This window comes from Gobio gobio, assembly GCF_949357685.1.
Source record: "Gobio gobio genome assembly, chromosome: 8".
NCBI lineage: Eukaryota > Metazoa > Chordata > Actinopteri > Cypriniformes > Gobionidae > Gobio > Gobio gobio.
The window spans coordinates 21,558,543-21,630,631 of record NC_137114.1 but is presented as its reverse complement, the minus strand read 5'-3'; the positions used below and the strand labels follow the sequence as shown (position 1 = coordinate 21,630,631).

The following is a 72,089-nucleotide window of genomic DNA, read 5'->3' as shown; positions in this document are numbered from 1 at the left end:
TACCGGTTTCCTATTTTCAGTAGGCCTGTAGTTGCACAGATACTGAAGACCTGCAAAAAAATAAAATAAATAATAATAATAATATTAATAATAAAATACAATGATTCAAATAAAAACGACAAGACTACAAGTACAATGTCACTAGAATACAATAAAGTTGTATAAAGCTACTTGTCTTGTAGCTATAGATCACTATAATTATAAAGCTATAATTCTCTCTCTGCTCCTGATCAACCACTAGAGGTCGGTAATAATCTGTTAAGAGACTGAATCTTCAGTTTGGCAGGTGTGAGGCCAGAATTTTTTTGTCATATTAAACATAATGATAAAAACATACAAAAAACATAAATACCAATACATATGAATACGGTTTACCGTAATTAAAGATTTAGATGTGATCAGTCACTTGACAATTTTCAATTGGAGACCTGAATTTTTTTTTACAGTGTACCATATTGCTTTTATTTTATTTTATGTTTTTTTTAAACTTATTTTTATTGATTTTTATTATCTGTTCTCTTATGTTTTTGGCATTTAAAACAGATATCTGGGATGTTTGGGTTAAACCTATTTAACTTTTCAGGGGTGACATAGCATACGTACACATTACCCAGTTGTATTGGATCTGTTTAAATCTAGTATTAATTGACAAATTCTGGGCTCTAACACATATCTGACTCCATTCTGGATCTGGAAGGTCATATTGCAAATCTATATCTCTCTTGGATTCAGATTATTCTTTAGAATTGTTTACAAATTTGTCAACTTTATTTTTATATAGCGCTTTTTACAAAGCAATAATAGAGAGAACCACTGAATAAATATCATTGGGAGTCTAACCACAACCGTACTGAGTTCCATCAGTCAAGTCCCTTACTGTCAATCATTCCTACTTCACATTATCAGTCTCAAAAAAATTGTTGCTACATGACAGTTCCTGTATTCGGCCTTCTTGATTGAAGGATTAACAGTCAAATCAAGTCAACTTTATTTATATAGCGTTTTTTACAATGCAGATTGTTTCAAAGCAGCTTCACAGTGTTAAACAGGAAAATAATAGGCTACAACAGAATTTTATTCGGCCGTACAGCCGTTCCGGAGAAAACGGTGATGTCATCAGCTCATTTCAAACATCATACAGTGACAATGTGGGCATTAGATCAGTAATTAGATCAGTAATTTAGTTTATATGGTTAATTTAGTTTACTAATTAGATTTATTTGGATATTTAGTGGAAAATTTAGTGTCCCCAACTGAGCAAGCCAAGCCAAAGGAAGTTAACGCTTGGAGAGTGGCCAGACTCTCTGTTCAAATTAAATGTACGAGAGTCTGGTAGGACCAGGCTAGAAATTTTTCACCTCAGCTGGACTCTCAAAAATCTCGTCCTACATGAGTGATGTGCAGCTTCGCTGGAAAAATTATTCCATATCAGATGTCCATGGTTTTAAGCTGTTGCTTCACTTAATAGAATTTCCGTCTTTTCAGATGTGTTTCTCTGGCAATATCCTGAAAAAACTTTACTTCGCGTTCGTCATATGTTATCTTGCCTTTCGTCTGCATGACTTGTAACACTTTGGGTCTCATTCATGAAACCTTCACAAATACGAGCAAATTCTGAGTAATTTGCGAGTAAAGTTGACCTTTTCGCTTCGTATACCATGGATTCAGTATTTAAACGTGTGTATATTAATGAATTCAAAAACATTCATAAATAGGACGCACGTGCACGCGCATTCATAATTACCATAATCCCCGCCCATGAGTTACAACTGCAAATTATGTGTCCAGGGACGCTGTGGAATCTTCTGGACTTCTTTCTCAGGTTTGGCTCCAGTATTTTGCATAACTGCTAAAGAGACTAATTGGCCGTATGCCTAGCAATATTAAATGATTGTGTGTCCACCAAAGCATTTTTAGCCAACTAAAAAATGCCTGGTGCTCTTCTGAAAATGGCCAAGAGATCCTTTGAAATACTTTGATTGCTATGATAATCCATGGCAGTGATGTTACTATCTCATTTTGAAGAATATTTCTGAATATAAAAATGCAGTAAAAAGCTATTTAACTTCTCCATTGGTGTTCGGTCGGTGTACAAGTGGGATGATTGGTCGGTGTAGTATTTGTCCCGCCCCTCCTCCACTGTGATTGCACGGGTGGGTAAAAAGTGACAGTGATGAGTGCTGTGTTTTACCCAAAGTTGAACAGTAAAAAAAAAAAAAAAAGACAGGGCAAATGAGCTTGTGAAGTATTATTATGGTACATAGCTCACAATGCAATGTCATCACAGTTTGTCTAAATTAGAACACAGAACGTTCAAATGTTTTACACACCATTTACACGTGGTAGGGAGCAGATTTAAATTTCTTTTGTTCCAATTAACATTTTGAAAATACGAAAATTTTCGTGTATTCGAAATTTTCTGTCAGAGCGGCTTTACGAATGATTTACACACAAAATTGCTCTGCTCGTGTTTCATGAATGAGGACCTTTGTCTTTATCCGTAGAATTCAAGAAGTGCATACTGAGTATTCTGGGAGCGTAACGATCTTAGCCGACCTGTAAGCGGTGAGCTCTTACAATGTTTATCAGGTTTGTAACAGACCCACCGTGTCTGAGCCCTCGGCGCCTTCCGGAAGGCCGTCGATGCGCACATTATTGCGACGACTTTGATTTGCATGGTCTTCCAGTTTAACTCCAAGAAGTTTCACCTGTTGCTGAAGAGTGTCTACGGTATTTTGCAGTACAGACACCTGATCTTCTATATCGCTGATATGTCCGTCTGTTAGAAAATTCCTTAACTTATTGTTTAACCTCCTGTATGGCTGAGAAGATTCCTGTAAATTGGACTGAAAAGTCTTCTCTCATGCTTGCGATTGCACTTCCAATGTATCTCTCTTGATTTTTGTCGGTATGCCTATTTGCGCTGGCTTCTTTACCCTCAGGTGCCATGCTAGCATGAGGATTAGCAGGCTCTGCATTGGATTCATCTTGATTTCCATGTCTTTTCTTTGTTGTACGCAATATCATTTTGTCGTAGTGTTGTTTACACTGACTTATATGTATATTAAAGCCAAAAATATGTATCAATGCAACTTTCATGAAGTAAAATCACGAAATGCCTTCCTTCTGCTGAAAAAAAAAATAGACCCTGACTGCGAACAGCAACAGAAGTTACATTATTACGCCATTAGATGGCGGCAAAGATTGTCATAATGAGTGAGTCACTCAGTAGCGATGAAAACTTTTAAATTGAAAGGATTGAAACTTGTGAACACAGAACAACCGCAACTGACAAATGCTTTGACTAGGTTTAGGGTTAGGGTTAGGGTTAGGGTTAGGTTAGGGTTAGGCTTGTCAGTGTCAGGACACAAGAGAGGATAATATATTGCAGTGGACATTCAAACTGATTTTTTAATATGAATATAGGATGACCTGAAGGAAAATTGCAAAATCTGAATGCAGGTAATACACCAGGTCACTCGATCTCTCTCCCACATTAATCTTCTACATAATAGACCTTTCACACAACTTCCGTATTTGTGACTGGAAATATGCAATCGTTGTGTAAGTAAGAACAAAGCTCAGTTTATGCTAAATTGGGTGGAGTCTAATGGAGTCTAATGCTGCCTTCACATGCTCTTGGAATTATCGTAAATACAAGTTTCAGGCCCCGATTGACTAATCGGCAGCACCCGGAAAATTCCCGGTGGGCCGGTCTGTTTTTTTGGTCGCCAGGGCTGTTGTTGTCATGGCACTGGGATGAAATATGGATGCAGTCCCTTGGCTGCCTGCACTCACAGCAGCCCCACCTTTTTTATTTATTATTTTACCGCAGTCCAACTCTTTTTATTCATTATTTTACCGCAGTCCCACTCTTTTGTATTTAATATTTTCTCCTGCAGCCTGCAGGTTAATGGTGACGGGATTATCTTTTGACTCCCTGGCCCCGTCCCCGACACAGCACCTTGCAAGTTGCTCAAGATAAAAAAAGTCAGATAAAAGTAGATAATAGGAAGCGCAAAGGCAGCGCTGAAAAGGACAGAAGAAAAAAGAAGAAAGCTTTGGAAACTGACGCAGCCAAATGTTCTAAGCTGAGCACATTTTTCCTCAAAAAAACAAATGAAGACGACGAGGCCGGTAAGTAAGCTAACGTTAAGATAGTTAGGAGCAGTGCAAGATGCTAGCGACCGTGCAAAACAACTACTTACTGGGCCTTGCTGCTAACAATGAAGAGCAAGGCCCAGTAACGTTACCAAGCTCCAGTCATGAGCCCAACACACCAGAATGGGCAGGTAGGATTGTCATTCAGAAGAACTAATAGTAACGAAGAGCCATGCTCAATAAAAAATCCCCTGAGATAATGAATGATACCTGATGATTCAGCAATAAGCTGACTTAAATTGATTTGAAAGCTTTGTAAAAAGGGGATATTTGTGGTGAGAAATAAATGTAACAAATTTAATTTAGTGTCAGAAAGAGAGCCAGGACCCAGTTGTGAAGAGATTTATGCTCTCACTGTGAAAGACACAGGTAAGCTGCTATTGTACCATAGTGTGTGAATAAGCAAACATTATCACTGAAAAAATGCTTTTCTTTCTTGTTTCCAGTTCAAATATCTAAATATTCTTAATTCAAGATACATTTACTAGACAAGTGAAATGGCATTTAAATGATGTCTTGTTTTCTGAAAAAAGAAACACCCTAAAAATTAAGTGATTTATTATATATATATATATATATATATATATATATATATATATATATATATATACACTCTAAAAAAAAAGGCTCGTAATCATAGGGGAACCTTTTTTAGTGCTATATAGCACCAATTTTGGTGCTTCAGTGGTTCTTCAGCGGTTCTTCAGAGGTGCTATATAGCACCTTAGTCAAAGAACCGGTGAAGAACCTCTGAAGAACCGCTGAAGAACCGCTGAAGAACCACTGAAGCACCAAAATTGGTGCTATATAGCACTAAAAAAGGTTCCCCTATGATTACGAGCCAAGAACCATTTTTGGTGCAATATAGAACCTTTTTTTTTTTAGAGTGTATATATATATATATATATATATATATATATATATATATATATATATATATATATATATATATATATATATATATATATATATATATATATATATATATATATATATATATATTTGCTTAAAACAAGCTAAATCTAAAACAATTATTTTTCTTACCCCATTGGCAGATAATACAGCTTGTTTTCAGCAAAAAATCACTTCATTTTGAGGTGTTTTTTCATACTTGTTTAGTCAATGCATTTTGATGTAAGATTTTATTATATATATTTGGACTGGAAACGAGACAAAAATACTATGTAAGAGAAGCATTTATTTACACATTAGTTACAATATAACAACTTTCTATGCCCAAGTGTTACTAGTGACCCATTATGTTTTAATCAAATGATAGAGAATATACAAAGCCCACGATTGAAAGGGAATAGGATAAAGGTAATATGAATTAAGCCTGCATATCTTGCCATTTGGAATTTTTTTATTCTTAATTTGCTTTGATTTAAAGGGATAGTTCACCCAAAAATAAAAATTCTGTCCTTTACTCACCCTCAAGTTGTTCCAAACCTGTATGAGTTTCTTAGTTCTGCTGAACACAAAAGAAGATATTTTGAAGAATATTTGTAATAAAGCAGATAGAGCAACCAAAAAAAAGGTTCTAAATGGCACCAAAAATGGTTCTTGGCTCATAATCATAGGAATTCGATCTCTGAAGAACCGCTGAAGAACCACTGAAGCACCAAAATTGGTGCTATATACCACTAAAAAAGGTTCCCCTATGATTATGAGCCTTTTTTTTTTTTGAGTGTACCATAGTATTTTTTTCCCTACTATGGTAGTCAATGGTTGCCCTATCTGCTTTGTTACACACATTCTTCAAAATATCTTCTTTTGTGTTCAGCAGAACAAAGAAACTCGGTAACACTTTATAATAACTACACGCTATGAAGCATTAGTTAAGCATTAGTAAATAGTTAATTCATCATTTATAAAGCATTAATATACATTAATAGGTAGTTTATAAATGCAGCTATAAATGCTTTATTCGTGATTTATAAGCATATCTAAAATGTGTTTAATAATTGTATTTTCATACTTTATAAATTATCAATTTATCATTTCTAAATTAAGTATTACATTATTCACAAACCAGTAATTTAGGAGTTGTCAGTGGTTCATAAGATCATTTAGAAAGTGTAAGTAAAGGATTAATAAACTATTTAAATGTACATTTATACATCTTATTATTTAGACATTTAGTAATAGTTACTCAGTGTATTAATAAATGCTTTATTAAAATGTATTCCTACTATAAATCATGATTAATTCAGGTATTTATAAAACATTTAGTAGTTGTCAGTTTACTATTTCTGTGAGCTCATCTAAAGTGAGGACTATTTATGCCTCGTAACGTTTTTACAAAGGAGATTTAAAGGCTCAGTTCTCTTCTGCACTGCTGTTCTCTAATGTTTTAAAGTTAGTACTGTTTTGACACTGCTAAATATTTTTATTATATTATTATTGTTTTATCTAAATTTTGTTTGTTGTGTTTTGGCACTCCTGTAATCCAGTGTAATCAACTGGTGTATTTTTATTCAGCAATGTTTACACTTTACAGAAATGTATTTTTATATCAGATTGTAGAGGCTTAGTTTCATTTGATTGCAGTTATGTTTTCTGGCGGTCTACGGGAATATTATTTTCTATGTCATTAAAGAGGTTTAATTTTAATTTGATATTAAGTTACTAGTTGTACAGTCTCCATTTTTGCATTTTGAAGTAAATATTTCTATGTGCTATATTCCTCTGTGTTGTGTTTATTTCCTTTTTCTGTTCAGAAGAGAACTGAGCCTTTAAATCTCCTTTGTAAAAGCTTTACGAGGCATAAAAAGTCCTCACTTTAGGTGATCTCACAGAAAAAGTAAACTGACAACTAGTAAATATTTTATAGCTGCGTGAATTAATCATGAATTACAGTATGAATACATGTTAATAAAGCATTCATTAACGCACTGAGTAACTATTACTAAATGTCTAAATAATAAGATGTATAAATGTACATTTAAATAGTTTATTAATCCTTTACTTACACTTTCTAAATGATCTGATGAACCACTGACAACTCCTAAATAACTGGTTTGTAAATAATGTAATACTTAATTTAGAAATGATAAAGTGATCATTTATAAAGTATGAAAATACAATTATTAAACCCATTATAGATATGCTTACAAATCAAGAATAAAGCATTTATAGCGTTATTTATTAACTGCTAATATCTATTAATGCTTTATAAATGATGAACTATTTACTAATGCTTAACTAATGCTTCATAGCATGTAGTTATTATAAAGTGTTACCAGAAACTCATACAGGTATGGAAAATCTTGAGGGAGAGTAAATGATGACAGAATTTTAATTTTTGGGTGAACTATCCCTTTAATTCAATTTAATTTGAACATGCTTTCCATGTCAAATATGTTAAAGATTACAATATGCTTTTATTGTGATTAAATACAGGTGCACTCGAGTCTAGGGATACAGAAGGAAGTGTGAAAGGGAGAGCAGAGTCGACTCAGGGACAGATAGCAGAGTCAACAACTCAGCAGCAGAACCCAGAACCACAAGCTAGAAACAAGGCAGATAAAGATGATTCTGTTGATAGTTTTGATTACTTTGCCCGACCTCAGTCACAAGATATACATACATTTTTTTCTTATCATCCTCAACAAATCCCAAATGTTCCTATACCAAAGGTTTTCAATAGCAAAGATGGAACAAACTGCAAGTGGCTAACTTACTGTGAAAAAAAACAATCTCTGTATTGTTCAGTTTGTTTGGCATTTGCACCTTTGGTAAGTGATGGCCCTTTCATAAAGGGAGGCATGAAAGACTAGAAACACATTTTTTCTACTAACACAATCTACTAACTGATGCCTACCATGTGATTGGACTCGCCTACAAGTTACTATTAACACTGTCCATCACACAAATAGCCTGTGAGAGAAGCTTCTCAACTGTGAAATTCATAAAAAAACAGGCTCAGGAGCACTTTAACCCAGAAGAACTTTGAGGCATTCATGCTCATGTGCTCTGAGAAAGAAACTTTCATGTCGTTGGACAATGACACTGTGATAGATGAAGTTGCAGAGACCAGTGCTCTGCTCAGGCGTTTATTAATGTTTTAGGGTTGTCCATGTTTCCTTGAAGCTAAACTTATGCAGAGGAAAAAGAGATGAAACCATCATTAGAAAGTTATACTGTGAAAAAAAAGTCAGATAACAGTGCAATACTTGTTTAATTCTTTAACTAATGTTCTCATATTTGTGAAAAATATTTGAATTTGTAAAGTTGTTTCCTTGAAAAAGAGATGCTACTGTCATTAGAAAGTGCAATACATTGTATTTTAATCTTTATTTTTATATGCATATATATATATATATATATATATATATATATATATATATATTCTTTTTTTTTTTTTTTTTTATGAATACTAATTCTTAAAGAAAATAGATTCTGATACTGTCCTGTTATTTACTGTTCTAATAAATCTTCATTGTGAAGCAAAACTTAGGCTACTGTTTTTTCACTGAATTGGAAATTATGATATTTTTCAAAAATACAAAAGAATTACAAGGCTGTAGAGAACAGTGCGTCTATTGCAGACTTTTATTCTGAGGTTTTAATTACATTATTTTAATATAGTCAGTCGTGAACTAAAGTGGGCTGGTCTAAGGCATGAAACTCCAGGGCTGAAAATGAGTCCGGCCCTGTTTCCTAGGTAAAAATTGCTCATGGACGCCCTCCAATTTCGAACTTGAATGTGAATGGCTCGTAATCACGACTTCAGAAGTGGGAATTATCACATGTCCAATAGCACGTGAAGGTAGCATAAAAACAATCCTGGATATTTTACCAACATAGCAAGTTACTCAAACATGGTTTAACAAAACTACAACATTTTACTTGTCTGACTATCACCAGACCAAGCTAAATTTATGATTGAACATTGGTCTGGGGAGTCTACTATGTATTTTCTACTGCACAAGAGGCGTGATAAATGAGCATAATTCAAATGACTCTGTACGCAATTGGATAGTCCTTCAACCAATCAGACCACAAGAGGCATGATAAACGAGCATAATTCAAATGACTCTGTATGCAATTGGATAGTGCTTCAGCCAATCAGACCACAAGAGGCTTGATCAACGGGCATCGACCCATCCCTTCTCTATCCGTCATCGTGTTAAACCCGCCAATAGCGCGCCAGGTGGATAAGCCAGTCTGTGATTGGTTCCTGCAAAAGTGTAACAGAAGCAGTAGAAATTAATGTAAAGGTTCCCAGACTGAGTTGCAGGGCGAAATCAAATCGCCCGGCAGATCAGTCTGGGTTTACCCAGTCTAACATTTTAAAACATGTCTTACAAAATGTATTACAACACGGTTTATTTAATGAAGCAAGTGGTCACATAGTAGGCCTACATTTTTCCAATAGTGTTCATGCTTTAGGATAACAATAATTTCATTATGAATTCACTTGATATCACGCACTGTACCACAGCACCAAAATAATTATAATACATGCTTACACAGATAAAAATTACACATTTTTATACAAAACATAAATTAACTAACAGTATGACAAAGCATGAGAAAAAAACCTATTGCTCAGTTTTGGGATTTTCTACTTTGAATTGATAGGGCCACTGTGCTTACTGTATCTATTTCCCTTTAATGCATTTCATTGAATATTTGGCTAATCTATCCTATTTGGCTTCCAAATGTATTCATTATAATGATGAAAAATTCATATAATACATGAAGCCATCATACATTTTGGCCGTTTTTTTTTTTTTTTTTGCATTTTTTCATTTTCATTTTTTCCCCTCCCCCTCCACCCAACATAACCCAGCGGTCTCTGTACAATGGGGTACATAATGCATGGAAATTTTAACAAAAAAACAAAGCCACAGGAATCATAAAACTGAAATTAAATGAAAAAAGAAAAGGAGAGAGAAAAAAAAGAAAAAAAACAGGGAAAAAGAAGGGAAAAAATTAAATTTTAAGGTATTCATTCTGAGTCCTGATCATTACTTTGTGCGATATACTTGGATATCTTTTCAGCAGCTATAGTCCAAATCTTTAATGTATGGATTTGTGCTGAGTTTACCCGAGCCGTGGATAATTCCAACATTATAATGTCCCGAAGTTGGAACAACCACTTGTATACATCCAGGGAATGAGGTGGAAGCCAATGTTGTGCTAGCAGCTTCTTCGCAGATGTTAAACCGGCCAGCCAGACAATTTTTTGCAGTTTAGAGAGATTCAACTGAAAGTCATCATTCAATAATAATACAGAGGGGTTCATCGGTATAGGACATTGAAGCATTCTTGATAAAATAGCACATACTTCCTTCCAAAATGTTTGAACTTTTTCACATTCCCGCATCATGTGGAAAAAGGATCCAAGTTGTTGGTCAGGACATTTATCACAGAAGGGATTAAAGGTGGAGTCAGTACGATATCTTTTGAGTGGGGTCCAATAAGTTCTGTGACAGAAGTTATAATGGATCATTTGGTGATTGGGATTTCTAGATGAGGTAAAAATGTTCCGCCACACTCTTTCCCAGTCCATAATACCTTCCTCTTGTTCACAGTCTCTTTCCCATGTATGCTGTATAGATAAACGACTTGCTGTAGCCTCTAATGCCTTCCTGTACATCCATGAGGTGAAGTGACTAGAAGAGGACAAAACAAACCAAGCGATGATCGGATGTTTGGGAAGCGTTTCCCCCCATGGCACCCCATAGGCCTTCATGGCCGACCTTAAGCGCAAATATAAAAACAGAGAAGAGGGCTCTGTTCCATACCGCTCACACAGTTCTTGAAAACTTAGCATGCATTTAGGACCTGAAATATCTTTCAATGTATGAATGCCCTTCTGCATCCATTCTCTGGAAAAAAATGGTGCACCTCCTGAACAAATTTTATTATTATGCCAAATGGGAGTGTAGTTGTGCCATTTATGTGAATATTTAATAGATTTTTCCATCAGTTTGAAATTGACTATCGTATTGGCGATGATTGGACCGAAAGCTTGCATACATTGATTGTTATTTAGCCCAGAGAACAGTATGTCCTGTAACCTATATTTGCCTGCTCGACTCACTTCTATCTCTCGCCAATAGACCCTAGAGAGTGGGTTAAGCCAGACCTTAATGCATTTTATTTGAAAGGCTCTATGGTACAGTTCAAAATTCGGAAGGGCTAATCCCCCATTATGTTTTTCACGCTGCAGTGTTTCAAATTTCAATCTGGGCTGTTTACCGTTCCAAATAAATTTACGAATTGTAGAATTGAGTTTGTGCCAAAAAATTTTAGGAGCAGGCAGAGGAATCATGGAGCTAAGAAAATTGATTCGCGGCAACACATTCATTTTAACACACGCTATTCTAGCATGTAATGATAGTGGCATCAAATTCCATTTTCCGAGATCTTGTTCAACTCTGGCTTGAATTTGTAAATAGTTGGCATCCGGTATACCATGGAGGGATGAATGAACAACAATGCCTAAGTAAGTGATTGAAGTTTGCACGGGAATGTTACAAGGCAGTTTAACTTTCTTAGCCATACTGTTAAGTGGAAGCAAGGAGGATTTACCCCAATTGATTTTGTACCCAGAGAACGTACTGAACTTTCCAAATACCTTCAGTATCTGGGGGAATGAAACTTGACGATCCGAAATAAACAGTAAAATATCATCCGCATAAAGCGATATGTGTTTTTTGTAAGAGTTAACTGAAATTGAGCAGACATTTTCCTGTCTTATCAGTTGGGCAAGGGGCTCGAGTGACAGCGCAAACAGCATTGGGGATAGAGGACACCCCTGTCTTGTACCTCTTTGTAAGTTAAAAGGCAGGGAGTGCACTCCATTAGTTATAACAGAAGCATTGGGGTTTTTATATAAAACCTTTATCATATTCACAAAGCCTCTGCCAAAGCCATACGCATCCAAGACAGACCAGAGGTAATCCCACTCCAGCCTATCAAACGCCTTTTCCGCGTCCAAAGAAAGAACTGCAGCTGGAGTGGAACAAGCCCGGGATTCATGTATGACATGTAGTAGTCTCCGAATATTATCAGCCGCTAATCCTAATCCTATACCCTTTTTTGGGTATCAATGATATAAGTGCTGTATTCATTTGTGAATGAAAGGCGCCCACCTCTACTGCCGCGTGGATGGCTGTCAGGAAGACAGGGCCGAGTAAATCAAAGTATTTAAGAAATAACTCCGGCGGGATCCCGTCTAATCCTGGCGCTTTGCCTTTCTTAGCACCTTGTAATGCCCTTTTTAGTTCCTCCAAGGTAACTGGTTGTCCTAAAAGCTCAGCTTCTTCATAACTAAGACGAGGTAAAATAAGAGATTGCAAAAAAGTAGTACAGCTTGGACTTGTGGGATTGAGTTCGGAAGTATAGAGTTTAGAGAAGAAGTTAATCTCTTTACTGTTCCTTACCAGTCCTTTAGATGGGTGATTAATTATGTCAATGTAGGCTTTCGCTTGACTTTGCTTCAATCTTAGGGCTAAAAGTTTGCTAGGTCTAGCACCACTAAAGTAATAGGTCTGGGGTGCGTTTCCCAAAACCATAGTTGCTAACTAAGTTAGCAACTTTGATGGTTGCAATGCAATTTCCCATTGCCAACGACCTAAGTTGCTAACAGGTTAGCAACTATGGTTTTGGGAAACGCACCCCTGTCTGGTTCTGTGAATCACAAATTTAGCTTTCCTTCTCAGAAGGTCATTCAGTTCTGTCTTAAGAGTCTGAAGCATCTTAAATTTTGAGTGAGAATAAGAAAATTTAAGCAACAATTCAGTTGAATGACATTCTTTTTCTAAGTGGTCAATTCTCTGATTTTGTATCCTTTTTACATTAGTGGAAAAGGCTATGGAGAAATCTTTGATAAACCCTTTCGTAGCTTCCCAGACAAATATTGGGTCCTCAACCGAACTAATATTAAATGAGAGGAATTCAGACAGGCCGGCTTTGAAATCTTCATTGAACTGGTTATTCTGCAAAAGAGAGATGTTAAAACGCCACCGTGGAGATCTTTCCGTAAACCAATTGCGTTCAAAATCTGCCATTATAGGATTAGGATCTGAAAGTATTGCTGGTAGTATCGTTGTCTGATCAAAAGAATTCAAAAGTTCCTTGGAGCACAATAGATAATCTATTCTTGAATATGAGAGATGTCGTGTTGAGAAAAAGGTAAAGTTTCTACTTGAGGGGTTCTCAGATCTCCAAATATCAGCCAAATTTAGCGCTTTTACAAAGTTATTAAGTGCAGCAGAAGAATTGAGCTGAACCTGATTGCAGGAGGAAGATCTATCCACCAGCGGGTCTATCACTGCATTCATATCCCCCCCAGATAATTAGAAAATAGTTTATCAATGACAGCAAATGATTAGTTACCTGTGGAAAAAAGTTAGCCTCAAAAATTGTAGGGGCATAGATTGATACAAATGCTATGTTTTTTCCCTTAATGTTTGTACAAAAATAAGCAAGCCTACCAGATTGATCTTGACTTTCTCTGTCAATCACAAGGTTACAGCTACGAGAAATCAGAACAATAGTACCTTTAGTTTTAGTATTATCAGTAGAAAAGGCTGCAATTCTATAAAATTTATTCTGTAATCTTTGAACGTCTGCCCTCTTTAGATGGGTTTCCTGGATTAGCGCAATATCAATTGCTTTCCTACGCAGATAAATCAAGAATTTGGCTCTCTTGTTTGGACTATTAATTCAATTCAATTCAATTCAATTCAAATTTATTTGTATAGCGCTTTTCACAATACACATTGTTTCAAAGCAGCTTCACAGAAAGTGCATTTCATAAATGTACATTGAAAAATGTTAGAAAAGAGAATGTTAAAGAAAAAAAAAAATGTTAGGATAAGTTAATCAATCATGTATTATTTTAGGCCATAACAACGCTGGCGTTGAGTCGTCTCTTCACAGGCGTCGAGTCGTCTCATCACAGGTGTCGGGGCATCTGAAGTCTCCATCAGAGGCTGGATACAAACTGGAGCTGACGAACTAGTTACCTCGGGACTAGTGTCCCGAGATAACAACAGAAAAGCAGATGGGAAATAATTAGCATAGCTGCTGTTCAGAATATTAATGCTGTTGGTGCGATTTAACTGTAGTATAAAACTTAATTATAATGTGAATGCTTGGCTAAAGAGATGCGTCTTTAATCTAGTTTTAAACTGGGACAGCGTGTCTGAACCTCGAACAATATCCGGAAGACTATTCCAGAGTTTAGGAGCTAAATGTGAAAAAGCCCTCCCTCCTTTAGTGGACTTAGATATCCTAGGAATGACCAGAAGCCTCGAGTTTAGTGATCTTAAAGAGCGCGATGGATTGTAGGGCGATAAAAGATCAGTTAAATACACTGGAGCTAACCCATTTAGGGCTTTATAGGTCAGTAGCAATACTTTGTAATTGATACGGAACTTAATAGGTAACCAGTGTAGAGATGATAAAATTGGTGTTATATGATCATATTTTCTTGACCTAGTAAGCACTCTAGCAGCTGCGTTTTGGACTAACTGCAGTTTGTTTATCGATGATGCAGGACAACCAGCTAATAAAGCATTACAGTAATCTAGTCTCGAGGTCATGAATGCATGAACTAACTTTTCTGCATCAGAAATAGATAGCATGTTACGTAGCTTGGCAATGTTTCTAAGGTGGAAAAATGCCGTTTTTGTAACATATGAAATATGACTTTCGAAAGATAAGTTGCGGTCTAATATAACACCCAGGTCTCTTACTGTAGTGGATAAAGCGACAGGACATCCTTCCAAGTTAAAGTTGTATTGTGAGAGGTTTTGTGGGCAATTTTTTGGACCAATAAGTAACACCTCCGTTTTATCTGAATTTAATAGCAGAAAATTACACGTCATCCAGTGTTTAATATCATCAACACACGCTGTCAGTTTAGATAATTTAGCGTTTTCATCTGGTCGTGATGAAATATATAATTGAGTGTCATCAGCATAACAGTGGAAATTAATTCCATGTTTTCTTATAATATTACCAAGTGGCAGCATATATATTGAGAATAGCAGAGGGCCTAGCACGGATCCTTGCGGCACCCCATAGTCTACTGATGTTATCTTTGATTTTTCCCCATTTAGACAGACAAAATGGTAGCGGTCTGATAAATACGATCTAAACCAGTTTAATGCCTGTCCCTGAACACCAGTGTAATTTTGAAGTCGATCTAATAGTATTTTATGATCTATAGTATCGAACGCAGCACTAAGATCAAGTAGAACTAGTATTGAGATACAGCCTTGGTCAGAAGCTAGAAGTAAATCATTTGTGATTTTAACGAGTGCAGTTTCTGTGCTATGATGCTGCCTGAATCCTGATTGAAATTTTTCATAGATATCATTTTCTTGCAAGAAAGAGCACAATTGAGCGGACACAACTTTTTCTAGTATTTTAGACATGAATGGAAGATTTGATATTGGTCTGTAATTTGCTAGGTTATTATGATCTAATTGTGGCTTCTTAATGAGAGGCTTTATGACTGCCAACTTGAATATTCTTGGAACATGACCTAAAGATAAAGACGAGTTAATAATATTGAGAAGAGGCTCTTCCACTACAGGTAACAACTCTTTCAGTAGTTTAGTGGGTATTGGATCTAATAAACATGTTGTTGGTTTAGATGCAATGATAAGTTTATTTAGCTCTTCCTGTCCTATGGTTGTAAAGCGGTGTAGTAGTTCTTGACGGGCGATAATTGCGGTTGAATCATAAGACATCATTAATGATTGTACATTTACAATTTTGTTTCTGATGCTTTCTATTTTGTCAGCGAAGAAGTTCATAAAATCATTACTACTAAACTGTAACGGAATATTTTGTTCAGGCGATGCTTGTTTATTTGTTAGTCTAGCCACAGTGTTAAATAAAAACCTTGGGTTATTTTGGTTATTTTCTATTAGTTTGCGGAGATGCTCAGCCCTGGCTGCTTTTAGGGCCTTTTTATAACGTGACATACTTTCTTTCCATGCGATTCTAAAGACCTCTAAATTAGTATGTTTCCATTTACGCTCTAAGTTACGAGTTTCTCTCTTGATAACATGTGTAGCACTGTTGTACCATGGTGCTTTAGTTTTCTCTCTAACCTTTTTTAATCTAATTGGTGCTACAATTTCTAATGTACTAGAGAAAATGGTGCTCATACTGCTAGTCATTTCCTCTAGTTCATCTGTTTTTTTGGGTTCACTTAGCAGCTGAGACAGATCAGGTAAGGTATTTGAGAATCTATCTATAGTGGTTGGAAGGATTGTTCTGCCTGGTCGATAACGTGGCGCAACATGACAGATTTCAGCAGTACGCAGTATGCAAGTTACCATGTAATGGTCAGTGACATCATCACTTTGTGGTATAATATCTATATCGGTTGGGTTGGTTCCATGTGATATAATTAAATCTAGTGTGTGATTAAGACGATGAGTGGGACCAGTGACGTTTTGCTTGACCCCAAAGGAATTTAATAGATCTGTAAACGCAGCCCCTAACGCGTCATTTGTGTTATCTACGTGTATGTTAAAATCTCCAACAATTAATGCTTTATCGACGTTGACCAATAGATCTGAGAGAAAGTCTGCAAACTCTTTTAGGAAAGCAGCATAGGGCCCTGGAGGTCTATATACAGTAGCTAAGGCTAGAGATAATACAGATTTCTTTCTTACATCTAATAGCGTGACATTTAGCACTAGTACTTCAAATGAATTAAACCTGTGACCTGTTTTCTGGGTAACATTAAGAATATCTCTATATATTGTTGCAACACCGCCGCCACGACCAATCAGACGGGGCTCATGCTTATAACAGTATCCTGGCGGAGTAGACTCATTTATACCGAAATAATCATTTGGCTTAAGCCAGGTTTCAGTAAGGCAAAGTACATCGAAACTATTATCTGTGACCATTTCATTTACAATAACCGCCTTAGGTGTGAGCGATCTAATGTTTAGAAGACCTAGTTTTAGAAATTGTTTTTGTTCACTAATATTGAGATTTTCTGGTTTAATCACAATTAGATTTTTCCTAGATCCTACAGTAGATTTAATGTTTGACCTCACTAAACGAGGAATAGACACAGTTTCTATATAATGTTCTACATTGGTACTTCTGTCAATTAAGTTAGTACAAAATTGGTTTTGTTCACTAATATTGAGATTTTCTGGTTTAATCACAATTAGATTTTTCCTAGATCTTACAGTAGATGTAATGTTTGACCTCACTAAACGAGGAATAGACACAGTTTCTATATAATGTTCTACACAGTTATGTTCAGACACAGTTTCTATATAATGTTCTACACAGTTATGTTCAGACACAGTTTCTATATAATGTTCTACATTGGTACTTATGTCAATTAAGTTAGGACAGCAAATACTGTTATTTGGACTTTGACTTACTAGTCATATGATGGTGTGCAGCGCTCTGGAGATGTTGTCCGACAGAAGAGCCGCTCCGATTCTGCTGGGGTGAAGACCATCAGGACGGAAGAGCCTAGGTCGCTCCCAAAACAGATTCCAATTATTTACAAAGAGCAGCTTCTGTTCATTACACCATGACATTAACCATTCATTTAGAGCAAATAATCTACTGAACTTTTCATGTCCTAGTCGGTACGTGGGAAGCGGTCCGGACACGATGATCGCTGCTTCAGGCGATGTTCTGCGCACCGTCTCGATCAGGCTCCTGTAGTCCCTCTTCAGAACCTCCGTCTGTCGCAGCCTGGTGTCGTTCGTCCCCGCGTGCAGCACGACAGCTCCGATGCGCTCGTCACCGTTCAGGATCTCGGGAACCTGCGCAGCGACATCGAGAACTCGAGCACCAGGAAAGCAGTGAGTGATAACCTTGCCTTTACCTGAGGTAGCGTGGACATGCCGGACGATGGAAGTACCGATGACCACAGCGTCGCGTTCCGTCTCGCGAAGAGGGGAGAAGCGGTTCCGGGTGGAGATCTCGAAGACCGGGAGGGGCGGAGAGGTCCTCGCTCTGGTCCTGGCTCGCGTCTTCCGCTGTGGAAACACCCAGGGTCCATGGCGCTGTGTCGGTGCCGGAGTGAACGAAACCAGGGATGATGATCGCGTCCTGGGTGCTTGGGTCCTGTGCAGAGAAACACGCGGAGTAGACGAGGTCGGAGTCAAAATGTTAGTATCCACTGACTTGTGCGCATCGGCGCGTGATGTTTCAAGCGCCGTTCGCCGCTCTCTCAGCACAGCTTGTCTGTCTAGAAGGCCGCGAATCTGACTCGCCAACGACTCCAACTCCAACTGCACCGAATGCAGCTCGAACGTGTCCTCACCTGCACTCAAAGGTAACATTAGACACACATCCGAGTTATTCGCCATTGTAGCAGAAGTGCTACGATGGCGAATTGTAGCTATCAGTGTTTACCGGGTGTAACGTTAAACAAGTTACCACGCGTGCAAGGCTAGCGGGCTACGGCTAGTAGCGGAAGTTCGGATATAAGTAGCGATATCAAAGCAATCCGATTGTTTTTTATAGAGAATCGTATCGGAGATATGTTCACACGCTGTAAATAATAGAAAGTATTCGTTTGTAAGCGAGTATTAAGAAGAAAATCAAGGATTATGAATCAATTTGACGGAGCTCAAACACAAACAACGCGCTCACAACCCGCGCATGCGTCAACCAATTGACATACCAACCATTGTTGGCGTCAAACTCCCAAAAGGTCATTAAGACCTCTGATATTGATTGATATAATTTTGAATTTATCCATAATCTATTGAAAAAATGGTGTGTAATATGTAATAGTAAAGTAAAGTAATATGTTTAAAAGAAACAAAGTATATCTGCTTGACCTGTGATAAAACCAGAATAGTGCAAAAATTAGATAAGAATAACATGAACAAATACCCCCTATCAGAGACCGCAAAATTCCCCCACGTTATAAGGGCCCGTGGCAACATCCACCGTTGTTCACCAGAACATCAACATCAACCGCCCTCTTTCTTTGAACAAGAAACATGAAATATAACAACATTGTGCATAGAATAAACAGTTATGACAGCCAAATAGACTATGTATACTAGATGGAAAGAGTATACTTATTTGGTCTATTTTTTATTAAAAAAAAAATAAAAAAAAATAAGAATAAAAATAAAAACAGGCATCCACTAAAACAATTTGTTACATTGCTTGCGCGTTACAGCATGAACAAAGTACTCACTCCTAACCCATCCGAAGACTTGCTTTAAGTTACTCATCCATAGAGTCTGGGGGCAGCGGCGGTCCGTAAAAGGATAGTTTACGTCTGGCACCGGATGCATGGGTATTACGAGCTTCCACTAAGAATTCCTCTGCTTTTTTAACGGAATCAAATGAGCGTTGGCTACCACCAAAACTGATGCGAAGAGTGGCGGGGTATATGAGGAAGTTTGGAATCCCCAACGCATGCAACTCCTTTTGAATACTTCCGAAGGCCTGTCGTCTACGGGAGGTGAACCCGCTGTAGTCGGCGAAAAAGCGCAGCAGGTGCTCTTGGTCGCGAATCGGTTCAGTTTTCATCACTTCCCTGGCTCCCTGAAGAATCGCCTGCCGATCTTGGTAACGTAGCACCCGAAAGATCAACATGCGGGATTTACCGGAGCCGTAAATTCTGTGCGCTCGGTCGATCTCGATCGGCCCCTTATTCTTCAACTGGGTCATCCCCTTCTCGGCCCAGCAGCAGTCCCACCAACCGCACATTATTACGGCGAGACCTGTCCTCTAACTCCGCGATTTTCAAGGTGAGGCTTTGCTGCTCTGTTGTGCACGCATTCAGATCTTTCTTCATCTGTCGCGTCTCACCCTGAATCTTATCTACTTTTGATACCAAGTCTCGTACCGTATTCGTTTGTGATTGCACTTCTTGGCGGAGCTCGATCAGAGAGGTTTTAACATCCTCCATAGCCATCCGTATTGCATTCTGGACCGTAGTTTCAAGCGAAATTTGTTGTTTGGAAAGTGCATCCGCAATGGCGTCAGTCAGATTCGCCTCAGTCGCTATCTTCATCTTTTTCTTCCCGGAGGGGGTTGTGGATGGAGAAGAGTCCTGTTTTCTGTTTCCATACATAATGCTGGCAGTATATCAAGTAGGAAAATAAAGGTTGTCAGCACTATAAGTTGTTATATTACTAAATAAAGAGGGTTTAGATGGAGCGTCAAAGTTCTTCGACCATCGCGTGCATGGGTCATGTGACCTCTCACATTTTGGCCGTTTCTCAATATGCGTTCATGTCTGTACTTATGTTCTTGTGTTCTTGTGAAACGTCATCAGTCACTGCCCAAGTACTGTTCCAATTCAAAGTTCGCATCCAGCCAAGTACAGTTCAAATCCCTGGATGTGTTCTTGATCTGCCCCTTTTATCAAGGATGCATCGAGATGTGACTTTGTGTGGACTTGAGACAGACAGGTATCCCAGAATGCACCTCGCACCAACCAGCAAGCGTCAATAGCGGATGAGAAAACCCCCATCATTTAAAAATACTACCGTTATTGTGTCACGAAATGTAGTTTTAAGAGTTTTTCAGGCGAGAATGTACTTGTTTAAAGCTCACTTCTGTGGTTTATTTATAAAGACAGCACCTATCTGAAAATTTGATCTGACGTTTTCGGAGTTGTGAGATCCAGTCGATCAGCGCTCATAAACCCCACCTAGAACAGCCTTTCCTCGGCTAGTCTTTCTGACGTTGGCCACTGGCTCTGTAATGGTTAAACATGAGATAATTAATCTTGTGTAGATATAATTGGTCTTTGGTCTGATGAATCTATAATTTATTCCCTGGCAAATCGTTCTGGCTGAGGGCAAAGTGAAGTTTCATAACTTTACATATTTAGGCTATTTAACTTTACCGTTATAGCCTACTAGCAATGACTTTGTATGTTTGACTGAATTGTTTGCTTTATTTCTTATTGTATAGCTTCTTACACTTTTTATTATACATTTATAATGGCTATAATTGATCATTAAAACTGACATCAAATTTTGCACGCTAAGAGAAAAGTTGGTCTTTACATCATATTGATCAGGACACTTTGACACTGAGCAACACACACAAAAAAAAAACGCCCACACTGCAGTGTAGTGACAATATTCATACAGTATTTTCTATACTTAGCAACACCTTTACAATAAATAAATACCAAAGTGCATGAGACACAACAGTTATAAGTAAACTATCATGATTACTGGTTAAGATAAAAAGACATACCAAATTAAGTTTATTTTTACATTAAACGTCGCAAGTTAGACAGATTAGATTAAGTGAGATTTATAATTAATAATTTTGAGGCAGTTATGCTGATCACCAATATTTTAGATGTAAGATCAGCCATACACAGAGCACTGATATTTTTACATGCCCTTGCCACGTTTAATATACTGCATCAGTGTAATAAACTATACACATTTCAGACAATTTACGTTGCCAAATAAGAACTCTAAATTATAGTTAACAATGAATACATTAATGCAGATCATGACACTAGGGAGAGAAAAATAGATTAGAAGCTCTAAAACTGCCCAAGCCCTCAACTGCTTTTAAATCTACCCCAAATTTTAGTTAAACAATCAATGCCCACAGAAGTGACATTAAGACACAGTAACTGACTAGACCAATTTTGCACCAAACCTATATAGTGCTATACTTGGATATGAGGATGGAGACCCAGAGGCAAACTGACTTGTTGTACCTTGGTTCTGGAGGGATCCACCATAAGTGTTGCTGCCTTGCAGGTTGAAGGGAGTAGAGGACCCAGGCTGGGTGTCATAGACGTAAACTGCTTCTGTGAACTCTGGACAGTAGCAGACTCACTGACAGCCCCTTGGGGTGAGGATAGTGCTACACTTGGGTATGAGGATGGAGACCCAGAGGCAAACTGACTTGTGGTACCTTGAAGTTGGAGCGATCCACCATAAATGTTGCTGCCTTGTAGGTTGAAGGGAGTAGAGGACCCAGGCTGGGTGTCATAGCGAGAGGTAAACTGCTTCTGTGAACTCTGGACAGTAGCAGACTCGCTGACAGCCCCTTGGGGTGAGGATAATGCTACACTTGGATATGAGGATGGAGACCCAGAGGCAAACTGACTTGTGGTACCTTGGTGCTGGAGTGATCCACCATAAGTGGTGCTGCCCTCAAAGAAAAACTTAACTCCAAGTCTTCCAGAGTCGCGGCCAAAGCCGATTGTGGCGAGCAGCGGGGCTGAGGGACCGTGAGAACGGGACGAGGCTGCGGTCATTAGTGATGATGATCGCCAGCTGCGTGCCGTCGGCCTCGTGTCTCACGGAGGAGTGACGGGAGTATAAAGGAGGAGCGACGACAGTGAAGGACGAGAGAGGACCAGGCCTGGATTATGATTTGTATTTTGTTTACGTTTTGTTTATGTATGTGCGCGGCAGTCGTCCGTGAGGGGCTGCCGCTTTTACTTTCACTTTGTTCATTTATTTTATTAAAGTATGTTGTATTGTTCGCCGGTTCCCGCCTCCTTCTTCCCACACGAACAAACCTTACTACACCGATTCAACAGACCGCTGTTCGTCAGCTTTGTTTAGTAGTAGCATGCAGAACCTCCGCAACTCTGCTGTGACGTGCCGTCACTATGTTAAGCCCGCCCACCTACTCTACACACGCTGTGATTTGCCTGACCAGAGTTTGTTTTTTTCAGCTCTCAGGTCTACCAAGAGTTGCTAGACTACACTCGCGGCAAAATAAAAGTGGCAAAATAAAAGTTTTGCCGCTAGGGTGCGTCTAGATTTCTAGGCTATAACTTTCTTATATTATTTATATTACCATTATTTACTGATATCTATTTAAATGTTTTACAGGCTGTAGTATGTTGTTTCACTGACGGAACTACTAAAATAAACACGCATGCTTAAAAGGATGTTTGAGCCTCGTTTATATTTTATATTTTCAAAATGTAGGCTATTTAATTTAATAATGAGTCTATTTAATAAATATACATATATATATATATATATATATATATATATATATATATATATATATATATATATATATATATATATATATATATATATATATATATATATATATATATATATATATATATATATATATATATATATATGAGTGTGTGTGTGTACACTCTTACATGATCAAATTCACTTTTGCAAAATGCCTCCATACATATTGTGAATATATTTTGTTTTAAAATATATAACCGTGATGTTAATCAACATTATTTTTTGTATTATATTTTGTTTCATGTCTATTCATATTTATCATTTATTCATATTCAGTGCTATGCATCCTCTAAAAAAAATTTAAACATTATTATAGATTGTCTTTTAAAATAAAAATATATCTATAATTTTATAACAAAAAGTATTATGTTGTATGTTAAAAAAATATATAATTGTGCACACTGTGTGATGTTTAAACTATTTTGAACTGTAGCCAAAGTCCGGACAAACAAGATATCATCTTGGTCAAGGAAGACGTGTCATGTAACGCTGATTCTTTATAGTTCGTAATCTGAGATTTATGTAAATAGGCCTATTTGTTCATTTCCATGAAATTTAATATTTGGCAAACACGTTAGCGAACCATTCTGATCCATTTTCTCTTGCCCGGGTTTGTTTTTCTGATGTTTTGACGCTTGACAGGAACTCCGCTTCCGCAACGATTACGTATTTCCGGTTATTGTGTGAAAGGTCTATAAAGTAAGCTTCAATGAACGATATCATTTCAATGAGAACAAACATATGTATACGTTTTTTAAGAGTGGTTGCTAAGAGTGAATCGAGGACTGGGAATCCGAAATCGCAGCTATACCCTTAAATAGGGCATTATTTGAAGGGACAGCCACTTGCAGTGGTGTCCGAAACCATAGTGGACGTTATTGCGTGCACTCATTCAATCCCACATTGCACCGCAATAACGAGTGTGCAGCCGATGTACACACAACGGCTGTCTGAATTTGCTCACTTGTTTTCATTCACTCCTTCAAGTGAACTCTATTTGTGGACTAAAGTAGGGAATAGTGGCAGAAAGCACCAACAATGGCACGTGAGCATCAGAACTGGACCACGGAGCAATGGAAGAAGGTGGCCTGGTCTGATGAATCATGTTTTCTTTTACATTACGTGGATGGTCGGGTGCGTTTGCATCGCTTACCTGAGGATAGTGGCACAAGGATGGACTATAGGAAGCTGGCAAGCCGGAGGAGGCAGTGTGATGATTTGCAAAATGTTCTGCTGGGAAACCTTGGGTCCTGCCAGCCATGTGGATGTTACTTTGACAAGTACCACCTACCTAAGCATTGTTGCAGACATGTACACCCTTTCATGGAAACGGTATTTCCTGGTGGCTATGGCCTCTTTCAGCAGGATAATGTGCTCAGGAATGGTTTAAGGAGCACAACAACAAGTTTGAGGTGTTGCCTTTGCCTCCGAATTCCCCAGATACCAAGCCAATCGTGAATCTGTGGGATGTGTTGAACAAACAAGTCCGATCCATGGAGGCCCCACCTCACAACTTACAGGACTTAAAGGATCTGCTGCTAACATCTTGGTGCCAGATACCACAGCACACCTTCAAGGGGTTTAGTGGAGTCCATGCCTCAATGGATCAAGTTTTGGCAGCAAATAGGGGAACCAACACAATTTTAGGTCATAATGTTTTGCTGACCAGTAAAATACTTATATATATATATTATTGGTGTGCTTTTGGTTTTGTCTTGAGTATATAATAATTTTAGGGACTCTTGCACATTGTTTTCGAGGGTGTAAACTTCCACCTAATGGTAGGTAGTATTTTTTTAAAGGAAAATGTACGGGGTTACCATCCACCTTTTATAGAAAATAAAACTGAAAGATATGCCACATTGTATGGGATTGTTTTAGCAAAGCTATGTGTGGGCTGAAAAGGGGGTTTCTCCTAGCCCTCAAACAGGGTTCAATCTTCTCTCATCTTCTCTCCAGCATTTTTCTTGACATTGTACCTGTGATTAAATAATTGTTTTATAAAAGAATGTATACTCAAAGGGTGTCACCACTTTTATAAGGGTAATATAGTCAGACTGCCCATTCATCTAAAGTAATATAAAATGTGTAGGCATATAAACTATGGCTGTCAATCTCTGTTATATACATCTCTTACATAATGAAAGGCAGAAAAGGGTAATTCTTTTTTATATTTCCACATAGATTGGTGAGAGCATGTAGACTTATTCATCTATGTTCATATGTCAAAAACAATTGTGGTAAATGTGGTGCTTGTGTGTATACATGATGTACATTTTGGGTGAACGTGCAGGGAAATACCTCCAGTCAAACCACAACTCTGGGAGACACTACTGTACATTAGGTGAGCTCTTCTGAAGCAGGTTTAGATGTGGTGAGTGCTGGCGTTTCTGAGGAACAAGAAACTTAACAATACTGCTATGGAGTGGGTGGGTCGGGGGTGTTTCATGCAAAAAAGTGAGTTATTTCAAAATGAAAACTATTTTCTCCAGAAAAATCCACACCCTCACCCTCATCCCTCAGCTTAGCATTGTAGCTTGGTTAGCTTTCTAAGCTGTATAGATAGACCATTGCTTCACACAATTTAAAGTCAGACCTCAAAGAAGGGCAGTAAATGACACAATGGAATCGTTTTTGAGACGCTCTAGCAAAAGGTTAGATGTAGATGTGACCAGTGACAAAGATGTGTCAATGGACAGCATTACTCACAGGGGCTACTCTTCCCACTTGTATACACTGGGGCAGCCCCCCACCCCCCACCCCCCAAAACCCTACTGACACTGATAGCCCACTATGGGATTGTGGTAGACTATTGTTTAAGCCTCTGGGCTAAAGGTTTAGTCATAGTGGTGAATGACCTATACATATAGAAGTTTGACAATTCTGTTTGATTTTGATAAGCTGGTAATTAACATGTTGTGGCTGATAACATATATTTTATATTAGTAAATATTGGTTAACCAGTGATTTTATTTATTTTGTCTTATTAATCTAAAAAATAAAACACTAAACTGTCATTGGTTTTAAATGGAACAAATGAATGTAAAAATTACAGCAGTATTAAATATTCAATATCGGCGACACCAAGAAAAAAAAAAAAACCTCTAATATTGGCCAATAACTGTTATGATACAGATATAAATTGCCCATTCCTAATTGAAACATTCCAATATTAAAGGGATAGTTCACATAAAAACAAAAATGATGGCCATAGTAAGACAAAACACTATGGCAGTCAATGGTTACTGTTAACCGATTGGTTACCAACATTCTTCAAAATATCTTCTGTGTCCAGCTGTCATGGTTGAGCTGCATATAAAGACACGAGGATGAAGATGAAACGTATGAACAGTAATTAATAATATCCACACTGTAAACCCACATGACGAACAGTAAGCAAACACAACATTACGTTAACGAGACCAGACAAAGGTGAACTGAAAACACAGGAATTAAACACAGATAAACAAGGTGATTAATGATACAGAGCTGACAGTGATGATGAATCAAATTAGTGACTATGATGAGAGACTACTGTGGGAAATGGTGCAAAACAGAAAACAAAGTCCAAACAGGGTGAGATTGGGGCATAACGTCCCATCCAGGAATATGCGGCCTTGTGCCGTAACAGAACAGGTGAGGAAGGGTGGGGACTTTTAAAGGAGCAGGCTGAGAAGACCAGCTAGGTATAGATGGTGATGTAATCCAGGGGATGGCCTTGAGCAGGAATGGCCTGATGGCACTCAAGGAGGAGCCATGGTGGTGAAGGTCGCCTCACCACACTGGGGATAAACGGAGGTGACGGAGCCGATGGAGATGGAGTCTGCAACGGAGCCACAGTGCAACCCTCTGAGATGGAAACGGTACCGGAGGGCTGAGGTGTAGCTAGAACAACTGAGGACTGAGGTGTAGCTTGAGTGAAGGTGGAGCCAAATTGAGCCGTAGGGGTGGAGGGTCAGAGAGCATCAAATGGGCCGCAAGTCCGTGGTGAAATGACGGTGATGTCTGAGCTAGGCAAAGCCGATGGTCCGAGGGAGTCCAGCAGAGCCGAAAGCTAGGGCGATTGGCAGAGGTGGCATGACGGGATCTAAGACTGAGGAGCCATGGGCTTTCCAAGCCCAGGAGAAGCTGGCTCACAGCAGGCCCCAGGTGTAGCCGCACCACTGAGAGGAGACTGAGGAGGAACCGAGGGGCCGATGGGAGACAGTGAGGGCTGGAGAAGGGACTGAAGATGAGGGATAGGCAAAAAACAAAACATTCTGGGCAAAAGTCTGGAGAGAAGGTGAGAGAAGGAGGCTGGGTAGGACCAGAATAGAGCAGACAGGCTCGGGAGGGATTAAAAGGGGGTAGGGGATGTTCCAATCCAGTGCCCAGCCAGAACCACCTAGACATTGAGTATCGAAGGCCTGAGCCCACCACAGGTAGTGCGATGTACGAGCCCACGACCGGGGATCACATCGCCATGGAGCCCAAGCAGCCTTAGCCTGACCAGGTGTGTGAGCCGGCCGAGCCATCCATCACAGAGGGAGTATTGGGAGTTTCTGGCAAACTCACCTTTTGATTTTGAAGAGGAGCCCCAGTACTGTTGCATGAACCAGTCTGTCTTCTGCCTGTCTCGCTGGCCCAGCCCACCTCTCCAACCACCTTTCCAGACTATTTCAAATGCTGTATTTATTTATTTTTGGGGGGGCTTTGTATGAGCCTTCAGTCTCTTACACAGTCTCCACCATTCAGGGCCACCCAGTCATCTACGTCTCTCATCAGTCCCAATGTACCGCCTCTGCTTCTTCTCAGTAGCGTGGCAACATCTCGGGCCTGCTGGGCACCGTCTCTTCCAGGGCATGAGGAGCCAGAATCTCCGCCTCCAGCATCGGTCTGCTGCGATCTGCCTCAACCCATTCGCCCTGACTCATTTGCCTGCACTCCTTCCACCCTTAACCTCAGTGTAGACCATCGGCCATTTGGCCTCGTCGGACTCCCTCGGCACGTCGGCTCCACCTGGGACAGACATCGCTTCACCTCTGCTGCGGACTTGCAGACCGCCCGCTGCTCTCTGGTCCTCCACCCCTTTGGCTGTGGCTTGCTCCGCCTTACCTTAGGCTTTGCCTCCACCCTCGGTCGCTCCAACTCGCCTTCAGACCCCCTCATCCTCTTCGTCTCCTCTTCTCCACAGTGCGAGTTACCGAGAGGAGGCGTTCTGTCACAATCACGTTAGTTTGGACTTATTATGTTTTGTCATTTTCTGCCTTCTTCACTCTTTTGTTGTCACAGACACTAATTATGTTCAGCTGTGCACTCAACAATCACCATCATTATCACCTGTATATATGTTCGTTTCCGTTTTCAGTTCATGGTCTGGTGTCGTCTAATGTTACCGGGTTTTCTTCATCTTTATCTTCGTGTGTGTTTATACAACCAGCCCCAGACAGACCCAACACTGTCTATCATATCTTTAAAATTAATTCTAACATGTCAGCTAAGATCAGAAGACAACTGTTTCACAGGTATCATACTTGTTGATAAACTGATGCCTCAAAGACAAAAAAATCCATTCAGTCAGGTTTTTACTTTATAGTGTCACACACACACACACACACACACACACACACACACACACACACACACACACACACACACACACACACTCACACATTCACACACTACATTAATAGCACAGTCCAGGTTTCAGATGTATGGCATTTCACTTGCAAACTAAACAGGAACTGCATGCACTGTTTATCACATCCTTTGACCTGAAGATGAGGCCACACCACAGAAAACCTCAAAATACAGTCTGTAAAAGAAAAAGGTTAAATTCAGCATGAAACGGAAAAAACGCATTTTAGTCGTCACAGTTCCCACACACCAGTATTGCTAACAAGTAACCAAGTTGATCTCCATTAGCCTCTACATCTCGCTGCTGCAAACCCACAAATTACAGAGAATTTCATGATTAAACCACGACTGGAGAGTTCCCCGTTCAAGATTCATTCATGACACATTCAGTCCTCACTTATTTTCTCCTTCTCTGTCTATCTCTCGTTCTCACTCTACGTTTCTCTCGACCACAACTCTTGACATTCGTTGCTCTTCTGACTAGCCTGTGTTTACGGAGATCAGTCTGGTGTCAAGTTGTGGTAACTACAAACTACTTGTCATTCATGCATTTTGTGCAAGTCCTAGTCATCTTGATACTTGTTCAAAGTAAACTACCATAGACTTTAATACAATTTTGTTCCAGTCATACTAACCTGCCTGATTAGAATTTGATTTTATATATTGTGAAAATAAAAAAAAACTTAAAGAGAACTAAACTAATCACATACAATGTGATTAGGCTTGTCATACAAATATAAATTTAGCTCAATAATTATTTTAACTGCGTCTAGAAGCTGCATTCCTTCGTATATCTGCTCAGGAAGCTGGTCGCGCTGAAAGGGGGTGTACATAAAGGTTTCTGAGAACTGATGATCCACAGCAGACTTGTTGTTGTTAGGTTTCATTAGGACCCTTGGAAGGGCAGTCTTCGCATGTTTAACACATGTGTGGTGGACATGACTCAGACTTAGTAGATGACAATTTGATTGGTTCTTTTCAGTGAATCTTATACGGTTCTTGCAAAGTTTTGATCTGTTGAGTCAAACTGGACTCTGTTCTCACCCTGCAGCTTCCGAGCATTTTAAACATTGGCCCACTTAGTTTAACTTTTGAGGTAGAGGCGACCTGCTTATGTGGTCTCCACTTAAGGTCTTACAGCTAACTGCAAATGGCAAAATTGTAAATGTACTATTTACTTGCTAACTTGCACTATGAAACTTTGTACATCAACTATCAAAAAAGTGAGACACTTTTACTCTTGAAAATATTATTCTTTATTGGCGTTGGTTCCATGAAGAACCTTTAACATTAATGGAACCTTCACATGGCACTAAAGGTTCTGTATTGTGAAAAAGGGTTATTCAGATCATTACAGTGTTTTTTACATTAAGAAAACAGTGGATCTTTTAAAAACTGGTGAAAGGTTCTTTGGAACCTTTATTTTAAAGAGTTTTGGAAAACTATTCCAAAGGTCATAGTCAGTTATATCATTAGTCAGACTGTACTATCCATAAAAAATGAATTTAAAAAAAGTAAATTACATTTTTACATTTTCTGGGGGGAAAAAAGAGTAGTTCTTGTCTGTGCAAAACTCATTGTTAATGTATAGTGGACACTGGCATAGTGTTTCTAAGCAGTTGCTAATGTGTTCTGAGTGGTGATTTTAGATCCTATATGCTTTCTAGAATGTTTGTGGTGGTTACTAAGTCGAAACAGTCCACCCTTCAAGCTTGTATTATATTATATTCCATTCTCCCTAGGTATGACTGAAGTCCTCTTAAAATGATGAAATGGAAATAGCAACAGATTTTTATGTTAATGTATGACTCATGAAGAACTAAACCATTTATTAATGATTACAGTATCAGCAACAAATGAAGATTATCCTATGTTATTAATAGATTAAGTAATCAATAAATTATGTTAAATGTGTAATAATGTTTTAATTCCCTAATAACATATAGTATTGACTAATAGTGTAAATTACTGTGTTAATTACCACAATGGGTCAAAGCCATGCATTTCAACTTCCAGTTGTCTGCTTTAATGAATCACTAGCTAACAATTTGCAAAGGTATCATTATGGTATGACTTCTTGAGGCACATGACTGTTAACTAACCAATTCAAAATCCATAACCACAATGACATATTACTTAAAGGGGTGGTAAAACACATTCTTTTGAAGGCTTGATTGTGTTTGTGGGGTGCACTGTAACATGTGTTCATGCTTCGTTTTAAAAAAAATTGCCTTATTTTTCATATATTTGACCTTTATTCTACACTGCTCTGTCCCTCCTTGTAAAACGGTCTGATGCTTTCCGGGTTGTATGAAGCCAGTCCCTCAAAAATACGCAGTGGGCTCAGATTGGTTAGCTGGCCCAGTGTGTTGTGATTCGCTAACCGCAGTGCACGTCGGAAACGTCACGCCCCTTACCGGAGGCTGTTCAGTATTAGAAACAACGGCGTCAATAAAACCATATGAGCTCGAATCAGACCCAGAACATTTGAGTGAAGATGATCGAGCAGAACCTGTTCAGTCCTCGAGAGTAAAGACTGCGGATCTATAATGATCGCTACTGAATGGCACTTTAACTTTTGTATTTTTAGAACGATTATAGCCAAATATCTGTCGCAAGAACTAACCCAAAACAAACACTAAGCACTGGCTTTAACTAGTAAGTTAGCCAAATCACACACAGAACCATGTTTAGCATGCCTGTAGATAAACAATACATAAAAGCTCTAATCAAAGAATAATTTACACTAATGCCAGGTTCGCTGTTGAGATTTTAACGTTAGTGTTTGTAACGATAGGTGTTCGTCGGATAACGTTAAGTATGAATGAGCATTTAACAGACTGGTTTGCAGAACAGCGTTGTCATCTGTTTACTTCCTTGCTACAACCTATTACAGGAAAACACATCGATGAAAAATAAATCAGACTTACAGGTTGTGGCCCGTAAACAGCTTCTGTTTGTAAATCCAGCTTTCAGGACAAGCCGTGGTGCATATCCTGTATTGAACTCGCGAAGTTTGTGGAAGTTTGTGTTGTCCTCCGTGAAATGTGCAGCGCGCGCGTCGTGCATCCACGCACCGGCAGTGTTTTTTTCACGCAGCTGACGTTGTGCAAATCTGGTATTGAAATCGCGAAGACGGTGGATGCAGGGAGCCCTGCGCGCGCCTGATTCCCCGCTGACTCAAACACACGTGCACATAACATGCTGTATGTTAAACGCTCTGCAACGCACCCCCTTCCCAAGAAGGCTGAACAGAGCAAGTACCCCAGACCTGCAATCCGGATGAAAATAACAGCGTTTCTTCGGCATTGCGGCAAAAACACAGCCTACTAACGCTTCCCCGCGGCGATACAAAATTGCCTCGCCCCCCTTATTTCATATTCCCCGGAGGAGGGGTTTATGTAAATATTGGGCCTGGTGATGTCAGCAAAACCTGGGTGAATGTGTAGTAGTCCCTAGCGGCCGTTTGCTGTAGTCCTTAGAAACTGATTTCTTTAAAAGCAAATATCTCCCTTTGCTTTAAACTTTGAACGTTGTAACTTTGCAGATGTTGTTTATGCTCAAGCAGCAACATTACACGTTAGCTAAAGTTAGAATAGTGAAATCGTGGTTTACCACCCCTTTAACAATTAGTTAACAGTCATGTGCCTCAACAAGTAAAGTCATAACATAATGACACCTTTGCAAATCATTAGCTAATGATTCATTAAAGTAGACAACTGGAAGTCGAAGTACATAGCTTTGACCATTGTGGTAATTAAACTTATGAATTTACATTATTAGTTAATATAATATGTTATTAGGGAATTAAGACATGATGACACATTTAATTAATAGCAGTTCATATATTACTTAATCTATTGATCGTATAGAATGCTCATTGGTTGCTGATGCAGTATTCATTAATAAATGGTTTAGTTCTTTGTGACTCATACATTAACTCATGATTATCTGTGCTTTAGTTAAGCATTATTAAATGCTTTAATTAATGGATTATTGGAAAAGAGAATAAAGTAGGACAGGACTTGGATGTCCATCGGATGTTTGTTGGTGTCTGAAATGTGGCCGTTGTGTGAGCTTGCAGGGAATTGTAAGAAGGGCAAGGTTTAAGTGACGGTAAATGTCACCAGAAGACTGAGATATGACATCTTGATTACATTACCAGGTCAAAGATAATGTTAGAAAATAAAACATACTGTACATTGATCTATAATTCATAAAGATATATAACATGCATTTAGAAATAGACTGGGTGATTTTTCATTTTATGTTGAACATGCATGTGTCTAAGGTATTTCAGTTTTGTTGTCTATAGGTAAAAAAAAAAAAGTAAACATTTGGACGTTTGATGACCGTTGAAAAGACGTCCCTTCATGATTGAAAAATAGTTCCAAAACGAAAGTTGAATGGACGTATTTGAATGCATTTTCAGGAAATGTTCTGTGTTACATATTTTTACAGATTTATGCCATCCTACCATGACTATTTTTGTCCAGGGACACGATGCTGCTGTCGGACCAATGTTTGCTGGGAGAAAACATTGAACTAAAAGTCGGAAACTTACTGGACCACTCTGGGTTTAAATATACATGGTACATTTAATATTTTTTTCATTGTTTAGACCACTACTAACCCCAACTCTTGACCCTAATTCCAGAGGACTTTACTCACTTTGCCTGTTAATTCTCACATTAATGTTGCATGCACACACAGACACACACACACACACTAAACTACATACACATTCACACATACACGTTCACAGATGCAGTCAATTTCAGAGTGACTCAGCTGCATACGGGGTCATGGTCAAAATCACAAGTGTGTAGGTATCAATACGTGTGTAGGCACAAATACGTATGTGTTGATGTCCTTGTGTGATATGTAAACTGTGGCTTTTGATATTAATGTCAAGCCCCTCAACTAACTTGGCAGGTGGTCTCTGCTCTCTGGTTGTAGTTACAATGACATTTAAATGCATTATGTACACTACCTTCTTGTTTAAACCATAAACTTTTGCTAAACAAGTTATGTGCTGGCAGTGGTTTCAGAATAGTCAGTTTGTTTCTGGTTGTGTATCACCATGTTCAAAAATCTAATGTTTAAAGTTACAGTTGTCATACATTATTTATTTAAAATCCAACATACTACAAACAATGATAATTAAAAAAAAAATTCTTAGTGATCAGGGGCCATATTCACAAAATATCTAAACGTAGTGGGCGTGTCAGTCCTAATTTAAGGACTCCTACATTTGTGCAGAGTATTTCACAAAGCATTTAGTGCTAATATCTGCTCCTACATCTGTGAAAAGTTAGGGGTAGTCAAGAGGAAAGAGCAGCTTTGTTAATAGGTTTTAAGAGGAAACTCTTACCTAAGAACTTTTACTGCTATTTAGGAGAACTCTTATCATAAAATAAAACCATACCTTGGGACAAGACAAACATAGAGACTTAGCGGGTTGGGCATTTTGTGATTTGGGCAGTAAGGAAACACATAGAACACTGTTCCAATGTTCCAGCATCATCAAAGAGTTTTGCACTCTTCAGAAAATTTGAAAAAAAAAAATGTTGATGTTAATATTTTGTCATTTTAAGTAATTACCCCCCTCATGCAGATTTTACTGATTAACTCTGTTTAGTTCACTAGGTCATTTATGCACAGAAATGCATAAACCTCTGTAACCAGTGTAATCATATATTTGTTGGGTAATTCCTTCAAAAACATTTACTTAAAAAAACAGACAAGCAAAATAAGTTGACCTTTTTATACAGTTTAAAAAGCTGAATCCTCTTTGCAAAAACTTTTTAATGTATGGTTTTACATCAAGTACAAAATTAAAGACCTATGAAATATATTTGTGCCCTCTTTGTAACAAATGTGTGTAGTAACTATACTGGTTAAAGCTTCCATTACATCATCTTTGTGGGCACCACATAGATAATGAATGACATTAGTTGGCCTAATTTCATGTGAAAAGGATTTTTTTTTTTAAATAATCTCCAACCTGACACCTAATGGCTTTTAGTCTGTGTATTTCATCTTTTAGGCTATACCTACTTTCAAAGAAAGCAAATAGGGGAAATATTAAATGTCACAATTTTAAAAGCACTCAGGGAAAAGCTTGACAAAAAATGTTGCTTGACAAAAAAACGTCTAGTTACTAATGCCCATTATTCTGACATTATGTTAGAACAGACTGACGAATTGGCATCGTGTCTGAGAGCCCAATCAACTTCAAGTGGTTCTGAGGAGCCAAGATGGTGTCCCGGCTGTTCATCTGTGGCACAGGGATTGTGGTGACGGGGCAAAACGTCTCTCTTCCCTCCTTTTAGGGAACGGGGGTTACATTAGTAACCTAGATGTTACGTTCAATGTTACGTCAGAACAGACTGATGAATTGGGAACCCTAAGCAAAATGGCAGAATCGCTGCGCCTTCACAGCATCCTGTGTAAGCCGCCTGGTCCCCATGCAACTCTTGGGGTCTTTTCTCAGAGGATGTCAATCGCTGCTGTTCCTTTCTTACACACTATACAGAAATGACTAATTTGATAACACTGGGGAAGTGTGCCTAATCCAGTTGGAAAGGGACGCTACGGAGGCCACATCCTACCAGTAGGGAGATACTGTGGAGTTCCAAATATGGACTGACCATTAGGGCAGTGCTACATATGGAAGATCTCAGTGGTAGATCCTGCCTTGTCAGGGAATACCAGGTCAATACCAGGGAAAGGCACAGGCTCACCAACAGAGAAGCCGTACTATGGAAGAATACACACATCTAGTCCACCCTGACGGTTGATGTATGCAACTCAACGCAATTGATATGCCACTGCAGTCGAGGTCCTGTCCAGGAACCCAAGGCTGAGGGCCCAATGCATACAGCACCCAAGCCAGTTTAAAAAACAGCATACTTGGACACTTGTTCTAAAGAAACTCCGGCCCATGGAAAGGCAAGGTCTGACCACGACTGAAAGCATGGCGATGACTGGTGTGATTGCCACCTGGTTTGTACCACAGTGTCATGCCGATCTCGAGCCCTGCCGTGTAACCAGTGCTGAAACGGTCTCATATGACCCAATCTGAGCAGCGTGATCCCGGTTGCGGATGCCATATGCCCCAGGAGCCTCTGAAATAGTTTTAGTGGAACCGCTGTCCTGCCCCTGAATGAATTCAAGCAGTTCAGCACTGAGTGGGCATGCTCGCTTGTGAGATGTTGACGGAATCCAAATCCGTACAGGGAAAAGTGATTCTCTGCACAGGGTAGACATTGTTCTTTTCGCAGTTGATCCCAAGCCCCAGTTGACTGAGGTGCCTGAGCACCAGATCCTTGTGTTCACACAACTGATCTTGCGAGTGGGCTTGATTGAAGGGTGAAAAAACTCGAAAATGCATTTCTGCATTAGCATCTTGAACATAAGCTTGTGAAAGGCCTGATTCAAGACACACAGATCCAAGATTGTGTACAATGAAGTACAGGATGTAAAACCCTGACCTCCTTTTGGCTGGAGGGACCGATTCTATTGTATTCTTTGCCAGCAGGACGGCAATATCCGCATGCAGAATAGAAGCATCCTTGTCTACCACTGAGGTAAACCGGATGCTGCTGAACTTAAGGGGACACCGGGCAAACAGAATCGCATAGTCGAGTCTGATCGTCCGAATGAGCAAGCGAGATGGGATGGAAAACACTAGCCAGGCCCCCAAAAACTGTGCAAGTGGCACAAATAGGACTACAGACATACGAGGTGGAGCACAGGGGCACAGGGAAATGCACTTTCAGTGCTGAAGTGAAGTAATAAAAAATAACATTCCAATTAATTGCGGGTGGATGAGAGATAAATCATTGTGTTTGTTTGATAAAGACATTTTGGGAGCCCTGTGGGCGAATCATTCCGGTTGCTGTTTTACAACACATTTTCAAAACAATTCCCCACATGTACTGATGGGGGAGCCGAAGCTTATTATAATATGCAAAACTGTTATCCAATCATAGCAGTGGGCGTTTACTTCCAAGTCTTCAATGCAGTACGCACATAAAAAACGAGCATTCCAGGAGCAAGGCTCAAAACCAGGGTAGAAAATAGACTATTACTTATTCATTATGATGTTTTTGATTGTAAAAACCATGTGAACATCATAAGTTGACCTCAGACAACAATATATATTTTAAAAAAGCCAGTTCATGACCCCTTTAATAGTTTGGATATAAACAAGGATGTCTACAGTAGCGATCAAAATAAAATAAATCACCTTTTGAAAGTAATTTGACTCTTTAGATAAAGATTGTTTAAATTACATTTCTGTCAGGACCACTTTCGTCAAAAATGATTGACAATTAGCATCAGTTTGGATTGGCGATGTGGTTCTGTTCTGGACAAGAACTCCCTGCGCATCCATGCAGCCTAGCATGGATAAGAGCAGCATGGATAAGAGCAGCGATAACCTTGTCTGGCTATCACCAGACCAAGCTCAATTTAAGATTGAACATTGGTCTGGGGAGTCTGCTATGTATTTTCTACTGCACAAGAGGCATGATAGACGAGCATAATTCAAATGACTCTGTACACAATTGGATAGTCCTTCAACCAATCAGACCACAAGAGGCATGATCAACGGGCATAATTCAAATGACTCTGTACACAATTGGATAGTCCTTCGATCAATCAGACCACAAGAGGCGTGATCAACGGGCATCGATCCATTGCTTCTCTATCCGTCATCGTGTTAAACCCAGCAATAGCACGGCAGATAGAAAAGCCAGTCTTGGTTCCAGCAAAAGTGTGACAGAAGCAGGATAAATGAATGTACAGGTTTCCAGCCTGAGCTGCAGGGCGAAATCAAATTGCCGGCAGATCAGGTTGGGTTTACCCAGTCTAGCGATAACCCCCTATAGGGTAAAAAGAACAGAACCAACATAAATATATTGCAGATATTATTAATGTTCAATGATTTAATGTACTGCATGATTCAATAAATTAGTCTGATTTAAAGGGTAATAAGAAGGCCAAATCCTGACTTAACGAGAGGAAAAGCTGGGGATGGAGGAAGGTAGCCTAATTAGCTCCTGAGCAACGCGATAAGCTGCTGATAATACTGAATGGACCTTATATAGCAGGGGTCGCCAACTAGCGGACTCCGGTCCGAATCCGGACCGCGAGATGCTTCCATCCGGACCGCGAAGCCTTTTGACGTAATTTTTAATTGAAAATAGGCCTATGTAATGTGAGTCATAATGTAATGAACAAACAAAGAAATATTAACAAACTAACAAATACTAACAAAGCTAGATCAGGCAAGATTAATGAGTGTGTACATTGTAAATTAATATAAATCCATTTGTAGCATTCAGTTAATAAAAAGCTCCGTTTTTTTCAGCCTGTATTGGGCTTAAGATTAGTAATGATTGTGTGCATATTGTGAATTAATTTATTAAACTTAGTTTTCTAGCTTTCCTGGTAGCCTTCAGTAAATTAACATGTCTACGAAAATGATTAATAAAACATATAAATATCAGTTAACCAAGTTTACTACTTTCTTCACTGATGAAAATGTCTGCCCACTGACATGGTTTTCAAGTTATTGTTATCAAATTTTTTGGCCTTCAGAACATCTTAAAATGCACATATGTAGATCATAGAAATAAAAAATTTCTCGGGGGAGCATGCCCCCGAACCCCCCTAACCTCACATTGGGGTCTCAACGATTATAAACCTGGCTACATTACAGGGTATGATAAGGGATGTACAATACGGTCATGCAGAATAAGGCGTTAATATTTGCAACAATAAACAGCCGATATACTATTAAGATATACTTTATGAAATAAAATGTTTCCTGCACTTTTGAATTTTTCCAACACTGGTGGCACTTTTTGTGTTTCTGAATGATATGGCTAATGATATTTTACCAGTGCAATTTGAAGCACTGAAGAGAGCAGTGTTCAATATTAGATACATTTAGTTAAGACATGTGAATGAACGTAAAATGTGTTATGATATTTCTGATTTTCTGATCCAGGGGGGGGTTTGCATTCATTGACTGTTATTATTTATTTCAGTTCAGCAGGAAAAAGCACTTTAGTTGCTAGTAATGTTGAAATTTGTGTATTTTCAGTGCAGATTTAGAGATGAAGGCATTTTTAGTTCATCATATTTTTGTCAGACATGGTTACTGGTTGAGCTTAGATATTTTGTACCAAAGCAACTTAAAGGACATAACAGAACAACAACAAAATGAGATCAATTTTGTGAAGGATTAGCCTACCTATGTTTGCTTTAACAATATGAACAGACATGTTTTGTCCATATGAGAACATAGTATTTGTTCTTAATTTAACAAAATATGACATCTACACTAATTTCTTTAGTCTGGCAATAAACATAAATTATTGTTTTTAGGTATATAATTGTCCGGACCTCGGCCGGTGACGAGGGTTCATTTTTGGACCTCAAGCAATTTTAGTTGAAGACCCCTGTTATACAGGGATGCCGTGATAGGCGTCGTAGTCCTATAGGTAGATGTAGATCAGCTGAGAGTCATCTGATGCAGGCCCGGTTCTACGGGGTGCTAAGCACCCTCAAAACACAAGCAAAAGCACCCTCAGTTGATACTATAATAATATTGGTGAAACAGATTTGGCAGATTTGCAAATTTGTGTCCGAGCTCTGGAGTGCGTCAAATGCATCTATTTACAGCGTGTTTTTGCAGTGATGAGTAATGTAAGCAATCACAGATATAGTTGTTGATCTCTCGAACGCGAACTCAGAATCTCATCGCTCAAAACAGAGTTTCTATTCAGTGCTGAATTAATGCAGGCTCGCGAAGCCTCGATAACAAACAAAGTCAAGACACGATGTAAGTAACTTAATTTTTATAACGGAACTTTGTGAGATCGCGATGAACTGACAAAGCAACAGCATTTTAGTGATCGTAGCGATCTTGGCTCACTTTCGAGGCAGTCATTCATTGAATAAAAATATTGTTGCTAAGAGTAACATGCAGCAAAGTGCAACAAAGTTTTGCATGCAGCAAAGTTTCAGAAGTGACATCTAAATATAAATTCCACTCTGTACAAGACAGAAATATCCTCCTGAGACCCAGAATAGAGGTTTTGACTCTGTAGAGGACATTATTTAGCCAATTTCTCTGACAACATACACAGTTTTAAGTCTGCATATTCTTATGAAATACAAGACATTCTTATGAAAATATTATTACACGTCTTTTTACATGACATATTGTCCCATAACACATTAATATGCAAATTAGATACAGTGTATAGATGCATTGCCTAGAATGGGAATGGCATTTATGACCATGTTTACACACATATTGCAAAAGTAAAATGGTATATCAAATTAGTCTATTATCTTTCATAACACTGAGAATCATCTTTATACAAAGTTTGGATTTGTATAGCATGAATGTATGAAATGTATGAAGCATAAAAAATTATTGGTGGATGAAAAAAAATCCCATTGTTTGTCTATTCATGTTTTTTTAATGTTCTCAATAATTTGGTTTTGGTGTCCTCTACAGAGCAGAGGATATAGTATATACCATAGGAATAAAAAAATAAATTTTTTATGCTCCAAACAATAATGAAAAGATAATTTTCTGGTTCTCAGGAAGATGACTAAAATACTAGTAACGAATTAAAGTAATTAAGTAAAGGCAGACTAATAGATTAAAGGGATAGTTCACCCAAAAATGCAAATTTGACATTTATCTGCTTACCCCCAGGCCATCCAATGTGTAGGTGTCTTTGTTTCTTCAGTAGAACACAAATGGAGATTTTTTACTTCAACCGTTGCTGTGTGTCACTCATAGAATGCATGTCAATGGTGACTAAATCTATTAGGGTAAAAAAAACATGCACAGACAACTTCAAATTAATCCATGCGGCTCGTGACGACACATTAATGTCTTAAGACACAAAACGACTGGTTTGTGCGATAAACCGAACAGTATTTATATATTTGTTTACCTCAAATACAACACCATGTCCAACAGCACTGAAAGCGCAGCACCAGAAATGTGCTGCGCTTTCAGTGCTGTTGGACATGGTGTTGTAGTTGAGGTTGTAACGCGGTTTGTTCGTGTGGGAAGAAGGAGGCGGGAACCGGCGAACAATACACCATACCTTAATAAAATAATACAAACACAAAGTGAAAGTAAAAGCGGCAGCCCCTCACGGACGACTGCCGCGCACATACATAAACAAAACGTAAACAAAATACAAATCATAATCCAGGCCTGGTCCTCTCTCCTCCTTCACTGTCGTCGCTTCTCCTTTATACTCCCGTCACTCCTCCGTGAGACACGAGGCCGACGGCACGCAGCTGGCGATCATCATCACTAATGACCGCGGCCTCGTCCCATTCTTACGGTCCCTCAGGCTCGCTGCTCGCCACAGAGGTAAAAAAAAGATATAAATACTGTTCGGTTGAAGTTGTCTGTGCATGTTTTTTTTACCCTTTAGTTACCATTGACATGCATTTTATGAGTGACACACAGCAACGGTTGAAGTTAAAAATCTCCATTTGTGTTCTACTGAGGAAACAAAGACACCTACACCTTATATGGCCTGGGGGTAAGCAGATACATGTCAAATTTTCATTTTTGGGTGAACTATCCCTTTAATAGACAATTTGTAGTAAAATATTTTTTTAAATCCAATTATTGGTAAATTACTTGTAAATAAATAATAATACATTTCTCACTGTACACTGCTATGGTGGAGCTGTTACTTAGCCTATCTTCACTTTTCTAGAGCACCCTCAGTAATTCCAGAAGCACACTCAGTGATTTGATTCTGGAACCGGGCCTGAGCTGATGCAAGCTTGACTGACAAAACCTGTCAGAACTAACGCTATGCTTGATTGTTACAACAGTAGGTGGCGTCAGGTGACTCTTAAAAAAAATAATTTATTCAAGTTTCATCCAGTAATGAAACAAGTCTTTATAAGTGAGTCATTGAATCATTCGAACCGATTTAAAACAAATAAAATGAAAATATATTTAAATAAACTGCAGCAATTAACACTGTCAGAACCTCTAGTAAAAAAAATTGTTTAGTTGCCTATTTAGAATTGTGAGAAAAATCGTGAGGTCTAATGCTTGCCAGTAAAGGATGACAGATTTGTTTCACCTTGAACATTTCATTGTAAATGAACCCAAAGTAAACATTATGAATAAATCTAACACTCAGAGAGAGAGGCAGACCCCCAGTGCAAACACATCTAAAATATGTAACCTTAGCGGTGGGGATACCCTTCTTTCAAAAAAACACATCAGAGAAGGAGAGGAGTAGAGGGTGTCTTCAAGGTGATTTAGGTTCCCTGAAGGGTTTCAGTCATTGTAGTACAGTTTCATTGTGCATCACCATGTTCATGTGGCTGTGAGAACCGTTGCATACAGTATGCAAAACTTGACATTTCTTTCAAAGGGTGGGGGGGGGGGCAGTCTGGAAATTACTGGACCATTAAAGCTGCAACTGCCACAACACACCCCCCCCCCCTCCCCCCACCATCTAGCACTTAAAAATTACATTTACATATTTCCCTCAAAAAACCTAGCCTAATCACATTTTTAAAAAAGTATATGGTTTGTGAAAAGTTATATGTCTGCTGTTGCCTTTCAAGCTACTTCTCTCAGTTGTGGTTTCGTCAAGTAAGTGTTTCCAGAATCTGAGAGAAACCAGATATAAAACCGAAAGTGGATTGTCAAATCTTCATTTCAGTATATATTTATTAACATAACTGAGCCAAAACTAATGATCATTTGCTCAGAACAGAATAGCCTATGCAGCTAACCCAAAAAGCATATCTACAAGAGCTTTAAAACCTCCTCTTCACAAATGTAGCTGTGAACAATCAGTAAGTGGGTGCTCTTATTGGTGTAGAATGAGTGGGAGGAGAATAAAGTGCCGTTCACACAAAGAATAATACCAAGAAGTAAACTATAACCTATAACTATATTAGCATCTGTCCACCCCAATGGACAATATTCATTATTATAAGCGCACTGCAGTAATGCACAAGCTCTTTAAAGTCAGTGGATCCTGACTGGCTTTCATCAGATGGAAAACAAACTGTTGTTCTGGAAGTGATCCCAACCATATATTTGTATTCTGTATCATTGTAGATGTGATGTGGACTCCTCTCCTTCCTGCTTTTTTTATGTATTCAGTTTAAATTTAAAGACAGCAGGTATGCAGGTACTACCATCTACACCATCATTTTGCCATTGTCTTTATGACTTGTATGTTCTTTGACCTGTGATGTACTGACAGCAGTGGCCAGATAATTTTGGATGCTAGATCATTGACAGGGGAGCTGCATAATTACTATATGAGCAAAACAGGTTATTTCTTTTTTATAAAAAATAGTAAATGTTAGCCAAACTTGGCCAATCGATTTTTAATATTCAATTATTGTATTCATCATAATTTTATTTAAAAAAAGTCATTTTATGAACTTAAGCACACATAGATCAGTCAAATCTTCCCAAAGATTTCCCAATTTCAGTCAATAGCAATAAGGCCTCAAAAAGCACCCATAGCACTGGGGAAACATCCTACAGTATTCACCGATCTCTTTCTGTTTCAAACCAGGACAATGTGGCGGTTGTATTAATGATGCTCTTCGTGTATCGATGGACAAAAGTGGCAAGTTTCGGGCATGCCCACAGTTGTGGTTAGGTAAGTTTATATATTCTCATTTTCACTAGAAACAGGAACTAAATTACAACTGCAAGGTCACTTACTTGGCACAAGGAACCGCTCAATTTTTATGTTATGACATTATGCACACTTAATGAGTAAAATGTTTTTATTTATTTGTTCTTTTTAACCCTTGTATGGTGTTCGGGTCTGTGGGACCCGTTTTTTATCAAAAGAAAAATTATATGATTCATTATTTTTTCAAACTCAGCCTCATTGGCCTTGGCTCATTTTGTGTTTAGAACATATATACCCCCCCACACACACACACATTTATATTACATACAGGGTGTTCGGGTCCACTGGACCCGGGACTAATAAAAGTGTGGAAATTGTAAGTCCTGTGTACTTTCACTCTGTCCCTTCACATAATATGGGCCTGCTGTTAGTGTGTCTGTGTTCATGTTTTTCTATCCCGGTGGGGACTTCAACATGAATGCACACGGACTCAAGGGGACTCGTGTAACCATGGGGACATAAATTGAGGTCCCCATGAGGAAGCTTATAAATCATATAGAATAAGTTTTTTTGAAAAATGTAAAAATGCCTGTAGTTTTGTGTGTGTGTGTGTGTGATGGGTAGGTTTAGGGGTAGGGTTAGTGTAAGGGGAGATAATATACCGTTTGTACAGTATAAAAACCATTACGGGAACCAATCTTTATTTTCTCATACTATATCCCGGCTGCAAATTGGGGCGGGACACAATAAATATAGCTTTGCTAGCGTGGTTCCTTATCACAACTGATCAAAATGGCCAAAAGTTTTGCTGCTCAGAGGGCCTTGCAATTGATTTTGGAAGAGAGTGAAGCTTTTGATGATGCAGAGCAGGGATTTCGAACATCGGTCCTGGAGAACCACATTCCTGCAGAGTTTTGCTTCAACCCTAATCAAACACACCTGAACAAGCTAATCAAGGCCTGAAGGGTTACTAGAAAGCCACATCCAGGCGAGTTTTATCAGGGTTGGAACTGAACTCTGCAGGACTGAGTCAATCAAGACTCGTCACCCCTGCTGTTGAGGAAGAGCTTTTAGAATGTGCATGAACATTTCTGAACATTCAGAGTCTGATAGTGACTTTGAAGAAGAGGATGAGATTGAGCATCAGCTAGTTCCAAAACGAAGAAGAGCTTTCACCTTTAACTCTGCCTTCACTCTGTCCTCCTCCTGTCTGGGCCTGCTGTTAGTACGTGTGTGTGTGTGTGTGTGTGTGTGTGTGTGTGTGTGTGTGTGTGTGTGTGTGTGTGTGTGTGTGTGTGTGTGTGCGTGCGTGCGTGCGTGCGTGCGTGCGTGCGTGCGTGCGTGCGTGCGTGCGTGCGTGCGTGCGTGCGTGCGTGCGTGCGTGCGCGTGTGTGTGTGTGTGTGTGTGACCTGCATGGGTTAAATTTCTAATGAAGTTCACAAATAAAAATCAATAGTTCACAAATAGTATCAATAGTTACCAATAATATCTTGATTTTAATTGATTTTCTTTTTTTCAAACAAAAAACGATTAGCGCTTTAATACATAAATGTGATCTAACAAAGGTAAAGGGCAAATGTTATATATGCTGTTTATATTGCTTGTAATTGGGATGAAGAAAACATCTGTAGAGTATTTTAGCATAAAATTGTTTGATTGTGTTGAATTAAATACCCAAAAAATGCACTGGCTGAATACCAAAAATATGAACACCACACAGGGGTTAACTATTTACTTCTTTATTAAAATTATTAATATAACGTTATTATTACAAAAATGGCATGTTCATTGTTCATTTTAACTTTTAATAGCAGACCGGGTTCCCTTTAGAGTTTACATTAGTTATATATATATATAAAAAGCTTATCAATCTGATCATGGAATTTAGCCTATGTCAATAATTCTCACCACAAGCTGAACTCAAAAGTTGTCTGCACAGTCTTCAATAAAGTAATGGAACTATTCAAGTTAAATAATTACAAAAAGGTTACAAAAAATTGCTAAATATTCTGATGGGATAGTTCACAAAAAAAAGGAAAATTCTTCTGTGTCACCTCATTACAAACCCTAGAAAAAAATTAACAAAAGTACAACAGTAGTTCTTATAACGTGTGAGTTATATGCACGTCTTCTGAGGCTCACATTTCATTCGTGGTTAACTTTGATTAAAAAATGCAGCTTTTGGACACGCATCACTTCAATTTTTGAGAGTCAGACAGAAAGATATTCATTCAATGATGACTCAAACATGAGAAATTGTGGTTGTGGTTTTATTTATTTAATTGATGAATTATGTTTTGGCCTTTTCAGGTTCTGCAGAGATCATAATTCTGACACTGACCTCTAGGGACCCCATAACACCATTGGAAAGACAGAGAAGCTCCACAACTATGTAAGAATAGGCCTTTCCTTAGTATGAAAGGAAATGCCACGTTTTAATTAGTTTCCGTTATAATTTGAGGTATTGCACATCATAAGCTGATAAAGATCTGCAGCCTCCACTGCAATGACTGATAAGAGGATTTCGCTTCACTTGCACACCTTCACTTTCACTCTTTTCTTCATGGAATTGTTCTTATCTTGTGGGTTGAGTTGCTTTTGAATCAATGGCATTAATTTTGCAAAATAGGATTATATATAATCAGTGTGGGTACTGGAAGATACATGTGTTCACTGATGTATATCCAGAGAGGTGAGATGATGATGATAGAAGAGGTTTTTTTGTGAGTTGCACTTGTGGCCAAAGTGACAGCTACCTCTGCATCTCACTTTTTCTTTCATGTTAAACTGGCTGTTTTCCATAACATGATATTTTGTGATTATGGTATGGAACATGGGAAAGAGTGGGCAGTTGCACCAAAAAAGGGCACAAAAAAGTGTGAAAATTAAGGCAAAACTTTTGGTAAATAGTAAAAGTTTCCACTATCCATTACCATTTACTTTTATTAAGCTTATTAATCTAGTCCTGTTCAACAACAAAAACACATAAGTGCTTGATTACCTCACTCTCATGACAAATCTTATTAGATTGGGGAGGGGGGAATGGGGAACACGTTAGTTTAGGGTTCAGTTTTCACTATTAACTAGGCTATAGTTGCTTATTAGCATGCATATTACTAGCATATTGGCTGTTTAATAGTACTTATAAAGCACTTATTAATGCATTATTCTGCATGCATCTCCATATCCAACTTAACAACTATCTTATAAACTATTAATAAGCAGTAATTAGGAGTTTGAGGCAAAAGTCATAGTTAATAATGAGAACTAGACCAAAAATGTAGGATTTGCTTTGATACTATTTTCTCTCAGAAACTGCTAGTAAATTCATAATTACAAAGAAATAGTTACAAGTGAAAATTTGAAGTAGAAATGGTATTTTCTTGTTTTATTTACAACCTCGAAAAATCGTTTTACAGTGAGTTGGACATTAGTTACAGTACTGTTTCATGTCCCCATCATAAATGTTTTGATGCATTGGATAAAATATTAAAGTTACAATTTGAAGTTTCTGAAAAATGGAAATCAAATTAGCTTTGTTCTAGTATCTATTAAGTGAACAAAGAGGTTTGAGCAGATGTTCCCGGGTGCTATTTCTAACATGAAAATTTCATGTTTATTTCCTTGGAATTATTATAATTAATCAACGTTCTGAGTTTGAACAGGTTCAAATTTCTGCAGCTATCTGGAATGGTTTTGATGGACAAATAAGTCAACAGCACAGATGCACTTGATTTCTAGAAAAAAGGGTGAACGAGAGGAAGAAAAAAAGGCCAATCACAGATGTCTGAGGTGTAAGGGGAGGGGCTGGCTGGAGTTTAGAGGTGGCCTTGCTATATCTCACCCACATGTAGGCTTCCACTGGTCGATGACACCTCTGGTTGAGGTCGCAATGCGCATAAGTGCGTCTCTGTTGACTTGCTCGCGGCAGGACGCAGCCTCCACCTTGAGCTCATAGGTACGTCTTTGAAAGTTTCTGTGAGTCAGGCACTTCTTCTTTTCCAACATCTAGAGTCATCTTGCTGTTTCTCATCTTGTCTGCTGTCTCTCTACATCTTCCCCTCCCCCATCACCAAGTGCCGTGCTTTCTATATCTGGAAAAACATCTTTTGATTACAAAAGCATCCGTGCAAGTGTCTGATTGTGTGTTGAGGTCTTTTCAGACTGCAGGCCCGGAGAGGATGTGTCACTGCAGACAGGTTTTCCCCTGTTACTCATGGGCCTCTTTCTCTCGCTGTGTCTTTGTCTCTTTATGTGGGTCTGACCGATGCACTTTTGCAGTTTTCTAAAGTTATCACCTGCGTTTGACTTTCTGGTGTTCAAGCTATAGGTGCTTCTCTACAAGTGACTTTTTTTGTCGATAGCGCTCATCGATTGTTGTGGCCTGGGCTAATGTCTGTTGTTGGACAGTAGTTTTGACATCTGATGTACACCTTCGTACAATGAAGGGAAGGGTTCGGTTTAGTGATGGGACACGGGGTGACCTGCGTGTCACATTCAGACATTTACGGGCCTGTACGGCAGGTAAGTCAATTGCTCACTGCACTACCGCAGAATTTGCAGTCATTTTAGTAAAAAAATTGCATCGCAATTACACAGCATTTTCTTCAGTTTCATTCTTCTTATTCTCACACTCAAATGAGAATTCAACTGCACCAGGGCTTTAGAAGTGGGCGAAGAAAGAATAGGAACTGGTGAGGTATCGTTCGCTATGATGCTCTTTGTTTAGCGTACTATAGCTATAGCTCTTAGAAATCATTTAGAAAAACCTTAGTAAAGCAAAATAAGATCTTGGTGTTTCCATATGCAATTCATTTAGACATAAACATAGCAACAACTTTCTGCACCTGTGGCCTGTTTCTTGGTAGTTGCTAGAGTGATCACGATAGTTGTAGAAAATACAGTAAAGCATGAAACGGTTAATGAAATGTTGTACTATTTTAGATAAAAAATTTAGAATATGCTTAGCATATTCCATTTGCTTAACACACAGTATATAACTAGATCCTTTTTCTAATCAACTTGGATTATACGTTTTTTGTGACTTGTGAAAAAGCAAAACTATTACAACACTCTAGAGACTATTAATATTGTTGCATAATACAGGACTCATCAGACTTTTTCCCAGAAAACAATGGTACACACACACAAGCTAATGCTACAAATAAAGCTGCAACGGGCCACATAAGTTGTCTTTTCTGTTTTTAATTCTCTGTTAAAGGTACCATTTACCCCCAAAAAAATCTGTAGTCTTTTACTCACACCCTCATGTCATCCCAAACTTGCATGACTTTTGAAAAATATCTCTGTGATTTGAACATTCGATGCGTTTGGAAACCGATGTTCTTTAACGATCTTCGTTTGTGTTCTGCTGAAGAAAATAAGTCATACAGTTTTGGAACGACGTGAGAGTGAGTAAAATGATTAAATTTTTTTCATTTTTGGGTGAACTATCCCTTTAAATAAACCAACTTGGTTCCAGAACACCTCATTTGTGTTAATGAGCTTTGAAAGCTACGCATTTTGAGTGTGTAAACCCCCATCAGTTAATTTGGACAGTTATGAAAAATAATGATCATGCACACACCTGTTTGGTAAATTTACGATATTATTGTTGGGTTGTTTCAGTTGTTCTTTCATGCTTTGCTGAGTGCATGTGTTGTGTGTGTGTGTGTCTCACTTTTAGCTAGTTTAGCATCAATTCTAGTAATTAGAACATTGAGCATCGTCATCTCAGTACAATATGTTCCACAATCCGTCACCGCTGTGTCTGCGCTGAGGGGGAGTGATCGTATCAGCAAGTTTTTGCAGGCATTCGATAATCTTTGACTTTCTTTTGTGCGCAATTGTGAGATACGAAAACAGACAATGCGTCATGTGAATATTGCAGATTGAGATACTTGCATCTCGAACCTTATACGCCTCGCTAATAACGGCAAAAAACAGCCATTTTATATTCTAGAATGGTCGTGTTATTTGGAGTGTCATTCTTGGCACGCACTATAAGATCGAGTATCGAAATAGTGTTTTTCACCATGTCCACTTTCTGCGCAATTGTGAGGAATAAGCACACAGCTGCGATGTAGGCCTACTGTAATCAAATGCTCCACCAGACACCACATCACACTGCTACTACAGTAGATGCATATCTAAACCGACCTACTGTATGGCTTTGATACTGTTGTTGTTGATCAAACAAACTTGAACTCTTACGAGTTTCAGCGTACCGGCATTAGTCAGAGTTTCACATTCTGAAGAGGTCTGTGGCTTCAACGCAAAGCTCCACAACAGAATTTCAAAGATGATGCAAAATTTGAAAGGCCCTTTGCCGCTTGACATGACCAGACATGTCCGCCTCCACTCTGTGCCATACCCAGACAATGCAATTCTAGTTCATGGGTGAATGTATTGTGAGATAGAAATGATTAAACATTGCTAGAGTTTCATTTTGTGAATTAGTATGTCTGCCTGATGGCTGAAAGTAGGTTAGAGGTGTTGTGACGCTGATGACTTCAGGAAAAAACCCTACTGATTCCTCTGAATATGTCTTTCACACTCTCTGAAATTATGTAAATGCAAAGTTTATTTACCTCTTCGGGCTTATCTATGTTTCATTCTTTCTTTCGGTCTGTAAAACCTTCACTATGAAAGGTTTGATTAATCCTTGGGTGCTTGTAAAATGGCAATGATACTGGTTAGGATTAAATCTTCTGGTCCAATATATGTCTGTTGAATATCTAGATTTTGATATGATTAGTACACTCTTCCATGTGCCCTAAAACTCCTCAAATGAATGGACTAGAATAACTACGACAAAACAGGTCATTTGATTTTAGCACAGCTAGATTTGTTTTTTTAAATGGCTAATTGATGTGTGTTGGGTTTGGTGGCATATTAAAAAAATACATATTAAAGCTAGATACACACATTGATGAATGAATATATAATATCCATTCAAGTTAATAAATAAATATAGAAATAACGAGGAGCCGATAAATAAATTGAGTTTGTATCAGATATAAAAAATAAAAAATTATATTATCAATTGCACTCATGATCCATTGTACTTAGTTATCAATAAACAATGTAATCTGATTGTTTTAAATATATAGATTTTTCAAATTATTTTTAAATATTATTATTTGTGACGTAGTTTTGTAACTAATATTAGCAATTTTAATTATTTTCTCATAATGTAGCATATTTTGTTGTATACAACAACTATATGTAATTTATATAATCTACTGATTTTCATGAGAGATCTCTCTTTCACGTCGACTCCGATTCCTTTGACAAACTTAACCTCTGTTTTTCTCCCCCCCTTCCAAAGGCTGACATGAAATTTCACAGCTCGACATCAAACCCGATCATCTCACTTCAGCCTCCCCTTTCACTCTTTGAAGATGATCCGCATTCATAACCCTCACCACGTGCCATTTCTGCACCAGACAGAGCAGCTCCGCCAGGCTGGGATCCTTTGTGACACACTTCTCACCGCGGAGGGCCTTTCATTTAAAGCCCACGCTCTGATCCTAGTGCTGGCGAGCAAACGACTCAAGCGTCAGTTAACAGACCAGCACGGTCCAGGTCTGGGGTACTGCTGTGATATAGAAAGCGTCTCTCCCCACACACTCAAGCAAATCTTGGACTACGTGTACAGCGAATCGGTGGAGGTGCCCAAAGATGACCTGGAAGAGCTGCTGAAGGGCGCCGAGTACCTGGAAGTGGAGTCTTTGGTGGAACAGTGTCAAGCACAACTTAGTAGTCCAGATTCCCCTATTAAGACAGACAAAAAAGTGGTAAAGTCACTCCAAGATGAAAAAACATACAAGCAGAACGAGTTGTCCAAAAGAAGCCACCCTACGGATAAAGACGACCTCGATTATTCTTTAGAAGAAGAACGTTCTTCCACCAATAAGGACCACAAGAGGTCGGTCCATGATCCACACAAGAAAAGTTCTCCTGTGTCTCCAAAGCCTCCCATGTTCTCCAGAGAACCCATCATCTCCTCCAGCACCCCATCTCCGACCCCTCGCTTCTGTTGGCCCCCGGTCAGCCCGTCTCATAGCATGGTGTTAAACTGTCGAGAAATCATGACCTTCCACTCCCTCCGAACTTACCCGTACCCCACACCTATGTACCCCATGCTGCACCGCTCGATCCAGCCACAGGTCTCCTCCTCACTTATGGGTTACACAGGGTTGATTCACCCCTATCACCCTCTCATACATTCACCTCAGCGGACCCAAGACAGTCCCTTCATTTCGGGTCTAAAAGGAAAGAACCCCTCTATCAGTACAGCTTTAACAGAGTCCGTGTCAGAAGGTCAAGAAAGGTAAGAAACAACACTTAGATGACACTTAAAAATGTTATTGATTTGATTTATGAAACCGATTTTAAAGCAAGACGAGTAAACAAGAATAGCTAACAGTTAATTTGAGTTTGGCGAACTATAGATTAAAAAATAGATTTTTCTTGATTTTGACTATCGATGATCTATTTTTGGTCACACTTTATATTAGATGTCTTTTACCGCTATGTACTTACATCAAAAAATAAGTACAATGTAGTTATTGTGTTCATATTGTATTGCAAAACACTTGAGGTGTATGTTTAGGGACAGGTTTGGTGGTATGGGTTTGACAGTTTAACTATAGATGTTAATTACAGCTGTAATAACGTGCAGGTATTTTATATATATATATATATAATATATATATATATAGAAGTACATTGTAAAAAAACATGTATGTACACAATGTTAGTAAATGGTAGTTAAAGACACCTTATATAAAGCGGGACCCTATTTTTTTATATCCAAACAATACATATCAAAGATGAATGGATATTTCAATGAATAAATACATCAATAACTAAACGCCAATAAATAAACTGCGTTTGTTTAGCATATGTTACATTGATCAGAGAGAGGTGGTTTAAAAAAAATCTTACCCTTTGAACTTATCGATTGTACTTAATCATCAATAAATATCAATGCACACACACATTTTAGGCAAAATATTTTGCAAAAAACTTTGGTTTTAAATAGATATTGTTCACATTGAGATGCTTGCTATCTAATGCTATCTAATGCAATGATATATTCATATGTTTAACGGGTGGCTTAACTTTTCTAAACCTGCATGACATTTGATCATATTTTTGTTTTGTTTGGATACCAAAATCCTTCCACATATATTCCTTAGAAGAAAGTAAGTTATACAGGTTTGTAATGACATGAAGGTGAGTAAATAATAAAAGAAAATCCTTTTTTGGGTGACCTATCTCTAAAATACATTTTGAGTGACCTAATTTTGGGCTGTCTGGATGCCTGAACAATAAACATACAATAATATTTAAACACTAAGAAACTATATCTTTTTTTAACTTTGACCTTCAGTAGTCCAGTGTCCATAGTCTTTTTCAGGGAGAAGTCAGGGGTTATAAGGGTACTGTCAGCACGGTCAAAGAAATCCCTTTTTTATAACGATTTTTTCGTCAGGAAGCCACATTATAGTGAGCTAATTTCAGCGGAACACCATTAGCCTGGTAAACACGTTTTTCACCAATGCAACAACATATTTACAGTCATAACCAAAGCAAACACCACAACCTCTGACCATGTTTACTTTAAATATTTTTTTTTTTTTTTTTTTAAGGAATGGTTTACTACTATGCAAAACTATTCTGATTCTGGAGCGGAAGTCACACCAGGCATCGAAGAAGATCACGGTTGCTCGAAATCGTGTTTAAAATCTTTTGACTCAACTCATGCTTTTTAAATCGTTTTTGTGCGCTGCTTTTTCTTTTTAGATAAAATAATAATCATCAAAAATAGTTTTTGATCAAAAATGTTGTACATATCTTTTATTCTATAACATGTTTTTGGATCAAAACATTTTTAAGTTGAGGAACAAATTCAATCAAGCATGTCAAACTTTTTCACGGGCTCTCTTTCTGTACTTTCCAACAGACACATTTTCCCCAACCAGCCCCCTGTTCCACCTACATGAACAGTCTTTCTGCAGGCTCCATTAAAATGAGGGGAACTAATAACACCCTCTGGTTCAGTGGCAGCGGAATAACAGTTCAATAAAGACAATTATGTTCAAAAACGATAATTATGGATAGTGTTATGATATATTATTGTGATGAAACACTTTGGGGTATGAATAATAAATATTGTTATGATTATTTATCCGTCATTAGACGTGTATGATGTATATAGATCTGTCAGTCACTATAAGTGTTTGAGCCTGTATAAAAGCACAGAAGCACCATGTGCACTAAATACTGGATATGTCGGTGGAGTGTTTTGGAAAACAACACTTACTATCAAGGCCGAAACTGAGGGGAGCCCCCCAATTGTCCCCGAATTTACAGATAGCAAACATGAAAGTAAGCCATCTCCACCCTCAGAGCAGGATGTTCTATTTCAGGCTCATTTTTAGCTGTTCCACTCCCTAATTTGCCACACACACAAACAGGTGCCCCATTTTGACAGATCTTTATGCTTGTTTTGTTCAATGTGAGTGTAAAATTGAAACGCATGCAAACGATGCATGCACATACATCGAAAACAGTACAAACCACCCACTCACCAGTTCATCAAGTTTCATGATTAAACATCCAGAATAATGTACATTTCGGAAGGCCTTTGATACATAAGGTAATAGGGTCACTTCATATATTTTGGAGAGCATATTATTATTATTATTTTGGCTCTAAATATTTGAATCGGATGAAAAATCGGATGATCTTTTCTTCAAACTTGTAGATGCGCTGCAGGTTGCTTTACTCTGGCAGAGGAAACCATTGTCTGCTTGCTTTGTTTCCTGCTACCTGAGCAGAAAACCTTTGTTCCTACAGTTTTTGGTCGTGTTTTAGACAGAAGGAACTGATGTAAGTCTAAATTGATCTTCTTAATCGCTTGATAAAACAGGTTTGAAATGCCTTATAAAGGCCATTCGCCGCCTTGTGACTACATGTATCAGAATGTGTGCACCTTGTATCAATTTTTTTATTCTTTACACCTACTCATTTCATGACACTTGCAGTACAAAATGTTTATTAAAAAAGTACATTTTAGTAAAATAAAGAATCTGTGAAGAAAGTTTATAAAAGTTTATATTTGTCTAAGGAACTACTTTCAAGTAGTATTTAAGCGAAGGCATTTAGACCAGAAGGTTTGTACAAAATCAGTCACTGGTAGTGCATGTCCTCCTAAATAATGTCTCAAATGTAATATCACACTAAACCTAACAGAGAGTATCAGCAGTAACGCCTGAAAGCGTGTGGGTTTCTCACTGACCTTTACCTGCTGGTCAGAATTAGCTGTGGTCTAGCTAAAACACTTGAATGTGTGGAAATGCAGCTCTAGAAGTGCAACTGAATCTGCAGGTGTAAGTTGACCAGATCAACAAGTGTTAAAAGAAAAAAAAAACGCCAGCGGAAAATGCAGTGACTCAGTTTGAAGTTATTTGTTGATGATAAAAGAACAAAGTTCAAAAAGCTAATGTCTATACTAGTTACACATGGAAAATATGGACATCTTTGAATATGCGTTAACATGACAACATTTTCCACAGGAAGCCAAAGCTTCAAGAGGAGAGGGAGATATGCTGCAGACACTGCGGTAAGCCGGCCCTGGAAAACCCCTGGAGGTCAACCACTGGCTCGTCAACCTCAGGTAATATGTCGTATAAAAACACAAAAATGAATCGATGTACATGCACATGCTCTTATCTGCACACAAATCTGAATAAAGAAGGCACATAGATACTCGTGTAGAAGCTGGGTGGCAGTAAGTTGCAGATTTTGCCTTGGATGTATTGACGTTTTACCTAGTTCAGAGGAATGGATGCCCACAACAGGATGTAAATCTCTCAAAGAGCTGAAAGCAATTTAAGGTAGAGATGGTGGCCGTTGCCTCCCTTCCTCTGACTGCAGTAAACGAAAGGATAGTATGGAAAAAATGACGGCGTCTTTTGAAATGCTAAATTAATTAATGCATCTATCAGTGGAACTTGATTCCTGTGAAATCTTTCCCATTAAAGGGTTTTTATTTTACATATACATGTACATTCATGCGTTTAAAAAGCAGAAAAAGGTCGGCACAGCAAAATAGTGGACTCGCACACGGCTCATCGCCTGATTTATTTTTGGACACATTTTGGAGCTTTTTTTATCCGTTTTTTATTACTTCTTTAGTCAAGCACCTGAACTTGAGCATATTTTTGCAGGTGCTTTGCTTCCATTTATGCATTTAGCAGATGCTTTTATCCAAAGCGACTTACGATGAACAAAAGCAGTTCATCAAAAGGCCAACAATATTTATAGTGAATAACGCAACGTTTATTCACTCTTAGAAGAAACTTTTCTATATAGAACCTGTGTTCTGTCAGGCGCTTCATAGAACCTCCATTGGATCATTTTATGGATTTAGTTTTAATGAATTATTTTAGTTTTAATTCATTTTTTTGTTTAATTAAACTTTATGAATGAAACAGATCATAACAAAAATTGAAATAACCTGTTAAACATGAAAGTATTATGCAATCATTTAAAAAAATTCTCCCTATATAGGACCTTTTTTAGCATAAAGTGTTCTTCTGTCAAGAACTCCAGGGTTCTACATAGAACATTTTCTTCTGAAAGTGAAACGCAAGACTTTGAAACAAAGCAGTGAAGTGGTGAAATGCAAAGTTTTTTTTAATTTATTTTTTATTTAAATGTCATAAGTCTTATTCATTTATTATATATAATTATTGATTTTTAATTTTTAACATTCCTCAAACCATACTCTAGCAATGCCAAGGTCATAGGTTAAATTTCCAGGGAGTGCTTGACTGATAAAATGTGATTTAATGTCAGTTTGGACAAAAAAGTGTCTGACAAATGCATAAATGTAAATAAATGCTAGCATTATAAATGAGTTAAACTGCTGAAATGACTTTGTAGAACATTTACAGTGGCCTTAGTTACTTTGGTTACTTAAAATCGGTATGAAACAGAAGTTGCCATTTATCTAAGTGAAACGGCTTCTCAAACATGAAAAATGTAGGATGGGGCTTGATTTTGTCCATGGGGAATTGATTGGATGGTTGTGGTTTGCTATTGCAATATATAATATTAATTAATTAATATTAATATCTCATTTGATTGACATACTGTTCCGCCCTCGCACAAATAAAGAAAAGAGGAGATTAAAGGTGCACTATGCGGGATTTTCAGTTACTGTTTATAAACACAACATTTAAACTTGGCCCCTACTCACGGGCAAGAGAGCGCCAGAAGCGCAAACCCTCTCCCCTGGCATGACATATCAGTCAGTAGCACATGCAGCCCAACCAAGATAATACCAGTGGGAAGATGAGGAATGAGCTGTTTTGCAAATATTGTTTATCATGCATAAATAGCATTTATTTGCGTGTGTGTGTGTGTGTGTGTGTGTGTGTGTGTGTGTGTGTGTGTGTGTGTGTGTGTGTGTGTGTGTGTGTGTGTGTGTGTGTGTGTGTGTGTGTGTGTGTGTGTGTGTGTGTGTGTGTGTGTGTGTGTGTGTGTGTGTGTGTGTGTGTGTGTGTGTGTGTGTGTGTGTGTGTGTGTGTGTGTGTGTGTGTGTGTGTGTGTGTGTGTATATATGAAAGATCAGTTACACTAGCGTGACTGGCTTTAACTTGCAAGCGAGTTTTGGCCATCTTCAGTCTAGCTCTCTAACACAGTAATTACATTTCATTATAAAAACGTAATTACAATGAATATAAATCTGATTCAAGTTGTAGATAGCAGCCAAAAAATCAGTAGCAACAATTGTTTTTGTGTAAAAAAATAAAATAAGAAATTACTGGCACAGGACAATAGCTGTTTCCTTCCACCTCTTTTTAAGGGATATCGCATAAAATAAAGGCTGGATGGAAACACCAAGATGCGCATGAATTCTAAATATGCACATGAAAAACTTGTGCACTCGAGGTGGATAGAAAATTGTATCCGATAAGAAGATGTGTACATAAACTACGATGGAAACGAATTTACAGAATAAATCCCTCGATGATTGCATTCCTAAACACCAGGCATCTGAACGCAAGATAACACAACAACATTAATGTCTCATCCAATTCATTTATCATGTAGGAAAAAAGAACCATAACGGCTTCTCTGATTACAGCAACTTTCAGTTTTATTACAGATATTTCGTTTTGGTTTCTTGAACAAATTGGATGGAAGCACAGCTTTATGCGCAAATATTTTATGCACAGTGTTGGGGAAAGTTACTTTTAAAAGTAATACATTACAATATTGCGTTACTCCCTTAAAAAGTAACAAATTGCGATACTTTTTTCTCACCTGGGCTGGGCTTGTTAGTTTTTTTATAACGAAAAAGTTCTATTTTTGTGCAAATGTAAAGACAGTTTCTTTCAAACCAAAAGTGAAATGAACAAGCCTCAGGCTAAAGGAAACGCAAATCAATGCTTCTACAGGGCGCAGCTCAGACAAACCTTTAAGGGATTAGTTCACTTCAAAATTAAAATTTCCTGATACTTTACTCACCCCCATCTCCTCCAAGATGTTCCTGTTTTTCTTTCTTCAGTCGGAAAGAAATTACGTTTTTTGAGGAAAACATTTCAGGATTTTTCTCCACATCATAGACTTCCATTGCAACCAAAATGTTCAAAGGTCCAAATCAATGCAGTTTCAAAATGCTTCGAAGGGCTTCAGAGGCTCTGCACGATCCCAGGCGAGAAATAGGGTCTTATCTAGCGAAACGATTTGTCATAAAAAAATAATAAAAAATAATTTAATATACTTTTTAACCTAAATTGCTCATCTTGTCAATGGTGTGGAGAAAAATCCTGGAACGTTTTCCTCCAAAAACGCATTTTCTTTTCGCGTAACTTACATTACTACTTTGTAAAAGTAACTCCGATATTTTGCTGTAAATTTTAATGTAATGTGTTACTTTACTAGTTAACTGAAAAAAGTAATCTGATTACTTAACTAATGTTACTTGTAATGCATTACCCCAACACTGTGTATGCGATATTCCAATTTAGCGCATAAGTTAAATTTGCAACTTTGTGTCTAACCAGACAGTAGCTATGTTTCCATTCAAACACCACCACACATTTCTATTGGACCTTAAGTAATAATTGAGAGGCATTACTTTTGTATGATTTTTTTCAAACGCATTGCAAGTAACGGGAGTTACGTTATCATATAACTACTAAAGTAATGCATTGCTTTTAAATTTACAACCAAATATCTGAGTTACTTTTTCAAATAAGTAACGTAAGTTTTCCCATTTATTGACTGACAGGCAGCTCTCCTGTCCTCATGTTGAGAGAAATCGTGAGTAAGTGCAGAGGTGTTGTGTGCGCTGTGTGTGAACATAATGTTATTGTAGTTCTAGACTAAATGTGAACATGCATTTACTCATCTCACTCGTACAAAAACACATCCAGTGTTCCTCAAAATCAATAAAAACAGTGAAATGCAAACTCAGAATATTACACAAACCGGCAATCATTAAATGTTAATTATTGCCGCTAGATATTTTAAAATAATTTTCACACTTTCATAACCCCCAGTATATTTAGTTGTATGAATATATCAAAAGAAAGAACAGAGCCTCTGCTTTTAAACAACAACAAAAAAGTTTTATTCTGCTGCATGCATTCCTTTTTCAACATTTGAATGTGTAAGTTTCATTAAAAAAAAGCTACATTTTGAGCAAAAAGCTGAGAAAAACAAGTCTACATCCAGATCGGGTTGAGGTATCAGAATGACAATCAAAACATAGATGGAGTAGATCAAGTCCAAAGCTTCACAATCCTATACTTTGTGGGTTCAAAGTTTCATTTGGTAATGTTTGGCAGTTTTGATTTATATGCTGTTATATGCTAACATATGCTATCGCTTTTTTCTGCTTCTTCACTTGTGTTTTGATCCGGAGATTCAGTACTCTTTCAGAAGATATGTCATAGCGCCCCCTACCGCATAAAAAAACACACAAAGCAGAGGGAAAGAGGTACATTACATAAATATACTTTATGTATTTAATCTCACTTTATTAACCAATGTCTTGCTTACATACAATTTGCTGCGGACCTTTGATGGTTCAATTCATCCATACTAATAAGCAAACATTTACTTTAGTTAAACACCAGATTAGGTTTTTTTTTCTTTTTTTTTCTTTTTTTAGTTATTCTTACTTTCTACTCCTGTGTCCTATTTTCCTCAATCCAGAATGGCAGCACAGCTGAAAGGTTTGTTTGAGCTGCACCCTCTACTGTACAAGGGTGAATTTTGCTTCTTTTTTTCAGCCTGATGCTTATTCATTTAACTTTTGGTGTGAAAGGGCTTTTAGTTTTGCCAAAAATAAAACGTAACTTTTTTTAAAGAAATAAATATATATATGACATAAACATAATAAACAAGCAAACCCAGCTTATTCAGTTATCTGGATTCTACTGTTGGTCATTTGACATGATCCAGGATTGTCAGGTTCTTCAAAGCTTACCCCGGAGTTGCTGTTGGAGCAACATGTCCGTAAGATCAAACCTGCTCGGGAGCCGCTTATATAATGTGTAAACAAGATTAGAGTACATCTTTTTAAGCAGAGGTGATACTTGAAGTCTGTCCCAGCCACTGCTTCTTTCTTACAAGAGAACAGAACAGAAATTAAAATGACCGTTGACAAATGTATCCATGTTTTAACCGGTTTGGCACAGATTACCCAACATTGGGTTACACTGACCCAACACTGGGTATGTATGTGAGGGAAATGACTCAGAAAAACTACCCAGCACTGAGTAAAAATATAAAAAAATAACCCAATAAAATGACCCAGCAGGCTGAACCCAGCATTTTACCCAGTGTAGAAATCATGAAATAATGGAAATGGTTGGGAATCATGTAGCAAATAGTACATTTTATTTATCTATTATGGGCCCTAAAAGGGTTGTCCCTATTCTCTTAATGAGTAATGGGTGTTTTTTGGGGCATAATGTGCAATAAACCAATCAGAGTCTCATCTCCCATTCCCTTTAAAAGCCAGTTGAGCTTGCAGCATGGCGGATTCATTATTTACATGGCGGGATTTGCGACCAGACTGAACTGAACGCTTCTTCAGAGAGGAATCCTTTTATTTTTAATATTTAAAAATGTTTTTGTGCTGCTGCGCATCCCTGTGTGTGTAATAAAGAGAGTGCGCGCATTGTGGACCCGCCCATAGGCGCATATTACTGATGCGCCACAAAATATAACACAAAAAATACTGCGCTATTGACTTTAGACTAGGTTTCAGTTGATCAATGGCACAGTTGTTTTCAGTTCCTCAAAATAGCAACCTGCCAACTATGCGCCTGAACAAACCTCGTTTTCAGACCAGCATGCCCATGGGCGAACAGATGGGAGCAAAAGCATTTGCTATTTAAACAATGTGACGTAGGACGTGAAAATGGTAATTGCGTTGGGCTGAAACTAGCAAAAATCACTTGAGTCGTGCCTGCCGCCACTTTGCGCCGGGTGTATGATAGGGCCCAAAAAACGTATGTCATTTTGGTAGCTTGGCTGTTTCCTTATAAGGGTTCCGAAATTCAAGTTTTTCGTCAGATGTGTGATGTAAAAATTTTTATATGATGTCATTAAGTTGCTGTCTTGCCTCCAGCCAATCACTGCATTGCTGATCATGGTTTTGAGTATCGATATATCTACCCTTTCCAATGAATACGCAACACAAGAATGCGCAGTAATCTTAGACAACTTAATCCAGATATTTTAATCAAATCTGCAAATTAGTTTGAAGAACCAAATTAGCCAGAGATCAGTTATCACGATTCGAATCATCTCAGATGTATTAAGTAAGGAACGAAGAATGGACCCTAGGTGAGAAATGGTAAAGCAAAAGTAATTGGGGAGAGAGGGGCACAAACATGACTTTCTCAGTTTGTGTAAATCCACTTGGGGTTCAGAGTATTTATTTTTTCTCACATTAATTTTACACATGTCTAGTACAATTATGTAGTTTTGTTTCATTAATACAGTGTATACTTTTTTCTTGATTTACTTGAAAGAATGGAAGTGAAATGTGACAACATGCCCCCATAGCACACTGAGTATACACTGTAGATAAAAAACAGTGTAAAAAAATATATACACTGTATTAATGAAAAAAAAAACACATAATTGTACTAGACAGGTGTAAAATGAATGTTTTTTTGTACATTGTAACATGACCAAATGAGACCTTAAAATGTTACCTGATATAATAAAAAATAATTGAAGACAAACTAAAATATGTTGTCAATAAAATACAATTATTAACTTTTTTAAATAAAATAATGGCATTTTTAATCATTAAAAATATAAAACATTTTAAGTTTGACAACAAACACATCGCTAAATACAGCTATACAGCATAGTTAAAAACATAATAATAATGAATAACTTCTGAACTTTGACTCTCAGTCTTTAGTCACTTTTTGCATATGGTTTCTCAAAAGAATTCATAAAAGTATAGAATATAATAGCATATTTCTAATAGGGGCACATTACAACATGCCCCACCTCCGCAACTGGGATTTAAACCATGGATCATCTTCTGCTGCTTAGATAAGTATTAAATAACAGATATAAGATTAAAATTATATCTGATTTGTCTTATTTTAAATAAACACAACAAAAAAAAGAGATGATAAATAAACTTAAGTAGGAAATGCTATGGTTAAATAAATGTTCAGTGATATCTTCCAAAGATATTTTAATTTTGGCGCAATTTTATATAGCAACTACTAAATACGAGTTTCGTCATCCTGGCATGTGTGGAAAGTTTTAAACCATATGTGTTACAACTAACCCCACGTTAGGTTGTGCCCTGCTCTCCCCTATAATGCATAACTTTACAAAAAAGTAACTAAGTAACACAATTAGTTACTTTTAAAAGTAACCTTCCCCAACACTGCAAGTAATACACTTGCTTTTATAATTTATTTAATTATAATGTATTTATTTATACAGTTTTTCAAACGGATACAATATTCAGGCCATTTCTGGTTATCAGACATTAATGCAATGAGCTACACCTGTGGTTAATCTGCTAGCACAAATGTGTGAACTTGAAGGGAAATTACTTCATACATCAGATACGTTTTTGTTTCAAAATCACATTGACATCAGTTGGTTAAATGTTCATGGAAATAAAGTTAGCATATGTTTCCAGATGCCACTTAGCATCTAATGCAATGACATTCATGCATTTTAAGTGTCCAGATACTTTTAAGGAGTCACTGTGTAGTAACAATAGTGGTTGTGCTTTGTCCTAGTTCACATAGGGTTCCCATTGTTCAAAGGCAGAACCAAATGACCCCTTACCTTCTAAAGCGGGGTGTAAAGCTGCGTGCGCAAGAGAAAACTGTGGCTTCTGAATCGTGGTGCATCAGCACAGTCCTGTGGTTGATTGGCTCTGTGCTCCATGGTGGTTTGAATACAGTACCAAACGCAAAGTGTTGACATGTGCTTTTTTCATCCAAATTGGGGTTAGAGCGCTTTTAATGTGTGCGAGTGTGCACGGCAGAGCATTTTGGGGTGAGAATGATAGTAACACATTTTTGTGAGATGATATCTTTAAGAGACTATGTAATTTCGACTATTCAGTTTGTGGGTAGTTTTAGTTTAAAATAAATATAAATGTATATTTCTATTAATTAAATGATAAAGTGCAGATTTTTTACACTGTACTTTTTTACAACTAAAATTGTCCTGTGGATTTTTTTATGTAGTCTCTTATTAATACGCAATTCCATGTCTAATAATAACTAAAGTCGTTTTGGAAGAAAAGCATGTCAACAACAATTCTGAAATATAAGATTTTCTCATTTTCTTGAACTTCCAAGAAAATGCTTGTCACATAACCTAAAAATACACAAAACCTTAATATGACTCATTCAACCTGACAAACATTAGGTTGCGCCAACTCAACTCGCATCATTTTAAAGTCTTTTCCAAACTGATGCGTTTTGCTTTTATTAAAATGCATACGATAACTTAAGTCGCCAGTTTTAAGAACAATCGGGCACATTGTACGATGTCGCCTATTCAAACGGCAAACTTGTGCTGTAACGGCGCAAGTTTCTGCAGCAGTTTTATGCTACTGCGCTCGCTGCATCCTGGGTTAGTGTTGTGTGGGGTATGTGGGAATGTGTGGGTGTTTATATATGTGTGAATACAATGACTGTATTGTGCACGTATGTTTGCCTTTGTTTCACATGACTTTTGCATTTGATTTTTTTTTCTCAGCATGCTCTGAAGTGTAAGCTTACACAACCTTGCAAGTGTCCATATGATTGTCATAAACGCTCTCTTCGCGATATAAAGACAGAAAGTGTTAACCATGCTTTTTTTTCACACTTTGAGCTGTACAGGGGAGGATGTGGTGTGTGTGTATGTATATATGAGTTTTTGTGTGTGTGTGTGTGTGTGTGTGTGTGTGTGTGTGTGTGTGTGTGTGTGTGTGTGTGTGTGTGTGTGTGTGTGTGTGTGTGTGTGTGTGTGTGTGTGTGTGTGTGTGTGTGTGTGTGTGTGTGTGTGTGTGTGTGTGTGTGTGTGTGTGTGTGTGGACAGGGAGAGCTATAAACTAGGCCGCACACCAAGTTGCCACAGGATGTGTTTATCTAAAATTGGGCCCCTCGGCTGCGCACTACCAAAGCTCAGTTGTCACTTAATTTTTGACCATAAATCACTTTTAATCTTGCCGTATTTAAATTTGATATAAAATAAACATAAGATTGGTTTGTTATTTGAACAGAACTGGATATTTAACAGCAAATTGTTGTTTTGAGTTCTTTCCGATGAAGATTCGTTAACAAGCGGCCATTTTTTTGATTTTTTTTAATTTTTTTGTGTATATTTTGAATTAGACTCCTCAAGTCAGACATTACAACAATATTTTTGTTATATCATCAATCTTCATTTGTACAGTTAATACCATTTAATGTGTATTGTCTTTCAAGGAAATTAGCAACATCAATTATAAAGGTTCTATATGGCACCAAAAATGGTTCTTCGTCGTAATCCTAGAGGAACCACTTTTGGTGCTATATAGCACCATATCTTAACATGTTCTGTACATAGCGGTGCTATATAGCACCTTAGTCAAAGAACCGGTGAAGAACCTCTGAAGAACCGCTGAAGAACCACCAAAATTGGTGCTATATTGCACGGTTCCCCTATGATTAGTGAGCCAAGAACCTTTTTTGGTGTCATATAGAACCTTTTTTTTTAGAGTGTGTATAGTGAGGTCCTCATCGGTTCATTTAAACATGAAAATTAAGATAAAGTTTCATGATTACAGAAAACAAAAAATACATTTATAATAAAAAGAAAGATAAAACTGTATTTTACCGTGTTTTTTTTTACACAAGTTACATGTAGTCACAATAGTAATTACTGTAAATTGTGCTTAATTGCATGCAACCTAATCCAAACCCTAACCATATAGTAAGTACATGTAGTTCATTACTATTAATTAGTACTTAAATATATAATTTTACTGTAACACAGACACCTTAAAACAAAGTGTAACCAAAAGAAAATATATACCAAAATCATCTTCTGCATTTCCAATTTTCCATTACAAATTATATTAATATCACAGCAATTAGAGTGAACTGAAATTCACACTTTGATTTATTCGTTTTCGGTTTGTCCATCTTTTTGTCAATCGCAGGTCGAGCATTTTAAACAGAAACAATTTAAACAGAATGTGAAATGAAAAGGAATAAGAATACTTATGAAATGTACAGAAGCCTTGAAAGGCCATACATTATTCTTTATTCTTTTTTTTCTTTTTTTCTTGTAAGAAAGTAGTGCAACATATTTCTCTGGCCAGCTGCAAACCATCGGTTTCTGTCAAACATCGTGCAGACATCTCAAGTTGACTGGAAACTAGACTGACCGCATGTTCAGAATCACTAGAGTGTCGATAACGCTGATAAAGTTGTGGTCTTCTTCTCAAGTCATTTGGAAGTGGTCCAAATGAAAATGAACTCTAAAGTTAGTGAAGCACACAAGATGGTCGGCCTGCGAATGTTCATGCAGCTCGAGTTCTGCTGTCATTAAAACAAAATAAGGACAGACCACATAGCTTACTAATAAATGTCTAAAAGTGTGAAAATTATTTTGGTAACACTTTCCCATATTTGTTAATGTTATATGTATTAACCAACATTAACAATGACAAATACATTACTGTATTTATTAATGTTATAAGTTAATGTTAGTAAATAAAAATACAACTCTTCATTGTTACAGTTGTTCATGTTAGTTCAGGTCCATTAAAAAGTATTAACATACACAACTTTTGCTTTTAATAATGTATTAGTAAACACTGAAATGAAAAGTGTTTCTCATTGTTTGTTCATTTTAACTAATGTAGTGTTATGTTAACAAATGAAACCTTATTTAAACGTGTTACCCTTATTTTTTATTTATTTTAAGTCCCCTTTCACTTTCACACGTGGTTAACTGGTGTTTTAACAGGATGGAACAATCATCACCAGTAGCGCATTAGACAACACATGGACGAATTTAAACGCATTTAACCAGATATGAGGGGCCATAGAGCTGACCAGCATCAGACCAAAAATAACCCTGCTTTCTCACCGAGCACTGCAGCTGTTTTTGCCTCAGTTACCATGATGATGTGTTGAGAGCTTTAGTCGAAGGGTCACTATTTCTATAAAAACATGCATAGATGAGACACATATCTTTAAACTGAACACTTATGCCATCATTCAAATGTTTGTGGTCAGTCACATTTTCCCTTTGGGTTTCTGGAAAGAAATTAATACTTTTTATTCAGCAAGGATGCACTGTAAAACAAATTATTTCAACATTTCAAGTTGACTAAAACATTTTTAAGTTGAGTTGTGCCTTAAATGGATCAAAAGTGATATATTTTGTAACATTATACATTTTTTTGTTTTTTTTTACTATTTCAAATAAATGCTGTTTTTGTTTCTGTTTGTTTACTTTCTATTCATCCAATAATCCTGAGAGAAATGTCATGGTTTTCGCAAAAATATTTAGCAGCACAAATGAATGTTTCTTGAGCATCAAATCATCATCATAGAAAGATTTCTGAAGAATCATGTGACACTGAAGACTGGAGTAATGATGCTGAAAATTCAGCTTTTACATCACAGGAATACATTTTAATAATATTTCACAGTATTACACTCTAAAAATGCTGGGTTAAAAATAACCCAAGTTGGGTTGAAAATGGACAAACCCAGCAATTGGGTTGTTTTGACCCAGCAATTGGGTTGTTTTAAGCAAACATTTAACCCAACCGCTGGGTTAAAACAATTATTTTTAACTCAGCATTTTTTAGAGTGTACTGTTTTTACTGTATATTTGATCAAATAAATGCAGCCTTGGTGAGCAAAAGATACTTTATTTAAAAACATTTATCATTATTTCATTAAAACATTTATGAATCTGCATTCATGCAAAATTCACAACTTTACAAAAAAATTACAGGTTACACTTTAGTTTAAGGTGTCTTTGTGACACTGTAATTATACATTTAAGTACTGGGTAGTATTACTACGTGTACTTATTATAGGGTTAAGATTAGGGTTTGGTTTGGTTTAGGATTAGTTGCATGTAATTATGCATAATGTATAGTTATTACTTTATGTAACAAATGTAACTCACCGTGTAAAATAAAGAGCTACCAAAAAATTTTTTTAATGCATTAAAAACTGGTCTGAAGATTTGAATATGTAAACTGAGCCAGATGTGACTGTATTGTGTCTGTGGTTTTCTTCTGAAATGAATCTGCATTAAAAAAGAGTGTACACTGATAACAGAGACGTGTTCTATTTCTAGTCCACTTGTTCACCGGTTATTCACCTACTGTTGTTCTGTCATCGCCCGTTTGCAGGTTCGGGGGAGATGGCGTTCAGGTGTAAGTTCTGTGGCCGAGGTGGACGGGACAGGCGATCTCTGCGCTCACTCAGAAGGGGTGTCGGGGGAGAGAAGCCTTACCAGTGTAAACAGTGTAGCAAGAGGTTCAGCCTCAAACACCAGCTGGACACTCATCACCGGGTCCACACAGGTACATCCAACCTTTAAACCCAAGAGCAGAGCCTTCTTCCAGAGTTTGAGCTCCAGTCTGGAGGTTTCTAGTGATCCTGAAGATTGGCTGGTTCAGGTGTGTTTAACTGGGGCTGGAGCTGAACTCTGCTGGAAGGTGGCGCTATAGCGGCAGGATTGGACAAACCTCATTCAGATAAAGATTTCACTTTCTGAGAAATCGCACATTGTGTTTCACTGTATGAAGATTACAGATCTAATCTTCATACAGTGAGAAACAGTTATTTTAGCAGCATAGCTTTTTTTTTTTTCAAATAGCAAAAACAATTTTTTATTGTTTTAGCTTTAATTAAGAATTGTTAAAAAATGTTTGATATCATGTTAACCTTTATGTGCTTTTCGGGGTCTTATTGATGACAAATGATGTTTGTTGAAAAAAACATAAAAGATATTCCCTTCATCTAAATGGCATGAGACTCAAAAAAGAGACTCCAGAGATTGTGTTTGACACAAGACAATGTGTTTTTTTTAACATAATAATGTTTTTTCAAAAAATCACTCACTTTATTAATGTTTTTACCCCACATTTGTGCAGTGTTGGGAGATTTAAGATAGATTTTTTAATTTATATGAATACATTAAAATAATATTTATTTTTAAATAGCATGAATGGGGAAATAAAATTTTAAAAAAGCTTTTTTTATATTTGTCAAATAAAAAAAACTAAATCAGCCATAACACAGAAGTGAAGTGGCAACCCTGTAGCACATCCACAATGTGGAACACTCATGCTCACACACACATACACAGATACACAGATCCACCCTCAAAAAAATCACCCATAGACATCAACGGGAGACTATAAAAAAATTGCTTTTTGTTACATAATTTGTCCCAGAAAAAATCAGTTACAATGCAGAAAACACTAAAAATTAAGGGCCGATACCACAACACATCCCTGATGGAGCAAATGCTCAGAACGCTATACCCCATCCCCCCAAAACCCCACAAAATCACTCATAAGAAATGAAAAATGGGCTGCCATAAGTTGCTCTCTGTTGCATGATTTGTCAAAAAGAATTCAGCTACAATGCAGAACACACAGAAATGATGGAGTGACACCATAAAAGTTTTTTTGTTTTGTTATTATAATTATTTTATAATGTCTAAACATAAACCTAAATAATAATTTTTAAAAAATGAAAAAATGTATACCCATAAGGAAATGGAAAATGAGCCAGTGAGTTATGCTTTGAAGCCATCTACTGGCTGTAGTGGAAATTTCATGTTATTTTAATTTTAAAAGTGTTTGTTTAGTGCCAGTTATTGGCAGCAATCTTCCATTAAACCATGGCACATTGTCCATGTTATCGCCATGAATGAAAATGAGAAATGTGGATCTTTTTTAAAGTAAAAAGTTTTTTTTTTTATAAAGTTTTTTTTATTTTATTTTTTATAAATGTTAAATCCCCTCAACACTCCACACATGCAGAGTAAAAACAGTAAAAACGTGAGTGATGTTAAATTATGTTACAAAATCACATTTTATTGTCCCCAACAGCCTGAGTGTACATCCCAGATGAATAGCACATAAGGGTTCAAATGAAACCTTCAGCTCACCTCTCTCTCCTCGTCTCTCTTCCAGGTGAGAAACCATTTGAGTGTCGGCTGTGCGGCCAACGTTCACGTGACTATTCAGCTATGATCAAGCACCTGCGCACTCACGGCGGCGCCACACCATACCAGTGCACCATGTGTCTGGAGTTTTGTAGCAGCCTGGCAGCCATGCAGAAACACCTGAAGAATCACCCCTCGCAGGACTTCCCTCCGGACTGGAGCCTGAGCAGCACATACCTGTACAACTGCCACACTTGACCATACAAATACTGGACATTTGAGTCCAGGAGAGTAAAATGTGTAGACATGGAACATTTGATACAGTTTTGTTATTTTAAATACTTTTATGAATTTATTTTGAAACCATTTTACAAATATCATAATATATATTTAATTTACATACAATGAACATTTATGCCAATGATGGATGTTTTCTTTGAAGACGTCTAGTTAGGTGAACATTGCACCCACCAATTAAGATATAGATAATTTGCCAATGCTTATTTTCTCTGTGAAATATCAATCATCACAATAGCATACAAAATACTTTTTTATTTATTGAGCTGGTGAAATCTGAAACATTTATCTAAGCACTCACTATGTGATCTATTGTATTTACACACTGTATGCAATCTTTTAATAAAAGCATTATGATTAAAGCAGAAAGAGTTTGTGGCTTTTTTTTTAATGCTTCCATGTCTGGAAGTATGCAAAATAACCTGAAACCCTATATATGAAAGCTGAAGCTCAAACGTGATGCGTAACACAAGAATGAACCTCATTGGTTCTTGCAGAAGCTCAAACGAGCTGCGTAACACAAGAATGAACCTCATTGGTTTTTGCTGAAGCTCAAACGTGATGCGTAACACAAGAATGAACCTCATTGGTTCTTGCTGGAGCTCAAAAGTGATGCGTAACACGAGAATGCACCTCATTGGTTCTTGCTGGAGCTCAAAAGTGATGCGTAACATGAGAATGAACCTCATTGGTTCTTGCTGGAGCTCAAAAGTGATGCGTAACATGAGAATGAACCTCATTGGTTCTTGCACGTCAAGCAAATTTGATATTCCGTTTATCATAACTGATTTGGAGGTTGATGAATATTTGTGTGAATATAAGCCTAAATTAAATATGTTCATCATAAAAAGCGATGGATTTTGGATTAGTTGTACGATCTCTTTATGAATTTTTTGAAGTGTCAAAGCGATAGTTGCATACCTGTCAATGGAGGGACAAAAATCTGTCAGATTTCATTCAATGGTCTTCATTTGTGTTTCAAAGATGATTGTAAGGCTTAGAGGTTTGGAACGACATGAGGGCGAGTAAATGATGACAACATTTAAATTTTTGGGTGAACTAATAACCCTTTCATTCATGTCAGCATCAGTGTTTCAGATCTAGTCCGCCAAGACTAAGCGTGCATACCATTCTTATGAATAAATGCTGTTTAAATATATTCTGAGAGTTTTCACGATTGAAATAAATGAATTAATTGTTTTAGCTTTCTGCACTTATCACAGAATCTGTAAAGATGGACTAAACACAAATATTTATGTTTTGTATATCCTTGCTGGAATTCAAATAAAAAAAGTTCTCATTCACAACAATTATAACAGGTGTTAAATGAAAACTGGTGAAACAGCGGACATTAATGGCCATTAAAAGATGCTTAGGTCATGCGCAGGTCAAATTATGCATAGAGAACAGTTAAAGGGATAGTTCACCCAAAAATGAAAATTCTGTCATCATTTACTCACCCTCAAGTTGTTCCAAACCTGTATGAGTTTCTTTGTTCTGCTGAACACAAAAGAATATATTCTGAAGAATGTTTGTAACAAAGCAGATAGAGCAACCATTGACTACCATAGTATTTTTTCCCCTATATGGTAGTCAATGGTTGCTCTATCTGCTTGGTTACCAATATATCCTTTTATGTTCAGCAGAACAAAGAAACTCATACAGGTTTGGAACAACTTGAGGGTGAGTAAATGATGACAGAAGTTTCATTTTTGGGCGAACTATCCCTTTAACTGGCAAAACGTTGCTTTGTGGTGGCAACAACTGGTTTAATGTGTGACCTCTTTGTTGACGACCAGATTAGAACACCACCCTGATGATTATCATAGTGCAACTCTGAACATCAAGAATAAACAAACATTTCACAACACAGTGGCCAAATACACTAACTTAGCCTATATAATAAAATATCAACAATATGAAAATATTTTTTCAAATGTAATAAAATGTAGACTACTGTCTTCGTGGATGTAATAGGCCTAGATGTATTTCATCTGTTTAGCATAGACAAAAATAGATCTCTTCCAAACTTATAGCCATATTTATTTTTTAATTTTTATAAATTTACAATCTGTCGATTTTAGGCAGAGTTGACAGATTTCATGAAAATCGTGTTTAATGGCACAGACTCAAGATTTTTAGATTCAGATGAATCCATCCAGTTGTCGGAGATCAAATGCGTTAAGTGGGGGCCTGTTTAAAATCTCATCTTATAACAGAAGACCAAAAAAAGAAAGAAAAAGAAACTCTCTGAACTCTCTCATAAAATAATGGCGTTTTATTCAGCTAAGAAATGCAATGGCGCAATGTCAAAGCCAATGTTCTTAGAATGTGAACACATAATGTGGGGGGTTATAGCCTATCGCACTCATAACAATAACAATACTCGCATTCGCTGACTTTGACATCGCTCCTCCTGGGTGTTGTGGATAGTGAAAGTATCCTGGTGGTTTCACGTTGTAGTCTTTCGCCCGCTCCCAATTTTCAGTTCACAATCTTTTGAATCCTGAAGTTCCAGTTCCACTTGACTTGTCTGTAGGTGGTGCAGCGCATCGGCGGAAGAGCCACCGGCAGTGGCGGTTCTACATTGAATTGCACCCTGGGCAAGACCTCCTTCGAGCGAATCCTTTTAAGATGTTCTGA

At 37.7% G+C, this 72,089-nt stretch overlaps 1 protein-coding gene across 2 annotated transcripts; it reads left to right on the top strand.

The window, feature by feature from the left end:
- Window positions 1–47,286: 47,286 nt before the first annotated feature.
- On the top strand, window positions 47,287–69,812 carry zbtb32 (zinc finger and BTB domain containing 32). 2 transcript variants are annotated; one of them, XM_079823860.1, is made up of 5 exons: window positions 47,287–47,394; window positions 50,767–51,771; window positions 55,025–55,125; window positions 67,381–67,554; window positions 69,178–69,812. In XM_079823860.1, the coding sequence occupies exons 2-5, from the start codon at window positions 50,840–50,842 to the stop codon at window positions 69,405–69,407; spliced, it is 1,437 nt and encodes a 478-aa protein (XP_079679986.1). In that variant the 5' UTR covers window positions 47,287–47,394; window positions 50,767–50,839; the 3' UTR covers window positions 69,408–69,812. The 2 variants fall into 2 exon arrangements, with proteins under 2 accessions (XP_079679986.1, XP_079679987.1); XM_079823861.1 differs by lacking the exon at window positions 47,287–47,394 and adding an exon at window positions 47,625–47,960.
- Window positions 69,813–72,089: the final 2,277 nt, after the last annotated feature.

What these genes read in the sequence shown, in the direction of transcription:
- zbtb32 (XM_079823860.1), top strand. Translation starts at nt 50,840, where the DNA reads ATGATCCGCATTCATAACCCTCACCACGTGCCATTTCTGCACCAGACA. An exon ending in GTGTCAGAAGGTCAAGAAAG is followed by an intron (nt 51,772 to 55,024) that starts GTAAGAAACAAC and finishes CATTTTCCACAG; the next exon opens with GAAGCCAAAGCTTCAAGAGG. An exon ending in CACTGGCTCGTCAACCTCAG is followed by an intron (nt 55,126 to 67,380) that starts GTAATATGTCGT and finishes GCCCGTTTGCAG; the next exon opens with GTTCGGGGGAGATGGCGTTC.